Source organism: Pipistrellus kuhlii, unplaced genomic scaffold (assembly GCF_014108245.1).
Source record: "Pipistrellus kuhlii isolate mPipKuh1 unplaced genomic scaffold, mPipKuh1.p scaffold_m20_p_15, whole genome shotgun sequence".
In the NCBI taxonomy this organism is placed as follows: domain Eukaryota; kingdom Metazoa; phylum Chordata; class Mammalia; order Chiroptera; family Vespertilionidae; genus Pipistrellus; species Pipistrellus kuhlii.
This window is the reverse complement of record NW_023425460.1, coordinates 24,607,393-24,679,481: the sequence shown is the minus strand read 5'-3', so window position 1 is coordinate 24,679,481 and position 72,089 is coordinate 24,607,393. Positions and strand designations below refer to the sequence as shown.

Here is a 72,089-nt window from a genome sequence, read left to right as displayed (position 1 = left end):
CAACCCGATTCCAAAGCTGACACTCTTGCTCCTGCTCTACAATGCCGTTCGTGACAGAGAACCAGAGTCCTGGCCTGTCCCAACGACCTCAGATTCCAGTCAGCTTTGAAAAAAGGGGAGCATCTCAGTAGAAAATTACCCTATAGAGTCTCAATTTTAGTGGAAAAGGAAGTGAATGCCTCGAATTCCAAGCTTCAGCTTTTAGGATTCTTGATGCGACCAAAGATATCTCTCGAGGCCCTTTCGTTTCTAGGGGCTAAAATATGTCTGAGACTAAAAAAGAGTGTTGTGTAAACTACCCAGCCAGGCTTGGCACACAGCCTGCCCTCCCCCAGTGCCATTCAGGCCTCTTTAGGGCTTCTTCTCGCTCAAGCCCCGGGATAAAATAGGTTCAGGCGTGTGAACCTTCATTGCTTCTGGACTGGCTAAAGTAAAACCTAAGGCCCCAGAGCCTCCACACCACTCTGGACAGCAGCCTTTAACCATCCCCCAGACACCTGATGAATTCAGGCGACAACTGATAATGTGAATGTTATGGTTTTCAAGACACTTGAGAAGTTTATGTCTTTCTATAAATCCCACAAGCTCAGGGGCCCTGTGAAGGAGTTGAGCAGGTGTCACTGTCATTTGCCAATGACACAGCCAGTCTATGATAAGGACTGACACAGGGGCAGAATTTCAACACTGTATCTAAATCTCAGGGGGGGTTTTGGTGTGTGAAAACTATCAACCCCTTTGGCCTCGTGTCTTATAGATGTCACAAGGAGAGCTTTTTATTTTAATCAGAAATAGCTAGAGGTAAAAAGGGCTTAGAATAGATAGGCCCCCACACAGACAGTTATAGCAGCGATAATGACAAAACCAAAGCTGAGGGAGCTGGTAGGCTGCTGAAAGCCACAAAGACAATTAGTGGAAGAGCCTAATTGTCAGAACAGAACAAAGGCCTCACTCTTTTTCTTCACGTTCGAGCCCTATGTCAGGTTCTCCTCCTGCCCTTTTCCCAGTGGCTTTTGTTTACTTGCACATCCCTGAGCCCCAGACCAGAGAATGGGGCTCAGGTGAGCCTCGGGAATGTACATTTAACAAACTGCTCTCCTACCCAATGACGATGGTCCTGTAAGTGTAGGCCACGTTTTAAGAAACTCTGCTCTAACTCACTATTTCCAAGGATTGGGGCAGGGAAAACGCTGGTTAGTTGCATTTAAGGAACAGTTTACTTTTTGTCCAGAGACCAGCCATAATGGTGATCGATAACAGGTTAGCAGAAAATCAGGCAGAACGGCGGCATATCATAGACAGAGACTTGTCCAGAGAGTCTCTTGCTCCTTCACTCAGAAATGGAAATAGCCAGTCAGTCAAAGACAAGTACCATATGACCTCACTTACATGTGGGATCTAATGAACAAAATAAACTGAGAAACGAAATAGATCCAGAGGCATGGATACATAGTCTGACACCTGTCAGAGGGGAGGAACCTGGGCTCCTAGATGAAAGAGGGTAAAGGGATTAGCAAAAAAAAAAACAAAAAAAAAACCCACAAACATATTTATATAACATGTAGACACAGACCACAGTGAGGTGATAGCCGGAGGGAAAGAAGGTAGGTGGAGTGGAGGTGGGCAAGGGAAGGGGGAAAATAGGTTTGGAAAGAGACTGTTTTAAGTGGTGGGAGCACAATGCAATGGGCAGATGATGTTTATGGAGTTGTACACTTGAAACCTGTATGGTCTTGTGAATCTATGTCACCCTAATAAGTTCAATAAAAATAAGTGTACACTTGAAACCTGTATAGTTTTGTGAATCTATGTCATCCTAATAAATTCAATAAAAATACATGTACACTTGAAACCTGTATGGTTTTGTGAATCTATATCACCCTAATAAATTCAATAAAAATAAATAAGTAAAAAAACCAAACATGTAGACTAAATAAAACATGAAAAGTAATCACTAGGAAAATCTGCCCTTTGCAGAGTGCAAAGAGAAGTGTGATGGCCACCCTTGGCGGCTTTGCCCACTCACCTGATCTCCCAACCTGTTCTGGCCCTACTGGCCAAGGCTCTGTCTGTGCGTTGGGTTTTGGCAGTATATGGTTGTTGCTGTTTTTCCATAAAGAGAGAGAGGAAGGAGAGAAACATTGAATTTGTTGCTCCACCTATGTATGCATTCATTGGTTGGTTCTTGTATGTGCCCTCACCGGGGATCAAACTCATAGCCTTGGCCTATCAGGACAACACTAACCAACTGACTTACCCGGCCAGGGCCAGTGATGTCTACCAATAGACTAGTGACCCCCTGCAGCCAGGATGCTAGACAGCCACACTCTGTTGAAGGCGAAGAAGACAAAGCTGTCATGATTATAAATCTTAAATGTGCGAAAGAAAACCTAGAGCCAGAGAACTTCCTTATCTTGGGCATTTTTTCTATTCTTCCCTTAAAATAAGCTAGGAGAACTTCCTGAAATTAACAATGTCTGTGATGGTCACTGCAGCTCTTTTAAGGTTTTGGGGAAATAAAAAGTTGCGTAACTAACTACATTCCTGAGTTCCCACTCTGTGTGGAAGAACAGTGTGTCCTAAGAAAATTCCATCTCAGCAGCTGTCTGACAAAGTTTGCGACCTAATGGAGAGTGTAGGGAGGATGTGAAAAAATACAAGCTCTTACAAACCCATCAGGAAACGAGATAAGAAAACCACTGGAACCATAACGTATTCTCAATGGGGAAAAATTAACCAAACAGTATTTATTAGAGCAGGCTTTTGAAGTAAGACAGGAGCATGACTTACCGGAATAAGAAGCGGAGAGTATCTCAGGCTCTGGAAATGGGATGCATGAGGGCCTGTGTCCTGAGGGGAAAGGAAACTTTACGACATTAAAATGTATGTAAAGGTTGGAGTGAAAATTGCAAGGGGGCAGCAAATGAGAGGCATGGGACACAGCATCCTTTGAGTGTTCTTGCTCTCCTAGGAGTTGAATTCTTGTAGCTACACAGAGGGCAAGAGGCCAACTGGTACAAAATAATGCAAATTAGATATTCTATGCAAATTAGATGGATATGTAGTCTAGACTTAGGGCATGTTGGAACAAACAGATACCAGTCAGGGGTTAGATGGCAGAATAAGAAAGAAACTTTAAATCTAGCTAGAAGGTAGTCTATAGTATTATCATATGGTATGGGCATACAAAAAAAGGGAGACCAGGTGATCTCTCTTATTTTTTTAAGGAACAGAGATGGGCAGTAACACTCATTCAAGACACAGTACAGTGTCACTCATACAGTTTCAAAAGGTTGGAGAGAAAACAGTTAAGGAGCACTTAAAGTTCTCTTCAAATTTCCCACACAGCACAGGAAGCCGTTCTATTATAGTCCTGGAATCATCTTGCTTTCAATTAATTAATTGAGTGTACAAGGCACTTTCTATTCCAAAAAGCAATTAATCCTCTGTTGTTGGAATGTTAGAAACTTTAACCTCATTTTCTAGGTGAAAGTGAATGAAATCCATTTTCCTGCAGATATAACTCTTACTGCTAGCTAAACTTTCAGGAAGAATATGAAAGATGCCCACTTTTCTGCCTCACATCATCTCGGTTAGCCAGGCAGCCCTCGAGTCTCCCCCAGGGTCCTCACTTCTGAAGGAACCTTCTCAGTGACTCAGAGCTGCTCCTGTGTGGCCAGGCTCCTGGGCCTCTCACAACCCTCCTCACACATCACTGGCCGTTTCCTTGATTATTGAAATGTGACGCTGCTGAGAAACCAAGAGGTCAAGTTTTGCACTGCAGCTTTGCGGAAGCCAAGCGGTGATCCAGGCTGCAGAGATTTGCTGTGGTTTATAAAAGGAAATAACAAAACATTCTCCTCTTGGAGCTTCGTTACTAGTCCAAGGCTTCCATTAGTGATAAGTGAGTTTCTGAAATACCTTGTACACTGTAAGCTCTCTCCACAGTTCATGTGCCAAAACTCTTGCTGATGGTATCTTCTTCCGCTTGCCTTTCCTATGTTGTTTCTCTGAAGTCAGTGACTTTAATAAAGACACTTCATTGTTCCACCTTCCTGAGTGGGAACATGGTTGCATCTCAGCTATTGTGCTGGTATGTACAGCACATCCTTTGGATCCCTTTGGGAACGCCCTGACCCGCTCAGAATATAGCTGGTTAATCCTTTGTTTTAACATCAGGTTCAAAGTCATGGAGACTTAACTTTGAATCCCAAACCCATTACTCAGGGATGGTGTGACCTTGGAGAAGTTACTTGAACTCAGCTCCAGTTTCCTAATTTAAAGAACGGATATGTTAATAGTACAATTGATGCCTAATAATGCTTACAGATGAAGAGCTGTTTGTTGTTGTTAGTAATGCTATTGCAGCGCTGAAGTGCCCGCTACTGCTCATGGCCATGTGACCCTCTACACACGGCTTTCTGTCTCCCAGGATCCTTTGCTCCATCACACCATCATTATATCTCTAGTTGATAACAGCTGATACTTTATCTTCCTTAGCTGACTCCTCAACCGTGTCTATGACTGGCCTAAAGCATTACCTATATCCTCCTTGGTATGGCTTTTTTTCTCCTCTGATGTGCTGGGTTCCAATTCCCAAACACTCCATGGTGGTAATATCAACAATTCTATATTTATTCACTGGTTTGTGTCTAGAAGATCCACAACTTGGTTTCTAGACTAAATAAGTGACTATCAGTCCCCACAGAAACCCAGCGAACCCGCCCTTCCACCATGTCGTCCACACTCAGCATCAGAGTGTCATCGAGTTGGAAAGAGCCCCTGGCTGTCATGTGATTCTGCCCCTTCGCCCAGTGAGTCCCAAATCTCAGTATGGAAAGGGTTGAGTGAAGAGTAACTTTATGGTAGAGAAACCTGACAAACCTTAACCAGGTGCATAGTGATAATTCATCTAGATAGCGCGTAGTGAAGCGAATGGCACTTTACCTCTGGTGTCTTCCTCCCAAACCATATAACCTCAGTCTAATCATGTGAAAAACATCTGACAATTCCCAATCGAGGGACATTTCACAAAATACCTGAGTAGTAATTCTCAAAACTGCAAAGGTAATTAAAAATGAGAAATGCCTAAGAAACTGTCACAGTGATGATAAGCCTAAGGAGACATGACAACTAAATGTAATGGGGTGTCCTAGACCACAATTGTCCCCTCCGCACCAATGATATACTGGTAGACTAGCTTTATCCAACAGAATAAAAAATCCTAGAATAAAAAAATGAAGAAAAATCTGGATAAAGTATGGATCTCAGTTAATAATATGGTATCACTGTTGGTTCATTCATTGTGGCAAATGTACCATGCTAATGTAAGATGTCAATAATAGGAGAAACTGGATAAGGGGTATACGGAAACTGTACCATCTTTACAACTTTTCTATAAACCTAAATGTATTCTAAAATGAAAAGTTTATCGAAAAAAATTTTACGTGGGATCTTCCCCAGCAATTTCAATTTAGAAGGTGTGTTTTGGTGGGAAGGGGTTCAGGTTTCTGTATTATTAACATACTCACTTGTTGATTCCAATGCAATCAATTCACAGACCATCCTTTGAGAATCCTGATCTGCTCCGAAAGTTCTCGTAGTTGGGTGTACTTTTGATGCCTGTGTCCCATCCCAGATGGTCTGATTTAATTGATCTGGAGTGTGGCCTAGGCATGGATGTTTTGAAAATCCTCTTAAATGATTTGGGTTACAGTGAAGTTTAAAAATTATTTTTCTGTACCCGTGCTGTCCAATATGGCAGCCACTAGCTACATGTGACTATATTAACTTAATTAAAATAAAATAAATCAATTCCTACCCACATTACAGTGATGTGTATTGACATGTGGCTAGTGGCTACTGTATTGGACAGTGCAGGTACTGAATATTTTCATCTTTGTAGAAAATTCTGTTGGATAAAGCTAGTCTACCAGTATATCATTGGTGCGGAGGGGACATTTGTGGTCTTCTTTAAGAGTCCCTGAAAGGAAGGACCCCTACAGATGCCTTATGAATAATACACAGGGCAGGCCACTCTTATCACTGGTAAAGAATAACCAGCTTACCCTGGCTTGCCTGGGACTTGCTTAATCACTGAAAGTCTTGTGTCCCTCAGTCATGAGTAGACCATGCCAGTCATGCTAGAGATCTAGGGCCTGTGTAAAGGAGAGCTTCAGCCAGCAGGAAGCTGGGAGCTTTGAGTCTAGTTGGGGTAAAAGGGAGGATCTGATGCTGGGAATGTTTTTTCTAACTTAAGCCAGCTGGTGAGAACATTGTCTTATGTGCCCAGAATTTCATGAGGCAGGGATGTTGAATAGTGAAGTCATCTGCCTTTGTATGATGATTTAGCCTCTTGCTCCCTGCTAGCTCGGAGGATGCTGATGGCCAGGCCACTGCCCACACCTCTGTGTATGTGCTTGAATTTAGTCCCTGGTCAAACTCAGACATATCTGGATCAGAATCCCTGCCTGCTCCACCCCGTGCTAGCTATGAAGCCTTTTGTAAGACATTAACTTATCAGAGCCTTTGTTTACTCACATGTAAAAAAAAGAATAACATTTTCCTTATGGTTGCTGTGAAGATCAAATGAGTTTATATAAATAGAAAAACAGCTCATAGTACTATCTGATAAGTAGTCATTGAAATTGTTATTATTTGCCCTCTCCTTAGAATACCTTTGACCTTTATTGTTTAAAAACCACTTGTTAAACATTTCCTGTGTTTGATGAAGTTCCATTCAAGAAACATCTACTGCTTACTTTCAACAATAAAGATGAACTTAAAAAAATAAACATTTACTGCATGCTGTAGGCTCTAGGAATGCAAAGGTGAAATCAACTTAGTCCTTACCCTCAAACACAGTCTATCCTGGAAGTTAGAGGTATTATTACAGAACAATGAAGTGAGTCCTACAAGAGAGGTGAACACAGTGTGGTCTAGGCAAACAGAGGAGGGCCATGTAAAATGGGGTGGTGGTGGAGGTAGACAGGTAAGTCTTACTGCCAGGTGGTGACACCTGAGTTGAGGATGAGTACAGCCAGAAGAACTTGAGTGAGGGGTGTAGTTAGAGAGGTGACTGTAGAACGATGTTCCAGGCAGAGGGATGATTTGGGCAAAGGTCTTACACTGTGAGTCTGATTTGTTAATGGAAGCGTCTATTGTTCAGTATTATTGAGGAAGTGTTGGAGCACACTACTTCTGAGGGAGGATAGATAAGGTGAAAAGTAGGCAAAATGTAACCACTGTTAGCAAAGGGACAATAAATAGTGCCCTTGTCCTCCAGGAATTTAACTGGGCTTTTAAAGCTCTCTGTGCTTCATGGTTAATCGTTATTTCCCAAGTCATCTTTTGGTGACAACAAGAATGTTAGGAGTTGTTCTGGCTCCAAAATCTAACAAGGTGCTGTTCTGCAATCCAACACGCATTTTGTTCTTGTACAAGTGAATAAATAAAATAGAATAGTACTTGAAGGTGCACTTTTAATCTCGAAATTCATGGCATACTCTGGACACTCTGAAAGACTAAAGAAGTGAACAAGCTTACTCTACTTTCCTACTTGTCCTCTAGGAGACCATGGACAGACAGTTTTAGTTTTCTGATCCCTTTCCTAACATAGACTTGTATGCTATTTCTTACATGCCTATTAAATGTTAGTAATATATCTAATGTCAATGCCACAGGTGGAAAAAAAAATTAAGCTGAGAAACTGTTATACATGTCTTGACATGCAACAGGAAATACATTTGTGTGTGAAGGGGGGGCTTATGGGGTATATCGAACAATGACCTCCCCAACTCATTCACATCCTAATCCTCAAAGCTTGTGAATGTGTTATCTGACACAAAATTTTCTTTTTTTTAAAAAGGAGCCCAGACAGTGTGGCTCAGTTTGTTGTACGTCCTCCCATGCACGAAGAGGTCACCGGTTTGAGGGCACATGCCCAGATTGCAGGCTCAATCCCAGGTAGGGTGTATGCAGGAGGCAGTTGATGGATGTTTCTAGCCCTCTCTCCCTCTCCCTTCTTCTCTCTAAAATCAATAAAAACATTTTTTTTTAAAAGTGAACTTTCAGATGTGATTAAGTAAAGGGTCTTAAAATGGAAAGATTATTCTAGCTTATCCAGCAGGATCTTTCTAAGAGGGAGGTTGGGTGGTCAGAGTCAGAAGAGCAGTTTGAATGCCATGCTGCTGGCATTGAAGGTGAAGGAAGCGACTTACCAGAGCTTCCAGAGGAAAGGTCACCACCTTGGCTTTAGCCCAGTGAAACCTGTTGTGGACTCTGACCACAAGAACTGTACTACAATAAATGTTTGTTGTTTGAAGCTGGTCAAGTTGTTGTGATGTGTCCAAGCAGTGACAGGGAACTAGCACAAGGTGTCACTTTCCTCTGGCTAAGTGTTCACCTCTGCACTTTTGTTGTCTGAGAAAGCGTCTTTCTCAGGTCTAGATCTAACATCCTCTCACAGAACTCTATGATAATAATTACATAATGCTTCCATGGGCAGGCAGGGCTCTAGGTACTTCTTGTTTATTAACTATTCACATCTCACTATCACCTTGTGTTAAGGTATCATTAGTAATCCCATTTTCCCTATAAAACTAAGGCAGAGAGAGGGCACAGAACTAGTAAGTGGTAGAGCTATAACTTGAACTCTGAATCAAAATCATTTGTGTATGGATCTAAGAGATTTGCCTATACACTAAGATGAGGTCTGAGGGCCAATGGCCACCACATTCCCTCCTTTAGCTGAACATTTTTCTTACATTTAGTATGCCAAGTGTCTTCTCTTATGGGAGTTTCTTTGAGCTTATAAGACTTTGAAATAAATGAGAACACTATGAAAATAAACACCATCTACTGAGAATTAGAACATCCCCAAATACCAGTCCTCAACATCCCCATAGGAGGCATCAAATGAAATATGCCACAAAGAATCTCTGTTATGATCAAGTGAGGAACAGAACACAACAGAATAGAACCTGGAAAACCCCTGAAGATGTGGTTAGAAGGGTCATTGTACCAACATGGGTTTGATGAGTTTATCTGTTTGGGTTCTCTTAGAAGAACTCAGCCTTTGGTCCTGCAGATTCCAGAACCTAGAGAATTTAAAGAATGGGAGATGGAAAGGATACCTTGCTCTCACTGTGTCTTGTCAGACAAAACAAATTTTTGGAGCTGAACAAAATAGCTAATGAGTGTGACCAGTCTAGAGGAAACAATTCCTACAGCCCAATTTTTCAATAGCACCAGAAAATTATTTTCCTTACCAGACATCCATATTATTGAGGTGTTTGCCAGTATTGACATGGCTTAATTTAAATCAATAAGTTCTGGGGATAAAGAATAATTAAGAAATTGTTAGGCAATTATTGAGCACACACTGCTTACTCAGCTCTGGACTGGGCCCCAAAAGAATTAAAAATTGCCCCAGATCTCAGGGAATTTATAATAAATCATCACTGATCAATGCTACTAAGATGGTGTATGAGGTTTGTAGGACAACATATCTGGAGATGATCCTTGACTTTGTGCTTATAGTTTAGAATTTATTTTATAGTTTTTTCTGAACTGCAATCAAGTCATCAGACACTACTATTTTCCTAACTGCTCCCTAGCTCCTTGGATACATGGCTGAGAGCCCCAGAGAATATCTGGCTGCTCGACTGGAGATTCCTTTGTACACACACATTCTCATCCAGATCTGCTTTCTTTCACAGAAGACACTTGGATGGGGCATGAAAGTATAAATCTCAAGCCCAATGAGACCATTTAATCAACTGCTCAGAAATTTATTTTCAGAGCGAGAGGGAAAGAAGAGAGAAGGAAGCGGGGGGGGGGGGGGGGGGGAAGAAGGGAGGAGGGAAAGAGAAAGGGAAGAAAAAGGGGGAAAAAGCTTGTAAGAAACACTAAACCTTGAAGCGTCTCTTTGTATGTTTGTTTATTTCATCATAGTCTACTTACTGTCAGGGCTGTGAGTGCACACTATAGTCAAGGAAGAAAATGACCTAAGAATCATAAAGGTAAATACCAAAACTCTTCTCTTTGGTGTTTAAAGGAACATTCACTTAGTAAAGTTACCAAGGGCTACACAGACACTGCTTGAGACAGAAGTGGGGGAAGGGAGAAACCCCACCTGTACTCAAATTGCCTCTGAATCAGGAAAATATAGAATTTTTACTTCACATCATCCCTGTGAGAAAACTATTGGGTTACTTCCAAATGTTTAACTTTATGTTATATTATGTCATCTCCAAATTTCAACATTTGGACAATTGTGTTTTCCAATTGATAAAACTACACACAGTTTTCTGAACAACACAGAGAAATTTATTATCATTTAGTCTTAGTCTTTTTGAAAATTTAAAATAATCAACAGTGCAATCTCCCAAAGAGAAATACATCAATAGCATAAATCAAACAGATCTGGCACAGTAATATGAGTGAATAGATGGCCACAGCTGTAAAATAAAGCCATTCATTCTGGGATTTTTTTCTTCCACATGTTGGACGTCAGCAGCCCAGAAATATTCGAAGTATCCTTCGAAAGTATTTTTTTTTTTATCATAAATTGAATTAGAACCTTAGCTTGGAGGAGGAGGGATGACCACTCTAAAACCATTGAGGTTGACGTTGACATTTGGGAATAAGAGCTTAAGGCCCAATTGGTGATTGGCATTCATTCAATACCTGCCTTTGAGCAATCCCTGGGCCACCTGCTTTATCACCTGTCAGATGGCTCAGTAGGGAGAGAGGAGAGTCAGGGAGACTTCTCTTACGCATGCTCTTTTCTCTCTCAAACTGCTTCTGTAACAGGACACGGAGTGGACGCTCTATTAGTTGCGCTGCTAAATTGCTCCAATTAGTAGACATATATCATGTACCAAAGAACTAAAGTGATTATGGTAATGCAGACTTCGAAGTGCTTCTGTGAAACACAGCCCAGCAGGCCTGTCTCTGCTTCCATTCCTATTCCATTAACACCGCTCCCGGACTCCATTTATAAACAGCCTTGACGACCATAAAACCGTCACTCCCTGAATCTATTTATGGGCCAAGGAAGCAATATCTTTCTTTATTGCTGGCCACCTCTGCTGGAGAGTTCCTAAAAGGACGCTCTTTCAGGTTCTCAGCTCATCAGCATATGCCAGCAGGACAGCAGGCTGGCATCTTCCGAGGAATGTGCCACCCGCGCCTGCATCTGCCCTCTTCCCCCGGCTCAGGGCCTCGGGGAGGGTCAGCAGTTGTTCTGGAGGCTCAGGGTGTTTATCTTCCACAGGCAGCTGAGCTGCCTCCCATTTCACGAGCAGCGCCGTGGAATGCAGTGGAAGAGACCCAGGCCGCTGGCCACCCAGATGAGAGAGTTTTGTGCTGAGGTCCCTATATGGTTGTGTTAGCCTGAACGACTGGCTCGAGTCTGTCTCTGTTCCTTGTTTGGGAAGCAAGTGGGAGGGGAGCAGGCCAAGGGGCTATATAACCCTGACGCTTTCGTTCAGCTTCCCTGAACATCACCCAGAGCCGAGAAGCCCAGCCAGCACTGTCAGGGTAAGTGGCACTGCCCAGGACGGGACTTACCAATGCCAGCAGCTCTGATGCTCCCCAGGACCATCAGACGCTGTCCAAAGGGATTTGGCTGGGCTCAGGCACTCTGAAATGTTTGAATGAAGATTGTACTACTCGTGTAATTGTACTACTAACTTTTAGCTCTGATGACCTAACATGAACAAGGAGGCAAAGGAGCAGCTTGGGGTGGGGGAGGAGAGGGAGAGGGAGTTGAAATGAAATGTGTGTCACCTGTAAAATCTGTTTATGCTAAACCAACAGCCCAGATCTTGTAACACATTTCAGGGATGCAGTCTAGCTGTTTGCATTTTTTATCATTTGCATGAACCACCCATTTATTTATAGGTAGGCACTGGAAACTCCAGTATTTGGAGTGGCGAGTCTTCGTTGGATGGGATTTTGGGTGCAGTGAAGGTGTCTGCAGCTGGACTTTGGCTGTCTGGTCTTTGGTGCTGGCTTTCTGTGTTTGTTTCTGGGCTCCTCTGCCTCTAACCGGTAGTGTCCTCTGTGGGGAAGGTATGCCTCTTGAATGTGTCGGAGAGCTTCCACATCAGCAGTCGGTCTGGTTGCTGGGTGGTTTGCAGCAGGAAACCACCGACTGAATCTTTCTGGGCAAGCGAAGAGGGAGGGGGCAGCGCGAACATCTGACAGCTGCCTGCTCAGAAGCCTTCTGCATGTGCGATCTGCATTTCTCTCAGCCTGCTCTGGCAGGCAGGATCTTGGAGCCAGCCCTGCCACCCGGCTGAACTTTGCCATAAATCAGGGCTTGGCAGGTTCGGTCTGAAATGGGGAGTTTTCACGCTGAGATTTTTTTCCTTTCCATTTTGTGACTCATGACTAAATATGGTTTGCTTTTCAAGACAGAGGAGCTGGGAACTGCAACATTCTCTCTCTTCTCTCTCTCCCTCCCCCCCTCCCCCCCCCCTCCTCCCACCAGCTACTCATTTTTGGCACAAGATGCACCCGGTTGGAGCGAACCCCCTGACCCGGGTGCAGTTCCAAAAGCAGAGTCGGAGTGTGTTTTACCTAATTAGGAAATGCTGTGGGCGCTCCAGACCGTCTTGCTCAGGCAGGTTAGATAAGAGCTGGAAATCACGGAATCACTCCTTAACCGGGACACAGACTCCTTCTGTAAGGACCATGCTCCTTTTAGACATGATAAAATCCTTCTGGGGCTTCTTTTTTTTTTCCCCCTCCTAAAGGAAAATATATTTACTGAATTTTGAACTTTTTTTGTCTGCATGATAGCTGATGCTGAGGGTCAACCTATTTTTTTCTGCAGTGAATTCAAACACTCCCCCCAACCCCTTCCTGCCCAACAAAAGGACATGCATTCATTCATGCTGAACATCCTATCACATTTGAATTGTGTCCTTTTGCAAACTTTTTATCCCGTTTTCAGCTCTTGCTTTTGGTTTGGAAAGTCTGCTTAGCACATGTGAAGAGAGGCTGTGATCCTGGTGCCGGCAAATGCCTTGGACCCTTGACTGCTTCTCTGACCTGTCTCCCTTGGACTCATTTCTCACTTCTCTCCTAGCTTCTTCAACGGCTAGGAAAGAAGCCAAATCCCACAGGGAAGGGTGAGAAAAGAAAGGGCCAGCCATTTAATAAGCCGGGTTTTCCATTCTTACAAATGGAATCCTCAAGTTGAGGATTTCCTTCCTAAGCTTGGAGGCACTGTGGAAAGAAAGCAAAAACTAGCATTAAAAAGATTTGATAATGATAATAATTATATAATGCTATTAATAACAATCATTAAAGAACAAATATTAATTGAGAACTCAATGCATATAGCACCATAAATTATTTTATTTTTAATGATATCAGAGAGAAAGTGAGAGGGAGAGAGATAGAAACATCAATGATGAGAAAGAATCATTGATTGGCTGCCTCCTGCACGCCACCTACTGGGGATCAAGCTTGCAACAGGCATGTACTCTGACCAGGAATCAAACCTCCTGGTTCATAGGTCAATTCTCAACCACTGAGCCACACTAGCCAGGCCCATAAATTATTTTAAAGGTTGTTGTTTTTTTAACCTTAACTGGAGAATATGGTGTTTTTTTTTAATTGACTTTAGAGGAAGGAAGGGGGAGAGAGAAACATTAATGGGAGAGAGAAACATCCATCAATTGTGATTGGTTGCCTCAGATTATATGCCCAAACTAGGGAAGATAAAAACATACAAAGTCCACCACTTCAAAATAACCCCCATCAGTATCTTGTTATATATGACTAATCATTTTGTAATGTATAAAAATACATTTCAATGGGATCACCAATGTTACTTCCTCTAACCTATTTCTCTTACATAAGAATATACCGGTACCTTAGCTTTTTATTGATTTTTCTTAATGGCAGCAAAGTAATCTACTTCATAGTGATTAATATATTAGATTCCCCCTCACTTATTGGATTTTACGTTAGCCATGATTTTTCTTAATGGAGATTAACTTTGGCCCCTAAAATTTAAAACACCTCCTTATTAGAATGTTTTCATGGGCCTACTGTTTTACCAAGGGTAAAAATAAAAGTCCTCAAGATTCAAGATATTTTCCTTTTAAACATTTTACATTAAACATTTTAGTCATTCAACATTTCCAAATTTTTCACACTGCATATCCTTCAAAATTTACATTTTTGAAAAAATTCTTTTAAGTTATAGGAAAAGAAATGTTAATTTGAGTGGATACTGACAGCAAATTTCATTTATTTCTTTAACATGTGACTAGTGATTTGTCCCTGTGAAAATCTGGTCTCATAGTCTGATATTCCCAACTGGTCTCTACAGCTGTTCATTCATTCGCTCATTTAGTCAGTGTTTAAAGTGCTTATGAACACGTGAGACATGCCAGCCACTGTGCTGGAGGCCAGGTGTATGAACATGACAGTGAGAGTTTTGACTGATAAAAAGCCAGCAGTCTAATGAAAGTGCTTTGAGATAAACGTGTTAGATAAGGGACAGCTGAGGGTGCTTTAGGAGTCCAGAGGAGGGGCCCCAAACCCAGCCTGGAAGAGGGGAGTGGTCAAGTCAGTGTCACAACTGCTGGATTACAGCTGGGGCTGCTTCCTCCCTGCTCCCTGCAGAACCTTGTGACGCACGCCAGCCAGCCGAGATGTGTGAAGAAGAGGACAGCACCGCCCTGGTGTGTGACAATGGCTCTGGGCTCTGCAAGGCGGGCTTCGCTGGGGACGATGCTCCTAGAGCTGTTTTCCCATCCATCGTGGGACGTCCCAGACATCAGGTGAGCAAGAGTCTGTTTGGACTCTATGTCTGAGTGTCACTAGGTAGCCACAGATTGTCTATTGCTTGCTTACCCCAAATTATGTAACATTGCTAAGAATATACCTCTGGTGGTTAATGTCAAGAAATAAATACCAATTTTATATACAATACAGATTATCTGGTGGGTGTCTTTCAGATATAATTTGCCCCTTTTTCGTAAGCTTTTTTTTTTTTTGTAAGTATAATCACTGTCATTATCATCATCATCATCATTATCATCATTATCATCCTCTAGTATATACCTGCTCTTTGGAAAGAAATTATACTAAAACCTAGGTCATTTACTCTCAAAGAGCTTGATGTTAGATGAAAGTAAGCTTTGTTACCAACTGTAATTTTACACACTGTTATCTGTCAACAAAATATATCTGAACAGCCACATGGTAATTTTTTACATAATATGTTGTATAAACAAAACGTTGGTGCAGCCACTTGGTAATAAACTGAGAATTTTGTCCCAGAAATTTTCTTTCCCATCAGAAATGTATTTTGCGCATTGATGTCTATGGCCCTCAATTTGGTGTATATTCTCAAACAGCTGAAGCCTCACCCAGTGAACGAACTGTCTCTTTGTTGAACTGTGCGCAGTGGAGATATTTTGCACAAACCACTCTCCGGATCTATAGTAGCCATGACTGTTTTTACAGTTCTAGAGCAGTCACAATTGAACTACAGTGCAATTGAACATTCTAGTAGTGAGAATTCTTTTTTTCCTTTTTTAAAGTGTCGCCTTAATGATTAAAAAATTCATCTGACAAATGTCTTAATGTTGATTAGTATTGGTCAGAAATCAAGCACTGGTGGTCCTTTATAGACATAATGCTTCAGGCTGGATTAGAAATAATATTCAGCTTCAAAAGAACAGTTTATGAGAAATGAAATGTCACTTAACGTATATGTAACATTTCATGCATTTATTCAACAAACAATTATTGCATGACAAATATGTGCCAGGCAATTTGTTATAGTGGCAAAGCAGACAATCTCTCTGCCCATCAAGGATCTCAGAAGGTACAACATACAGTTTAAGTTGCGTTACCCAGAGGGTCCTCTGCCATCTGGAGGCTGATTCAGGCCTATTTCCAATCAACTCAGGGATGTTGTTTAAGAACACAGTAATCATAGGACTCTATATATTGCTCTCGGTACCAAGATATTGTTCTTGGTTCCCAGTAATTTAACCCATTGTGACTGGACTGTCATCAATGCATACATTTGGGGAGAGGCTGACTTGAAATGCGTTGAATCTTTTTAGGGAGTGATGGTAGGAATGGGACAAAAGGACAGCTACGTGGGTGATGAAGCACAGAGCAAAAGAGGCATCCTGACCCTGAAGTACCCGATAGAACACGGCATCATCACCAACTGGGACGACATGGAAAAGGTATTGGCGCTTCACTGCAGGTTGAGCCCTCAGGCTGCAGGGCCCTGATTCTAACCATCCTGGGCATTGGCCCAAAGGGGGGTGGGGTGGGGTGGGGTGGAGGCTAGAAGCAAGGTGACCTGCCTTTGTTTAGCATACACCGCAGATGGAAACTTCCCTAAAGAATTGAAAAGGCAATTAGGTCTCCAGTCAGCTTCATCCTTCCATTCATGTTTTCATTCATTTGTCCTGTTACTTAACTAAGTCATTTTCCCATGAATATTAACAAAAATAGAATGAGGGGTTCAAGAAGACGAAAAATAACATTTACTCTGGGCCAGGCACTGGGCTAAACAGTAACTTTAGGATTTCCTTATTTAATTCTCGCCAAGACATGCTAACGATTTTCGTATTAACCATGGTGAGACTGGAGCTGAACGGGGTTAAAGATTGCCTAAGGGCACACAACCAAAAAGTGGCTGAGCTGGGATTTGAACTCAGACCTGACTCCAAAGCCTGTACCTTACCCACTACACCATCCTGCCTCACAGACCTGGGTTTGGGTTTTTGCTCATTTATCTACTGGCTATAAATCCCTGGGTAAGTTACTGGAGAGTCAGTCTCATTGGCTAAAAGGTAGACACATAATGAGTACTTGTCACATTTTATTTGGCCCCAGTTTTATGAAGCTCATGCTGGTCCCTTTTTGGAGTCTGCTGTGCCCCAACATCACATCATGTGTTTCTCCTCCATTGCGCCCCCCTCGCCCCCCCTAGATCTGGCACCACTCTTTCTACAATGAACTTCGTGTTGCTCCTGAAGAGCATCCAACCCTGCTCACCGAGGCACCCCTGAACCCCAAGGCCAACCGGGAGAAAATGACCCAGGTAAATACGCATTCTGGGGCCCAGCACTTCAGGTTTGGGAAAGTCCATTTGGAAGGGGGTGTAGAGGACAGCAGAGAGCTGGCCCAGCCCCGCAGTCCCCTCCAGACCCACAATGTCCCAGGAACTTGGGGATGCCAAAGGACAGGAGCACCCTAATAGTACTCACATTCTTACTGCAGGAGCTATTCCCCTCTGACTTCCACAAGCTATAGGGCATTTTAAGAGATTTCTTTTAGGTTCAAAACTTGTAAGGAGAAGGCATTTCAAAATGCAGGACAATACACAGTGGGGAATTTTTGTTCTGAAGTCAGACAGATGTAGGTTTAAAAACTGGATCTGTCAGTTATTAGCCATGTAACTTTAAGCAGCCCACTTAATTTCTCAGAGCCTCAGTTTGTGTAAAAGTTGGGACTATTACTTTTCAAATGCTCGATGTGAAGATTCGTGAGGCACAATGTGAAATGTGTACCTTGGTGTTTTGTACATGGCATATTCAATGAGTAATAGTTATTACCGTCATTATTGTGACTTATAACAGGAAACCACCCATTCCAGCAGCCAAACAAAGATTCCGGTTTGGGCGAGCTATGCAATTAAAACACCTAATTCAATTTCATGCTCACTGTGGTTAAGCATTGGGCCAAGCATTTTATATGCACAGTCTCTTTAAATCTTAACAATGTGTGAAGCAGAACGTGTCATTATCCTAATTGCATAAATGACAAAATTGAGACTCAAATACATTAAGTGAATATCCCAAGGTCACACCATAGAAGTGGCTGGAATTGACCCATGTCAATTGAGGCTTGGAGAATAACACATGTAAAGACTGCAAGGCCTTTTCCTGGGAGGAGCTCCCAGTGCTGACAGCGACACGAGAGCAGCTATTATCTAAAGGGAAACGTGTGCCAGGGAATCGCTCCAGGTAGCCAATGTTGTTTCCAGTAGACACCATTGTTTCTGTGAATGGCATGGAGGCAGGAAAATAGTTGAGAATGATGGCTCTCTAGCAAATGATGTCAGACATTCTAGTGAGCAGTCAGAGCTGGAAGGGTTTTGCAGATGGAGAAATGCAGGCCCGTGGGCATCTCAGTGTGCATGAACTTGCCACATGTGACCCAGAGTAGCTCTTGCTCTAATGTTGTCCCTGCACTGCAGGAGCTGGGTGGTATGTTGGCCCTCATATGTGGTCCTCTGCCAGGAAACAGGGCTCCTTCCACCTCAGCCAGAGAGACCTCAGAATCTAGCTTTGGCATTGACCCAGCAACTACATAAAAAGTGGAACCAATTACATAGAACCGCAGACAAACCACAGAAGTAGGCTAATCACAGCCCATCGGAGCCTCAGGTTTAAAGGTCTTCTTCCTTAGGACAGAAAAGCCACGATCTGCCTTCACCAACAAGAAGATTAATAGTGTCACTCATTGAGTTCTTGGATTGCTTTGCAGATCATGTTCGAGACGTTCAATGTCCCAGCCATGTATGTGGCCATTCAGGCAGTGCTGTCCCTCTATGCCTCTGGACGTACAACTGGTAGGTACCTGAGAGGAATGGGAGCCTCCACCGGATATACCATCAGTTATGGGGTTTGATGGTTGTAAGTAGGCGGGTTGTGATGACTGAGGGTTACTAAGAATTGACAGGGCCATCCTAGGCCTAATAGGTCTATTGTCAACTTTTAAAAATGAGCCTTGAAGCTCGTATTAGAACAGGACTTCTGTTGTTTCTCTCTTCCTACTCTTTCTTTTCCCCGAGTCTGTTCCTCCTCTCCTAGCCTAACAAATGCTTTCTTTTATTTCTTTCAAATAAGAAGCTTAGAAATGTCCTCTCTCCTAGGCCAGTAAGTCACATGTGGGCTGCTGTTGTGACTTTTATTGTGCTCAATCGTCCTGCAGGCATCGTGCTGGACTCCGGAGATGGTGTCACCCACAACGTGCCCATCTACGAGGGCTACGCCCTGCCCCACGCCATCATGCGTCTGGACCTGGCTGGCCGAGATCTCACCGACTACCTCATGAAGATCCTGACGGAGCGTGGCTACTCCTTCGTGACTACGGGTGAGGCCCGTGGGAATGAACGGAAGCGATGTCCTTCCTAGTAACTTACAGACCACAGTGACTACCCAAGGAAATGATGGACTGCAGAGCCAAGCATGGCTTTTTCTTTTTTTAATTGGATAAAATCACAAAGTGATTATGTTGTTTCCTTGGAAAAACAGTAATAGCCATCTTGTATGATGAACTAGTCAGAGTTGGGTTTTCCGAACAGTTTTTAGTCCTCTCCACTCACAAATAGAAAAGAGAGAGTGCAGAGACTGAGAATAGTATGCATAGTGATTTGGCAATCATTTGAGACATCTAGACAAAGCTTAGGGGTTGATTCTACCACTCACTAGCTGTGTGACCTTGAACAAGGTCCCCAGCCTCACTAAGCCATAGTCCCTCTGGTGATTGTGAGTGGTAAATGAGATAATGCACGTGGAAACCCAGCACAGAGTGAGCATGCAATAGTTATTAGAGGGTATTAAGAACAACCCAGCAGGCAGTGAGATGTGTATCTTGGGACTCTGAACTAGTGCCACCTGGTCTCCACCGACAAGAAGCAGAGTCAGATGTTATAGAGACATTGGGACATCCTCTGCATCCTTGGCCCTGGCTACCTGCCCTCCCCTCACCAGTTTGGTATTGTCTAAATGTGCAAGTTTCTGAACATGCCCATGGACTATTCTAGGCTCCAAGTTAGAGCCCTGAAGATATTAACGTCTTCTCTAGAAGTAGGGAGTTAAATTAATTTTGTTCCTGACTCTACGTCCCCCAAGGACCCCCAAGATACTTCCAAAAGGTTCCCAGGGTCCAGATAGCTTAGAACTTTGGAATGCAGGAATCCAAAAGGTGTCTGCCTGCCCTCTCTTCCACACCTCCTTCCACACACACCTGGAGACTCCTGGACAGGACTGGTCCTGAGCCAGGCCTGCCTCTCTCTAGAAGATGATGAATATGTCAGTGGTTTGAATTGGAATCTACCTGGCCCAAGAGACATGGGTCTCCAGAGCTTTTGAAAACAGTGAGGGCTTCCAAAAGACTTTTTCAGCATAAGACTTCCAGGTCAGCCGGAAATCCAATATAACTGACTGTTGTAAAACTTTATAATAGAGAGTGATCAGCAAATTTTGCAAAAACATAACCTACAAAAGGATTTCCTGCTCTGTGCCGTTCTCTAGCCAGCTTCTTTTATTCCTGTCACCATTTGCTAGGTGATATTTACTAAGGGTCTACGGTGTGTGAGGCACTCTGCTAGGAACAGAAGTGGTTCCCTGGTGCACCTATAATTGAATTAGCATAATGGATTTGGGGTTGCAGAATATTGAACTTACATACTGTTTTGAAGGAACCAGCCCTGTGGGAGGGACTGAGATAGGAAGGGTGGTTTTTACCACCTGGGCAAACCCTAATGCTTGTATCTCAACAGCTGAGCGGGAGATTGTCCGAGACATCAAGGAGAAACTGTGCTATGTAGCTCTGGACTTTGAGAATGAGATGGCCACCGCTGCATCCTCCTCCTCCCTCGAGAAGAGCTATGAGCTGCCAGATGGGCAGGTGATCACCATTGGGAATGAGCGCTTCCGCTGCCCGGAGACGCTGTTCCAGCCTTCGTTCATCGGTAGGCAACAGCGTCACATCCTGGGATGGAGAGATCATCCTATCCCCCTTACTCAGCCAGCCTTCGGCCACCAGTGTTCTTCTGCATGTGGGGACATGTGACAGGGCCACAAGGCCAAACACATTTCTAAACCACGACAAAGAGGGTCATGTGTATCAAGTGAGAAGACTTAAGAAGGCCAGGAAAGGACTTTTCATTCCAAGCAACACTATGTAGTAGTGAATCCAGAAGCATTCATGGTGTGTGCTTTAGGGTGAAAGTCAAATATTATTCATGCGTAGGACATTCGAGCCACTGGATGGATGGGGAGGGCGTACTGAATGCTGAGAGTTTGGGAATGGAAGGGCAAGAGAAAAATGGAAGAGCCTGTCCCTACATTAGCACTGATCTTAAGAGAAAGCTTAGCAGAGCTGTTTACAGAGGGTAGGCTCTGGGAGGGGTGAGCCTGGGTTTGAGTATTAGTTCTACTTTCGTGTTCTTGGGAAAATCATGTAACTTCCCCAAACCTTGGTGTCCTCATCTGTAAAAGGAAGATTGTAACAGTGCCTATGTCATAGCATGGCTGTGATAATTCCATGAGATATAAGTGGAGCACTTAGCCCAGTGGCTGGCCAAAGCAAGCTAGCAATAATCATTAGATATTGTTAGGTATTATTATTATTATTATTATTATTATTATTATTACTATTACTATTTTTATTATTCATCATCACAGCACTGCAAAAGATAAAGGGCTATTAGGAGGTTCTGTTTAAAAGAGCCACATCAGAAATTAACAAAAAGCTCAGATTAAAAAAATTACCAAAATGGAAGAAAGATGCGTCTTTGTGCAAATGGCTTGAGCACTTTTCTGATGGTTCAGCTTCAGGGGTGAGAATGAGGCAGCAGCCAAGGAGAGACTTAGGGGAGTTGTGATCATTGGCTGCGACACTGGCTCAGTGTGCAGCCTTCTACAGGGAGTCTCAAGACTTTGCCCCTGATTCAAACCAAACTTAGTAATGAGAATTAAAAATCGGTGCCATTACATTGCAGCCCGCCCCCCTCCTCCCAGCAGGGCCTTCTCACTAGACAAGAGGTAGGAGCACATGGAGCATTACAAAGACCTTTTGGTCTCTGATATGGGAGGTTCCTCGATTATCATGTCTGCTTCACTTCAGTTGGTATAAGATCTTCCATGTAGCTCTTCCTTGTCTGACCTGAGTCTACCCACCCACCAAGGACCATGGCCTCCGTCTCTTTTCCAGGGATGGAGTCCGCTGGCATCCATGAAACCACCTACAACAGCATCATGAAGTGTGACATTGACATCAGGAAGGACCTCTATGCGAACAACGTCCTCTCAGGGGGCACCACCATGTACCCCGGCATTGCTGACCGCATGCAGAAAGAGATCACGGCCCTGGCACCCAGCACCATGAAGATCAAGGTACAGTTTGGTGACAGCCCTCCCCAACCCCCCGGCTGTGCTGCTGGTGCCAGCCCTGTCACCAGGCGTGAAAGAATCCGCAGAGGCCACATCTGGGTCACATGTGCTCATGGCAGAGGGACCGGGTACACAAATTCTACACCTTCTAAGACATAAGTCAATCCAGCTCATAAGAGAAGTTGAATTATCTTGTACAACATTTAATCTGTAATTATTCTTGCCTATCAGCTATGGTTAGCAGCTTTGATAGAGATCAACAAAGCTGCCCATGTGCCCATTTCTCTTTAAAATGCATATTTGGTTGTGCTTCCTCATCACAAAATAGTGCATCTCATGTGTAGAACATTAAGAAAAGTGACAGAGGAGGCAGATATATTTCTGAAGAGGTTTAAACCCTGTGCATTCAATACCATGCACTCTTCTCCCCCTACTAAACGTGAGCACCTTGCAGTGGCTGGGAATGAGAATTTGATCTTTAGCTGTCTGTCTGGCACACCTTTTGATATAGGGACCCAAAAGCACAGGATGACCACGCTCAGTCCTGGAGCCACCCACGACCCCTGTATTATGTCAGGTTTGAGTCCCAGTCAAGGCAGCTAAGCAGTTAAACAGAGAGCACTCTTTGGAGGCAGTCTCACAGAGGGCTGGTGACTTCTCGCAGGCTGTTATTGCCCTCCTGCCCCGGTCACATGGAGCAGTAGAAGGCATGGTGCAGGTGCAGTTCACACACATGAAAAGCTCTGTTCTTTTCATTCCCTTCTCCTTTTTTGGGAAAGGATATGCAGGTCACATGAAAGAGTGCTGGACTGAACCACTTTGTAGTGTCAGCTCTGAGAGACTGCAGGTGAGAGAGATGAGACTGTTTTCTGAGAACTCTGGTCTACTCTCACTCTCCCTCTTTTCTCCCCAAAGGGGAGCCAGGCGAACCCAGCTAGCTGCTGGGTTCACGGACAAAGGCAGCCTAGGCTGGGGGTATGTTACAGAGAGGCTGTAGCTCCAGTTGCATAATTCCTAGTTCTCCAAACTTGCCTTCTTGAATTGAGATGAATGAGGAACTTTGGGATCCAGTGTAGTAAGAGAAAGCCATTAAGTCCCAGGACATAGATCATGACATTAGGGGAAACAAGAAACTGGAGGACGGGTTTACAGGAACTCAGTGCACTAGCTTTACAACTTTCCTATAAATCTAAAATGACCCCAAATAAAAAGGTGACTTTTAAAGCAACAAAACCAAATCAAGAAACACCTGGGAGAGGTCTGAGTTTGAATATTGGGTCTGACGTGCACACAACCAGCATGAGCTAGCCCAGTTACTTAAACCTCTCCCAGTCTCTGTTTGCTCATCTGTAGTAGGGGAGTAATTAAATACTTACTTTTAGAAGTAGTTAGGAAAATTCAATGAGCTCTGGCAGGGAGGCTCCATTGGTGGGAATGCTGTCTCATACAATAAAACGTGGTGAGTTTGATTCTCGGTCAGGGCACATGCCCAGGTTGTGGGTTTGATCCCTGGTTGAGACTTGTGCCAGAGGCAACCGATCTCTTTCTTTCAATCTCTCTCTCTCTCTTCCTATTTCTAAAACCAAATTTTAAAATAATTAAAAAGTTTAAAAAACTAAATCAGATAATAGACCTCAGGACAAATGCCTGGTACGTAACAAATACTCAGTAAATATTAACTATTTATATTAAAAATAAATATTCAGCCAGAGCTTGGGGGAGGGGGGGGGAGATACACAGAAATTAGACTTTTTTTTTTTTTTTTTTTTTTTTTTTTTTTTTTTTTTTTTTTTTTTTTTACCATGGTTTCAGAAATGCCTTGTCTGTTTGGCCAAAGTGCCCATAGTCATTTCTACCCAAATATCCAAGTCTGGAATGGAACTTGTCACAGCCATTTTGGGGTTTGTTGCAGGTAGACAAGACTCCTGGCCTGATTCACCAGTCTCTGCACCTCATTCAAATATTTAAGAAATATTAGCATATTAAATATTACCATGTCAGGCCTCTGTCAGCCAGTGCAGGTTACCCAGGACCTTTCCCAGGAAAAAGGTCTCCCCAGTGGGGAGCTCTGAGCCCTTCGCTGTTACGCAGTGCATCTCTGTGGAATTAACTAGGTGGGGGCAGTGGGGGGGGGTGTCAGGTTGTATTGTAAATTCTGGCACAATCCAAACTTTTCAAGGAAGACTCAGGTGGTTGTTTCTATAGGAAGAAAGCATGTTGTTCTGAGTGCTGAGGCTCAGCTCATGGAAATCAAAGACATCACCAGGCATTCTTTAAGTGGAGGTCTTGCAGGGTTTGGGGCCAACTGTCAGCTTGCCCCACAGAAGATTGGATGTGGGGGGGTGCTATGGGTGCTTTGGAATAGACTGTAAAGGAAGCCAGAAAAACAAGTGCGTTCTATGAAGAATCTACACCCAGAAGCTATTCACAGTCCCTTTGAGTTAGGGTTAGGATTAAGGTTAGACATCTGACAGCCCAGACTATCTCTGATGTTCATGAGACCTCAGCCAGATCCACCAAACCTGGTCCCGCCCTAGCGCACTAATGACCCTCCTTTCTCATCTTGACCAACAGATCATTGCCCCTCCGGAGCGCAAATACTCGGTCTGGATTGGCGGCTCCATCCTGGCTTCTCTGTCCACCTTCCAGCAGATGTGGATCAGCAAACAGGAGTACGATGAAGCTGGGCCATCCATTGTCCACCGTAAATGCTTCTAAAATCCTTCCCTGCTCTCTTTGTTTCTAGCACACAACTGTGAATGTTTTGTGGAACAATGCCTTCAATTTTTCTCCATATCATTCCTTGCCAACGCTCTGACTTGTCGCCTATGTGTTTTTTAATAAACCTGAACTATGTTGCCTGTCACCTGTAGCCTTGGCCTTTCCTCAGCACCCAGATGTGGCACAGTTGTTAGGCTGACCTCACGGTCTGCAGAATGGCTCCCTCTAGTGGGGCAGCCGAGGACATGACACGACTAGGATGCGTGTGTTACCCAGAAAAGGGTAGAATCGCATTCATATGAGAAGTTCCGACTAAATTATGTTAGTGGAAAGACCTTGAAAATACATAGAAGATTAATATAAATGTAGATTAAAATGTTTCAGTAGGATAATCCACACTGATTTTACAACATGCGGAGTAATTATATTACTTTGCTCTGTTTAACCTCAGTTAGCCTAACCCAGCTGGTTTGGCCTATAAACCAGGAGGTCACGGATTGGTTCCTGTGAGGCAGCCGATCAATGATTCTCTCTCATCATTGATGTTTCTCTCTCTTCCTCTCTGAAATAAAAAAGAATATATTTTTCAAAATTTCAGTTAGCCTAAAGAGTGTGTGTGTGTGTGTGTGTACTTGAATGATTACAAAGTCAGTGTTTATTAATATACAGCTCATTTTCAAAATTTAAAATAATCTACAGAAATAAGTCTTTAAAAAATATTTATTATCATTTTATTTTTGTCAATGCCTGTTTTCAAATCGATGACCGTTCTGGTCCAGGCACTGCTGATAATGCAACGCAATGGAATTGCAAACATCAAGACTCATTTCATTTGGTAATTGTGGGCCCTCAATTCATCAACTATTGCTGCTTTTATACCATAAACTTTATCTTTTATGTATACCCATAAAAAAATAGTCTATTGGCACTTTAGGATAAATTTTCTTTGTTCAAAGCCTAGTCTGGCTTCACCCATTATTTCAAATCAGTTAAACCTGAAAAGGAGTGAAAATTAAGTAAGTTATCAGTTTTTATTTATATATTTTTTTTAATATATATTTTTATTGACTTTGGAGAGGAAGGGAAAGGGAGAGAATAAATAGAAACACCAATGAGAAAAACCATCAATTGGCTGCCTCCTGCATGTCCCGTACTGGGATCCAGCAGCAACCCAGGCATGCGCCTTTGACTAGAACCAAACCTGGGACCCTTCAGTCTGCAGGCCAACACTCCATCCACTAAGCCAAACCAGCCAGGGTGAGTTATCAGCTTTTAAGGTGTGTATACATTTTGTGGGGACACCCTATATATTTATACATACACACAAATATGACTTCTGATATACAACATATTAAACTTAATAAGTATATATTAAAAGAAGATATGACTTTAAGTTTATTAGAGGAAACTGATTTGAAAAACATTAAGAAACACGGTTCCAAAATCTCATTACACATCTGGAGCATCTGTTTCCCTTCTCCAGATCAGTATCTGTCTCTGGAAGGGTACTAAAGACAGTTATACCAGAAGGTACGCGACAGGGATACTTTCCAAGGACCACTGGAAATCATCCTACAAAGAATTTTACACATAACCTCATTTATTTGTTCTTCATAACTGTCTGGTGAAAATATTATTGTCATGCTTATTTTATAGATGAAGGAATAGAACTGCCAGCTTCAACTTCTATTCTACCCATCTGACCTGGGAGGTGCAAAGATGTATAAAAACACCTTCCCTGTCCTTAATGGTCTTTGTCTCAAAGGGCTTTTCTACCCAGGCAGCTTAGCATCATAAGAGGCTTCCTAGCAGGGAGCTACTGGTCCTTCTGTGTGTATCCATTGATTGTCCTGTCTATAGCAGCATCTAAATATAGAGACCTTGGGACCTATGATTTAATGCTTATTTGGTCTAGACATCCAAGCTTCCCCCGGTTGGCTCTGGCCCTATGGTTTGAGTGAATTAGGATTGATACTATAAATAATTAGAGCTGGCTACCTGTCATGACCAGATTTTGTACCAAGCCCCCCCCCCTCTTTTTTATTGGGTTTGGAGGTGCCCAGGCAAGGCCCAGCTGTGAAGCAAGGCAGGTTGGCTCTATACCAGGTTTTGAGCCTTTCACTGATAGGGTTGGGGCACGCTGTCACCAGCTGTAACTTGTTTGAGAGATTTTAGCAAAGTCTCAAACCCTTTATATTAGGACCTCATTTTATCCTACAAAAGCTCAATGGACTAGGTATTCTTACTGCCTTTCTACAGATGGAGCAATGGAAGCTAGGAGTGGTTAAGGAATATACCTAATATCATCCTTGAGCTTGCTTCCCAACCCATACTCACCCATTATTTCAAATCAGTTAAACCTGAAAAGCATTTCTCAAAGAACAGGTCACACAGATAAAACTTATGAGGGGGTCATTTTTAAATGGTGAGATTCCTGGGCTACACCCAAAGCTGAATTAGAACCTCTGGAGCTGAGGCTGAGGACCTTAGTTTCAATCCTATTTCTCTGGTGATTCTTCAGCACATCTAAATTTGAGAACCACTGTAACATGCTATGATGGAGGGATATTTTCCAGTTGTAAATGTATGCTTATCAGGCAAGGAAACTTCAAACCCACTAGACTTAAAGAGAAGGATTCGTATTTCGATAATTTAGGGAAAAGCACCAACCATCACTTCAGGTTTTACTGAAATAGAAGTCTGTGTACTGCTGTTTCCCACTAGAGGGCGCGCGGTCTCTGGTAAAGGAATGGGTGCTTAGCAGAGTCTCAAAGAATCCAAAGCAGTCGTGGCCAGAGGCAGAAATCAGGAAAACCAGAAACACCCACTAAATGTGCCATAGTGAAATGTCCTTTCCTTGCGAGCACCTAGCTGCAGTGACTGCGCACCTTCTCCCATCAAAAACCAGTAACACTTCCCCTTGATGATAGAAGATGCCCAGTGACTTGAAGGGCTGAACAAGTGGCAGAGTCTCATTGATGAGCCTCACGTGAATTTCCAGAAGAGATAAAACCGGCAGCGTGTAGACGTGGCTGCCTCCTGAATCTATTCTCTCCCCTAACAATAGCAAAACAGCCTTCTTCTACGATTATCAATCTTCCCCACAATAGGCACCTGACTCACATTAAGCAGCCTTTTATTTATTTATTTTTTTGTGAGCAGACAGGTGGGAGGAAGCGTTCCTTTTTTTTTTTAAGTGAATAATTCTCGGTTGTCAATGCAGCATCATTTGTGCAGTGAATCTCTTTAATAGGACTTATGACACAGAGCAGTCTGAGGTATTTCCCACTGCAGGGAGGGAGGTGGCTCTCAGGGCCACACAGGGATGTAGATTATAGCCTAGGGAATATAGTCAATAGTATTGTAATAACTATGTATGAGTCAGGTGGGTACTTGAAATATCAGGGGAGCACTCTGTAAAGTACATCATTGCCTAGCCACTATGTGATATACTTGAAACTAATACAAAATAATACTGAATGTGATAGACAGACAATAAAAACTTAAAAAAAACAACTGAGTTAACTAGGAAAACAAGTGGGAGGAAGCAATGGCGGTGAGGTTAGGGCGAAAGATGCACAAGGACTGTGTTCAGGATAGAGGCCCAGAAGTGGGAGAGTATGCTGCAGAGGTGGAACTGGAAGGAGAACCCCCCAAAACTGGATCACACATAGACTTTTAAAATGCAACTGTGACTTGAGTATAATTTTCCAAAGTAGCAATCATAACATTTTCTCTGCAAAATCTCTGTCTTGAAATCAGACACCAATCACAAGCAATCAGGGAAATTTCCAGTGAGAAATTTGTCATCTCTGATTCATTTGCCATTCTCAAGCATTTCATCTCGCAGGTTAAATTCTTTATCTGATTTTCAGAAATGCATCTGGGAAATGAACATCCAAACACTACCTCTCATTCTAATTTGTTTCTGAGGGACACAGCTATTCTAGAATGTTCTTCATGTAGTAACTTCACAGTCCTTAAAGACTAAAGGGAATATAAATGATTATGATTCACATGATTAGGTTTGTAATCATATGCTACCTTCAAGGACAGCCAATGGTAGAACAAGCTTCTACACAGTTTCAGCCTGAAATTCTGTGTTCTTAAGCAGATTTCCTGTTCTTGGAGAAAAATGTGTGGCACTGTAGGCACACCAAATCAAAAGATGCACTTTTCATATTCTTAGATCAGGCTATTTCTTCCCCTCCATATTTAGTTTGATCCTCATTCCTCTGTCTTTTCATTGTTATCAATTATTTTCTCCCCTCCTTAGATCTCTCTGCATATTCTACAACCTGAAGCTCCTTAAGAAATGGCCTAAAATCATTTAACTTCAGTCTTTCTTTACAAAAATGGCTTCATCTACTCAGCAAAAAATGTATTACGCAGGTGAATCCTATCCTACAAATTTAGAACAAGCCCTTGCTCTTAAAACAGGTTTGTGATTTCAGATGTATGTTCCACAGTAGTCAGTCTTCACCCTTCCAAATGTGTAAGCCTTGGGTTCAGTGTAAGGAAGAGTAGTATTTTAGAGTGCTGCTACTGGGGGCTCTTGTTGGTCATTCTCTCTTTTGTTTTTCTAATCCTACCAAGTCAAAAGAGTTGACCATCCTGACAAGATAAAATTCTGCTTCTGCGCGTGGTTTCAATGTGCAGAAGGCCTAGGATGGAAGTTCCACAATGATCAGGGAGTCTGTCATGAGAGTGGGTTCTAGCACTCTTTGGCATCTTCATCAACTCTGATTTGACTGTCAAAAATTTGACTTAAAAGAATTAACTCCATAATGTATCGCTCTATCTAAACCACAACGAGATAATCACTTCACACTTAAATAGTGTTGTTGTAGATGTGGAGAAAAGGAAACTCTTATGTATTGCTGTGTAAAATGGTTCAGCTGCTGTGGCAAACACGTTGGCATAAAAAAGTTAACATACAGTTACACATGACCCTGCAATTCTATTCCAAAATATATATCCAACAAGATTGAAAACAGATACTGAAACAAACACATTACATACATGTTCATAGCAGTACTTATTCACAATAGCGAAAAGATGAAATCAGTCCACACCTTCATCACTGGATGAATGGATAAACAAATTGTGTAAACACATACAATGGAGTATTACTGAGCCCTAAAAACAAAACAAAGGGCTGATGATACATCTTACAGTGTGGATGAACCTTCAAACAAGTTATAAATGAAAGAAGCTAGACACAAAAATTCACATATTGAATGGTTCCATTTATAGGAAATATCCAGAATAGATAAATCCATAGACAGAATGCGAATTGGTTATCAATGGCTGGGAAAAGTGGTGGTTACATAACATTGTGAATATCTTAAATGCCACTGAATTTTATCTTATGTGAATTTCACCTCTATAAGTTATTTTTTCTAATGAAACAAATTAAAAATGATGTATTTTCCTAGGCAAAACACGGATAGTTAAAACATGTTATTGCTGACAGGAATCTGCTAAATCAATAATACACACACCTCAGTTCTGTTGGTAAGGAAACCTTGCCTAAAGACAGGAATGGAACAAATGTCATCTAGTTGCTTGTTTTGTTTTGTTTTGAATATATTTTATTGATTTTTTACAGAGAGGAAGGGAGAGGGATAGAGTTAGAAACATCGATCAGCTGCCTCCTGCACATTCCCCACTGGGGATGTGCCCGCAACCAAGATACATGCCCTTGACCAGAATCGAACCTGGGACCCTTGTGTCCGCAGGCTGACGCTCTATCCACTGAGCCAAACCGGTTAGGGCTGTTTTCTTTTTCTTATTCATCAGCCTTTGTATTAGTAGGAGACACAATGGGGCTTATTTCTTGAGCAATCTGTAAATGCGTTTCCTTCTGCAAAAGCTGTGGAGGAATTTTCAGCATCCTCTTCAGACTCAAGACTGCAGATTCACCATCATTCCTCTGTTACATTAAGGACCCAACCAGACAGTGGCTAATTGGAGTAAACAATGTTAAGGTTTCCCAGTCAATGTCTTGTATGCCAACCACAGCTTTCCCAGCCTTCACTCTCCTCCTGGCTTTATATCTGAGTTGCCTAAATGACCTTGTCTGCATGTACCAGCACCTACTATGAAATTCAATGATTTCTGTTTTATAAAGAGAGGCATTCCTTCACTGTGTGTGTGGACGAGGTAGCATCCCTCCCCCACTGGTCTTCTCCCTAATACTAGTACTGCGTCACCCAGATCCTGCTCCAGTTCTCACGCAGGAAGAGCCTGCTATGGGTAGCTCAGTGGCTTGTTTCTGCCTTATGCCAACTTGTGGACTTGGAAATTTCAGATCCCAGACTATGGAACTTGAGTGTGGCTTGCCCTAAGCGTGGGGCTTTGCATCTACAGACACTACCAGCTAAGGGTAGATTAGCGTTGCAAGTCCAGCTCCACAAACAACCCATGCTTCCCTGAATAACGTTATCTTTGATTTCTTAGCAGATGAGGCCCATATGCAGCCACAGTTCTTCTCACATGTGGGATCAGCTCATCTCCAAGCACAGGGAAAGGTTGTGGAAGCAGATGGCCTGTCTCAGAGACCCACCTGCTACTCAGAATTCCTTGTTTGGAATTATATTTTATTGGAATGAGAAAAAAAAATACAGCAAAACATCGAATGCTCTGAAAATGTACGCAGGGACCTCTTTAAATACTGGTCATATTATTGTTTGCAGCATAATTTATTATCTGGTCATGGTAGTTGGCTCCATTAATGGGTATTGATTTAACATCATTGTGACCACTCTTGAGACAGAGCAACCCAAAAAGAAAACTTCAAAATGCACAAGAGCAATAAATATCAAACTTGCTGGTCTAAAATGTATAAATATAAAATATCAGTCACTTCTGGAAACATCTTGAGAAAATCCAGGGACCACGTGTCCACAGGCCAGGTATCTGGTGATGACGTTGCTAATTTTCAGAACAGGTCACCTCAGATCCAGCACGATTATTTTTATGTCTTTTACCAACACATGTTTGCATACCTAGGAAAGAAAAAATGTCCTTAGATCATAATGTTTAACAAAATTTTGGGGAGGGAATGTGAATTTTCTAATTTAAAAATGTTCCTGATTTTTTTAAAAAAATATTTTCAATAAGAACAAATGTAATCATGTGTAAACATTTTTAACAAAAAGAAAATATTTACAGAGGCTGCCAAGTAATTTTTATTTAAAATAAATACTAACTTCAAACTAATGTTTCTCAGAGAACCGCCAAGGAATCAGTTAGAAAGAAAAGATGTAGTTATATAATGTTTCTTTCAGACTACACAATGCTAATTAAGAAGTTTTCTTTGAACCGCTATGAAAAAAATTTAATGTAGCCACATTATGTGGAAATCATTCATGAGACATTCAATATTGTTTTATTTAAGAATTGTTTGCTTACTTGGAGTCTGAAGAAAACTGTATTTTAAGTGTCACACAGTTACATAAATGGAAAGATGACATGGGCCAGTAAAAAAAAATAATAGGACAAATTACAAATAATAATTAATGTTCTAGATAAGAAAACTCCAAACTAAGCACTACAATGTTTTATCCCTATTATACTGCTTTTAAAAAAAAAAGTAAGGAGGTAAAAAAGTAAATATCTGTGCCTGGTCGGCATGGTTTAGAGGTTGAGCTTTGACCTATGAACCAGGAGGTCATGGTTCGATTCCTGGTCAGGGCCCATGCCCAGGTTGTGGACTCGATCCCCAGTGTGGGGCATGCAGGAGGCACGTGATCAATGATTCTCTCTCATCATTGATGTTTCTCTCTCTCTCTCTGTTTCTCTTTCTCTCCCTTCCTCTCTGAAATCAATAAAAACATATTTTTTAAAATTAAGTATCCAACAGGGTCTACTCACACTGAACAGCCTTGGCTCCTTGGTGTGCGGATGAAAGCCCTTCTTCTTGCAGGTGGAGACCTCGAGCATGCCGGCACTGGTGAGCCTGAAGACGCCCGTGCTGAGTTTCAGGGTGAAGGAAAGGCACAAAATTAAGGATAGTTTGGGCTTTCCTGGTGCTTTATTTGAATGGCACAAACATATTCCTCAAATAGGAAGGAGGAAGGCACCGCCAACTGGGAATTCCTCAGTGATTTTTTTAATCCATCTTAGGATGACTGGCCCAGAAACACTGGAGGGGCCAGTGCTAACTCCAACCACCTGCAAGATTGTCACCAAGAGGCAGCTGACCTGCTGGGGAGACCCAGAGGAAAAGTGAGGCCTCCTGGAGGAAACTGCAGGTGGCAGATCTTTCTAATTGTTTTAACAAAAGCAGTAATGGTGATAGCAAAAGCAAGTTTTTATGGAGTGCTGGCTGGGGTGCCAGGCACCATGCTAAGCCCTTTACACAGACCATCACCTTGAGTTTCCTACTCACATCGACCTGTGATGGGCAGGTGTCAAGGACCAAGAGGCCCAGGTTCAGGATGGTCAGGCATCCTTTTGAGGGTGCTGACTGGATTCCTATATAACTTTACATGGGCCCTGTACTTATAATTACTCTACAATAAGAATCATCTCCCAAACCTAGAAAGGGTTTGGAGGTAATTAAACAAAGGCTGGAAATTTTCCTACCACAGGAAATAATACAGTGGAACTAACATCTCCAATGATAAACTGGAAGAATAACATCCAAGTTACCCACTTCAAGGTCATGGTACTGGAGAAAGAACCAGTGATTCCCCCACTGAAAAGGACCTTGATAAACAAGACTGCAGAGCTACAGGTACATGAGAACTGATTGCCACCAATCTTTCCCACCCCTCCGAAGGCATGGTGTGCCTGCCTTTTGGAGGGTACACGCTTGGATCCAGCAGCCCCGGTCACAGCCTCACCAGAGCCCCTCCACCTGCACTTACTCAGCCACTTACTCGTTATGCTTTGGTGAACACACAATGGCAATCGCCTCTGGCAACATGAGCTGGTAGGAACAGTGAGTGTGAAGATCCACACTGGACAAGAATGCAGTCTGGGTCGGATGTGTCTACGAAAAGAGAAGAGGACAATCTTATCAGGGGTAGCCGGGTCTCAGCCAAGGCCACAGGCAATTCAAAGAGAAAACGCTAGTTATTTGCTATTTATTTCTTACCATGATTAATCACATAGAAAAATGTTAAAGTGTGTGCTGACATACACCTTCCCTTTTTGCATCTTTGGAATAACTATGACTTTGAGGAGAGTTTCTTGGGAGTGTCCATGTCCTTTCTGCTTATTGGAAAAGACAGAACTGGAAACGAATCATTACAACTCATCTAAGGAGATAGCTCCGTTATTATCTCCATTTTCCATACAGGGACCCTGAGGCTCCTTTACGTAACCTACCTGTGGTCACACAGCTGGTCAGGAGCAGAGCTGTCACTGGAAACCCAGAGGTACTTTATACAAAACCCTGAACAAAAAAGGAAAGTTTTCAGGAAGCTCCCCACATGCTGCTGTTACCATCTGTGGATCGCCATTCCCTACCAATGGGAGAACGGAACTCTTCAGGTTGTTCAAGGTGTTTGGGACTCACCTTGCACAGCCAATCAATATGCACATGACCAGAAGGAAGAGGTTAAAAAGGAATTATCTTCCCGATTTGGGGCTTATATACACATGTATTTATGAGAGACAAATCAGAGGTTCATTCTTAGATATGAAAAACACACGCAGCCACAATGACTTTAAAATTCACTGTCAACCCAATTACCCTCAGAAAAGAAATGTGACCATTTACATCATGAAACCAGGTCCTCGGCATGCACTGCCTGGGTCTGGCCCCCTCCACTAGCTGCAGGGCACCTCGAAGGTTCCTTAACTTCCCCACGCCCATTTCCTCGACTCTAACGTAAGGGTAATCTTTTCTTCATGGGATTGTGAAAAGTAAATGAGACAATCCATGTGGAATGTTTAGCACAGTGCTTAACCCATAGGAAGGAGTCAAAACCATTCACTGGTGTTCATTTAATGTTGTCATAACGAACGGGCATGGGCTCCTAGAACAGCTTCATGCCATTATGTAGAACAATAGCTTGTTCAAGAGATGTAAGATTTAAAAATTCCTTTCTGCTTTATTTACTAGAATAAAGATAAAAATCCATTTACATCGATTTACTGAAAGATACATGTTCTGCAAAGAAAAAAGTAACTCTCGGTCTGCAAAGACCGAGCTCAACTGAGGAATGAAAATTGCCTAATTTTAAAAAACCCAAATCTTTAGTGAAGGCGTGGGTGGGAGGGCCTGATTTCCTGTTACTGGTCTCAGTGAAAACCTTCTTTTGATACAGAGAGCCGTCTATGCCTCGCCTCGGTGAGACAGTAAGATGTGTTCAGAGGAACTCTAGGTTTCTCTCTGGAGTCAGAGAACAGGCTGTCAAGCAGACCAGTCACTCCGCCTGTCCCTTTCGTTCCAGACTGAATGCACACAAGGCATCCTGAGCCTTTTGCTGCTGCCAGGAGGAATCACTTCTACTCCTTGATGACAACTGTCTCCTAGGAGAATGGTGCTTCCCTCTGCCACCTCCTTTATGGAAAAAAAGAATGATGATGACAATTACAATAGCAGCAGATGCCACTTATTGCAATTGAATGAATGACTTTCCATGAATGATCTCATTTAATTCTTACAAGATGAGAGAAGTGCTATTATTATCCCCATTTCACAGGTGAGGAAACCGAGCTAAGCACAAGAGTGCATAACACATGAAGGTCATAGAGCTCATGAAGCTGAGAAATCTAATCTCAACTCCAGATCTGATTCCAATTCAGCCCTTCTTTTCTGTGACTAATTTATATCTGGGAAAAAAAGTTAGCAGGAGAATTTGTTCCTATTATTGTGCCAATAAAAATCTTCACAAAAAGTCATTACAATCACTGAAGTTTAGACATACAGCATTTTAGTGTTTTCACTGAACCGTAACAGTTTGGTATAATGAACTAAACAAAAAGCAAAATCCTGGAATTCTAGAATTATGCCAAATCCATTATGTGAATGACCCAATTTCATTATTGCATACATTAGATACATAGGACATAAGGGAAAAACTCTGATTTCTAATTAGGGAAACTACCATTGACTTTTCGATGTTAAGTAAATTGAATGGACTGTCATTTTTTCTAAATTCATGTTACAATTTATTTGCTACATTTTTTTTTGCTTTAAAATACATTCTTGTTAACAGAAAATCACATTAAACTAAATAATGCTTTTAAAATTCAGCAATTTAAAAAAATAAAAAAATAAAAAAATAAAATTCAGCAATTTCTAAGCAAACAGTAAGGCACATTACTTACTGTTAAGTAAAACAAATAGACATATGGAATGTTTTGCAAACTCTTCATTATAAATAATCACTTGTATTTGAGAGGCAGTTTATGCTTTTCACAAGGCTTTCAAACCTGGCATCTTGCTTACAGCTCACACAAATCTGGTGAGGGAGAGAAGGTTTACATTAGCCCCACTTGGCCCGTGAGGGAAGCTGGAAGCAAGGAGGTTAGGAGTCCTGACCAAAGGCACCTGGAAATTTACAGGTGGAGCTGAGACTGAATTCTCAGTCTGACTATCAGAATGATTGACTAGACAAATTAGTTAAAAAAAATCTCACTAGGCCTCCATTCTATGGAAATCATTCGTCAGGGGTTCTTGAAGGTCCCCAGGATGTGCCCTGGAAAGCTTGGCCAGTACCCCTTAACGGTGGGATGACTTGTCCCTACCCCAGGCCCAGATGTGTGAGACTGAATGAAAAAATCCTCAGAGAAATTACACTAAGGATAGAAAAGTAGAGTATTAGCACCAAAACCAACTGCAATTTTCTGAGTCCCTAGAAAAATGTGCTAAGGAATTCCCTGACATTATCTCAACTAACACTCACCATCATCTTAAGTCAGTTATTCTGATCCCTGTTTCATGGATGGAAAAGCTGATACTCAGATTGCTGAAGTAACCTGCCAACGTCCCTATACTATAATGAACTCTTAGCAGAGCTGAAATTTAAACACATGTCTTTTAATTCCTAAAACTATTCCTGCGATGGCCTGGTGGGTGGTAGGACCTAATATTTTCAGCCCCATCGTTGAGGCCCTAACCCATGGCTTTTTATAGTTTATACATCATTGGCCAACAGGGGAGGTACAGTGGAATACATGGTTCCTACTTAATATGTACAAAAACCTGTTTTAAAGAAACATTTTCCAACATGTCCTTAAAGGAAAAGGGAACATTAATAATTGTCTAGACAAATTGGTTACAAAGCTCACTAGGCATCCATTCTACTCTGTAAAAATCAGCGAAACAAGTCACTGATTTCCAAAAGTACCCTTCCTCTTTTAACCTGGAAATCACAGAAAAAAGTAAGAAAAAGCAAACTATAACCCTTGTCAGATTCAGATTTGACGGATTTAGACTTAACATTGAAGAAAATGCTTTGCTGTGATGCCATTTATTGGACTTGAAAAATAATGAAAAGGTAGGGACTATTTAAAATAAGATGAATTTCCTCAAGGAGGAAAATAACACCATCACCACACACACACACACACTTGAGCCCCAAAGGGCAAACGTACATGGATCCATCCTAGAGTGAGGAGGTCGTGTTGATCCTGAACACTGAACAATTCCTCCACATTCTCCACGTCGCAGTAGTCTGGGCCTGCAGACTGCTTTGGCACGATGATATGGGTGATGGTAAATTCGTTGTGCGTCTGAAAAACAATTAGCAGAAAGATATCATCTACTGACAGAGGAACAAGAAGAAAACAACTAGCAGAAAAAAATTCATATAATTTCTGAATTTTCTGCCCCACAACTTGCATCATCCTCTCCACTCCCCACCCCTCCCCCAATCACAATTCAAAAACAAAGTACAGGTACTGAACTAGGAAATGAATTATATAGCCCAAAATGTGAGTTAGCAGTTTGGAGCGTGAAAGCCATTTTCACAACAGAAAATGTACCATAAATTGGTATTAGCATCTTAGGCTGGTCTATGGCAATTTAGTTAATAAATAATGTTTGGATATATTACATCTATAATGGAAAAATCAGAACAAAATAATAGTGGGTTTGTTTGGAGGGGAAATACTAGTTCCATTCCTTTATGGTGTTACTAGAGGCCATTTCTAAGGCTTTCTGAGGTTGATGGTCTTGGTTTTATTTTAATTATATTGGATTTCACTTCCTTACAATTTTCTTCTACCATTGGGAGATTCATTGAGATTTTCCATAATTAGGTAATCTTTTGGATTTGCAATTAGATCAAGAGAAAGTTAAAATAAATCACCCGCCTCAGGTACAAGATAAGAGAGTTGCAAGGAAGAGGGTTGTAAAGCGGTGGCAGGAACTGCAGTAAGAGCTGTTAGTGTGTATGGCTGTCCATCCCTCCACAGCACTCCTTCTTTGCACTTGGAAGCCATAGACTTCTCTCTAGTCTTAGGGCTCCCTGCAAATGGTCCACTCTTCCTCCAGCCTTCACTGTAGCTCTTCCCTCCATCTTAGTCTCCCATCCAAGGCTCATTTTATGTCTTCTTCAGGCTTGGGGTAAGCATCACTTCTTAGACCCTCCCAGACAAGGCCAGTTTCCTAGTTACACATTCCCTTGACCCTGCACTTCCACTGAGAGAACCCAGCCCCATTTCTAATTAGTCATCTGTCTCATCTTTGCATGCGTCATGTGGCAAGGACTGTGGCTCTTGTAGGCTACTGAATGCCAACACCTAGCACAGTGTCTGGCACATCTTTGTCTGATGAAAGAAGGAAGGAAGGAAGGAAGGAAGGAAGGAAGGAAGGAAGGAAGGAAGGAAGGAAGGAAGGAAGGAAAGAAGGAAGGAAACTTAAAAGGACCAACATATGGTCCTGGGAGGAAGCATTGCCTCCTGAAGGGCAAATAAGGTGACCAAGATGGCAGGTCATTCTGCTGTGCTTGCCATCTGTGCTTCCTTTCTCTTGTAGGGGTGTCGAACTCAATCAGAGAAGGGGCCCAAATCTAAAATCCAGCCTAAATCACGGGCCGAATGGTTTACTGAACAGTCATAAACTGTCATTGTGATGGAAACGCAGCGGAGTGCAGTAATGACAGCGCGGTGCGGGCCACATTGCAAGGCCTGGCAGGACGGATTTGGCCCGTGGGCCTTGTGTTTGACACATGTGTCTTAGAGGAAAAGGAGGATGACACACTGGAATACTGTAGGAGAATGTGTACTGGAGAATAGAACATAGTATGCATTCCATTGAACAACAGTTCTTAAGCTGAATGTTTAGGGCTGAAAATGTTCCTGGACCCAGACATAGAAACTTATACCCAAGGAGACTGTGAAAGGCCAGTCCCAAAAGAAACACTATTCATCTTTCTTGCAAGAAATTAATTTCATCTTCTCTCTTTTCTTTCCTTCTACGTTGACATTGTCTTTCATCACATACTTCAGATAAAATCTTCCATACTTAAATAGGGCCTGTGCCATAGGATTTCATTTGTTGAAACTGTTGCCTTAACGGGAACCACAAAACCCTAGTTGAAAAAGCTGTGGCAAGACGATACCTCCCACGGATAAAAGCAGGCAGCGTTAATTATATAAATGTGTGGGAAACTAACAATGGCAATGAAAATTTGTCTTTGAAGATTGGGTGGTTTTGAAAATCCAAAGACCTGAACTTCTGCCATCCATGTTTTAGAAGGATAGTTCATGAATAATGATAGCAGTTTTATGACATTCATCTCTGAAAAGTTAGTAATATTTGCAACTTCTAGAATGCTACTACACTCTACTCTGCTGATCATGAGAACATAAGTGCTTGGGGAAGTTTCTAGGGCAGAGACGTGAAACAAAGGCCATACCAGTTTTCCGCAGAGAATTCCACAGGTTTCTATTCCTCTCACTGTGTTGGATTCTGCCAGCAGCAGAAATCTGTGGCAAAGATCTCTCGGTAAAACTACACACCGTAGTCCATCAACCACTAAATCTGAGAAACAGAAAAGGGAGATAAGTTAAAAAACAAACAAACAAACAAACAAACAAAACACACACCAAATCTTACATCCCATCCTTCAAAACAGTTTTTGGTGAGTGACTGCAAATAAATATAAATATCAAAAATTACATGACCGATGCTCCACTTTCCATGTGTTAGTTTAAAACGCTTAAAAGTAAACAGTGACTAGAAGGAAGGTAAAACGACCTAAACTTACAAAGAGGTGGCAAAGGACAAGCACTTTTACTTTTCATGCCCCCGATCAACTATGTGCATGGAAGCACGAGTTCTGTTCTGGCTCAGAGCCAATGTACTGTGACATCACAGGCCACACAGAGGACACCTTGCATCCTAGAAAACACAGGGTGAATACTCTTATATCTTTAGGAAAGTTGGTGGTAAGTAAAAAGATGGTGTTTTCAACAATGACAAGCAGCAGCTCAATGTATAAACTGGTCATCTACTTTTAAAAAATAAATAGAAACACAAACTCCATCTGACAGTGTCTGCCAGGAAGAACTCCCCATTTGCTTCTGAGAACTTGCCAGGACAGACATGGCAGCCCCAGCAGCACTCACTGTTGGCAGAAACCCATAAGCCATCTGGAGGCCCAGGGCAATGCTATCCATTTAAATTCAAACTGCCAAGCAAAGTTCTGGACAAACAAGTTTCTCAACAGCTTTCACCCCCAGCATACAGTGTTTAAGATTCATGTGTTTTTTTGATAAAATACATGAAAGAAAAAAAAAAATAATGCTTGGAATTCTTCTCTTTTAAACTCTCTGACTCTCTGTACCATGACCGAATATAGTAGTCCCGTGTATCTCAGTCTCTGCTCTTGCAGGGGCAGATCCTGAATTTCCAGGTTCCATAGAGTACAAGTCACATGGTACAGAGGATTAGCTCTGTCTATGCGTACATATGATGGAGGGGGTCCTACCACGATTGATGAGGAAATGAGGGCCCTCCCAGATGAGAAATACGGTCCCATTAGGAGAGATTCAATGTCTTGCAGGGGCCCATCGCACACTTACTCTGAACCGCACTGAGGGTAGCAGCTGGCTTTAAGGCCCTGTTGACCGGAGGAGAGTGGCTAGTGTAATTGGTAGCATCACTTTTATTCGCTTGGTCGGCAAATACGTTCAGCAGTGAATTGTTCTGGTGTTTGGGAAAGCAGGACAAGGCGCTGCCGTCAATCTGCTCCGACAGCGCCAGGGTTTCCTGGCTTCGCATCTGACCTCGGGCTAATTCCTGCTTCTTGAGTTGATCTTCAAAAAACAGAAACTGCTCCGTTTCCAGCTGCTGCTGGCGCATCTGAGCGACCCGCTTCCTTTCGGCCTCTATCAGTCGCTGATGTTCCAGTTTTTTGAGAACTTCGGCTTTATATTTGTTCTAAAAAAATATGTGGTTGCCAGAGCAAAAAAAAAAAAAGGTTAGTTTCCAAGGCAAGAACATCACACTGGGATTAGACATTCAATCTTCCGGCAGACAGAGCCGCAGTGAGAGACTGCCATCTGCCCGTAGGGACACTCGTGTGACAGTGAGGAAAATATATAAGGTCACAGCCAAAGGCCCTTAACCTGATGCGGGCAGCCGTTATAAATCCGTTCATATTTTACCAGAGACAGGCCATGACAGTCCACATCCCTCCATTCCCCTGTGCTTTTAAATGTTAGAAAATCAAGGTCAGGATGCTTTGCTCAGCCTGACTCACCAAACCCTGAGGAACAGAGTATCTCAGAAGTGGTTATATCACCCCATACTGCAGTGGCTGACATAGTAGCCACCAGCCCTAGGTTGCTATTTCAATATATCTATATAAAAGCCTAAGTGACCAATGCAGCCGAATGAATAACCAAGCAGGCTTCCTGGGGTGATCAGGCTGGCAGGGGAGGCAGTGAGGGGCAACCAAATGACTGAGCAGTAGGCTGCATTGAGCGACCAGGCTAGTGGAGGGGGGGGGGGTAATAGGGAGCACTCAGGCTGGCAGGTAGAGGCACTTAGGGGTGATCAGGCCAGTAGGGGGAGCAGTTAGGGGTGACCAGACTTATGGGGGGGGGCACTTAGGGGTGACCAGGTAGGCAGGCAGGTGAGTGGTTAGGAGCCAGCGGTCGAAGATTGTGAGAGGAATGTCCTGGATTGAAGAGGGTGCAGGCTGGGCTGAGGGGACTCCCCCCTCCACCACCACCACCACTGTGCACAGATTTTGTGCACCAGGCCTCTAGTTTAAATATATTAAAATGAAATGAAATGAAATTAGAAATTCAATTCCTCAGTCCTGCTAGAAATTGAGTACCATGTGGCTAGTGTCTCCCCCATCAGCAAGTTCCAGAGAGCAACTCCTGTCATTGCAGGCCGTTCTGTGGGACAGGCTGCTCTGGGACCCTTTGCATGTGACTCCAGAACTCCTACTGTTGGAACTTTACAGAGAAGGGGAGTCAATAAGAAACATTTCTCAAAATGTGGTCCAATCATCTCTAGTACAACAAACCTGCACTTTTGTTTAACATGAAATTCCCAAGTTCCCATCTTATCAAAAATATCCAGCTACTATTAGGTAAGAATATAATTTTTAAAAAGAAGAAGTTCAACAAATAACTGTGAATTAGACTTTGGGAGCTACTGTGAGGTAGTTGGGGGTGGAGGGGGTTGGATGGGGAGGGCACAGCTTACAGCCACACATAGAAACCATATAGTTGTTACAGGGCAGATTCTGATTTAGTGTTGCTTGGGTGGGGCTGAAGATTCTGCATTTCTAACTGCTCCCAGGTGACACTGGTGCTATCTGTAGCCAGGGCTCACCAGTGTATCTGTCCATCTCTCCTAGGCATAAAGGAGATTTCTACATGTCATACACGTGGGACTGTGAAGTCAGACCGTGCAACAGCTGCTGAGGCTGTTTCTCCCAAGGAAATCTGGAGTGGACAATCAGACGCATTGCTGAGTATGGAAGGGAGACTTAACTGGGCTTTTTTTCCCTTGCTATTGTTTTGTCTGAGCCTCCAGAATCAGTGTTATCTTTCATAGTTCACATCCAATCAAGTCATCAATATCCACACTTGCAGGAATCTTCTGATCTCAACATTTTCTCTGTCACTTAATCAAAAACATCACTCAAACCTCATCTCTGGCTATGCTCAAAGAACGTAGAAAAGTTCTGTGACCGTGTTCAGACTAACTGAAGTCGGAGTCAGCAAAGGTGATGACTCCCAGAGCACATAAATATATGAACAAAAAAAGGCAAAACAATCCTTGTAAGAAAACTGAAAAGAATTTATGTTGTCAAATTGGGTCTCCTATAAACTGGCCAATGTCTTCTGTCAAAGCCTTTCAGTCTCATTATAATTTTTACTCTTTATTTAATAAGAATCCAAAAGCCATCATCCCTTGATGATATGATTATATTTCACCCATACGATTATAATTCTACCTCAGTGAAGTATTGACTGCAGTATGTAAGAATCTAATTCACATTTCCAAGGTCTGCAAATTAGATACATCAGAAACCACATACTTGTTCTTCCTAGCACCTATTAGCTCCATTCATCACCAAAGAGCAGGCAGCTGGCTCAAGGTTACATTGGTAAGAGTTGATCAAAAAGCTCTATTAAAATCTCTGTAGGAAATCTATTTTCTAATGCATCACTATTAGATGTTGGAGGGAAATGAAAATACCACATCTTTGGTGCAAGTGCTTAACCCGGAAATCAACATGAATTTTTTATTGGTGTTACATCACTGCATCTTTAATTTTTAATAAAATGTAAATGACATCTAAAAAACTCATATAAAAATGAAATTCAAAAATATATTTGCACAGAAAAGGCATGAAACAAATGTACCAATTGGACTTACTTTGCTTTGCATATGGTCTTGGTATTCTACGTTATATTTCTTTAAAAGGTCCTTTTTCAATTCATCTGTCCTTGGAAATGCAATCTCCTTCAGTTTCTTTTAAAAATATATATATACACATATTGATTAGTGGGGTTTTCAGTATAGTCTTTCAGATCATCAGCTGAGAAAGAAAAACAGCTGGAATGTGAATCAGAAATCAAAACACAAGTAACCAAAGATGATGGTGGAAAAGAGATCTCTTTTCTAGGCTCCAAAATGTAACTTCTCGGTAGGGCAGGGGAGAAATGATCCCCTCTGCAATGCTTAGCTGCATTTTGTTTGGGTAGATGCCCCATTTTGAGGCAGTGGGTTTGCAACTTCACATTCCACAGTATGTAAAGATATGTCATCATATTCAGAAGGAATACTGAAGAACATGATAGATAAGTGCTCTTAGGTTTGACAGACTATAAAATGCACTGAGGAATGCTCCATAAAAACATAGATTCCCAGGCCTGAACCCAGGTTTACTGAATCCACATCTTTATTCGAAGGGAAAGGGTTGGGGAATCTAGATCTCAAACAACTTCCCAGTGACTCTCAATAGCTGAGAAACCTGGCATAGTGCAAGCACACCCCCCACCTCTCTCTTTAGAGATGAGGAAACAAAGGCCTAGAGAAATTAAAAGGCTTGGCCCCTATCACTGAAATTCAGATCTCCAGGCTCTTTCACTAAACTTCTGTTCTCATAATTTTTTGTCATCATCCATTCATCCATCCATCCAACAAGCATAAAGACATGCTTCTGAATAATTTTTCCTACAAGCAAAAACAAGAATAACCCCAAATTAGAGTAAATTAGTCACATTGGCAGCCGGGGGACTTTTGTTTCCAACAGGACCCTCTGAGGTTGAATGAGCAAGAGAATTGAGGGCAAACGCTACACAATGGCATGGAAATGAATGACCCTTCAGGCAAGTGTGCATAGGAAATTTTTAAAATAGTGATGACTGTTTGACAAAATGTGAGTTCTGCTTATAGGCAGCATCAGGCTTTATGTAACTGGTAAGAAAGCCTTTATTCCACTACATGGTAAAACACCTTTGGAGAGTTGTTTAACATTTCATGCTGTGATTGGCTTTGTCTACATTGTTTATCTTCCTTCATATAAAAGCAACCCAAATTATTTAAGACTAATATATGAAAAATATGTTTTAAATGTTACTTTAAAAGGATTCACTTCTCAGGTAAAGATATTTGAAACTATATATGTTATAAATGTTGATGAGGAATAAATACATTTCAACAATCTGCCTTTTCCTTGAGAATATTTTGGGCTCCCCCCTAAACCCTAGCACCTTAATACTCAATGCCTTTCAAAGTTTGGGGGTTTGGGACTGCATAGAATAATTACACCCAGCCAGATGACTCAAGGATGGAGAAATAGATAGCCATTCTGTCATACTCTGGGAGAAATGGTGAGATAATTTCTTCTTCACTCCATAAAGTGATTGAGCACATTCTTGCTCTGTTTCCTCTCTTCCCCTTCCCTCCACTTCAGTTCCAATTAGACATCCCACACTGGCTCAGAAATGATGATTAAAGGTCAAAGAAGAAATCGAAACATCATGGCTAATGGAATGAATCTTTGTGCTTCAACTCTCAAGAGGATGAGACAGAGGAGGAAAGGAAGGGGGTGGGAACCAGTAATGGATACTTGTGGGACATTTGATGCCACAGGGGAGAATCGACCCTACAATACCTTCATAATGTCCTGCTTCTCAGGGACTGCACATTGCTGGTAATCTCGATGGCTGGGAAGCTTTTCTACAAACAAGCTAGAGAAGGAGAAAGCAAGTCTCAGCATTATCTGACAGAAAAAGATGAATGATTGTTTTACTATGAGAATGAGCCTCCCTTTCCAAAAGGACACGCTAAGTAAAGTATTATTTAATCTATATTCATTTCACCTGCCTAATGGCATTGAGTATGATTTTGGCTTCAAGGGAGTGTTAAGCTCAGAAAACTAAGCCCTGAGGTTAAGAGGGTCAGGATGATTCCTAAATAGACCAGGAATCACTTGGTGTCTCTCAAGGTTCTGGCTACTGAATCCCACCACAGCACCATCATACTTATGCATGAAGCTGGCAACACAGAGTATCACGTAAAAATGTAAGAGTTTGGAAAGATTGATATGATCCCTTCTCATGATTAAAAAACACTCAAAAGGCCAGTGGTGATTCAGTAGTGTCATGGTGGATATATCAAAAACTCTCAATTGAAAATTTGTAACCAAGAGAAATAACAGCCAGAATCCCTAGTGCCGTGGTTGGCAAACTGAGGCTCTCGAGCCACATGCGGTTCTTTGGCCCCTTGAGTGTGGCTCTTCCACAAAATACCACGGCCTGGGTGAGTCTATTTTGAAGAAGTGGCATTAGAAGAAGTTTAAGTTTTAAAAATTTGGCTCTCAAGAAAAATTTCAATTGTTGTACTGTTGATATTTGGCTCTGTTGACTAATGAGTTTGCCAATCACTGCCCTAGTGGATTAAGCACTAATTAGGAGGTAAATTATTTTTCTTGTTCCATTTTGAGGATCCGGGGACAGCAGAGGTAAAGGCAAGTTCTTAAAGCCAACCAGGTACATCACTTCCAGATCCAATAAACTAAAAGTAATGCTTCCATGAGATATTGTTTCCATGGGGTTTTCTTACTAATGTTTCCCCAGCCTGAACAGTAGTGTACTGCTCAGAATAAGTGCTCAATAAATATTTGTTCATTGATTGTGATAGGCTATAAATACTATTTTGATCAGCTAATTGGTGCTAACTTATAATCACTGATGTTCTGCTGTTTACAAAGCACGCATGAATTCGTCATGTCACCTATAGGGTAGCCTGGAATGGTATCCTAACTCTCAATTCTCAAGTGAGAAAATTAAGGCTTTAAGAGGCAACATAAATTGTTAGTTGCCTTGGTCTTTTTAAATAGAATATGTCACAAACATTTCGAGTTGAAGAGACCTCAAAGATATTCATCCTCAAGTCATTTGTAGATAAGGAATTGAGGCCCAGGGAAGGTAAGTGAATTACCAATCACCACGTGTGTAATGACCGGGTGGGATTAATATATTCTGATTAGTTAGTAATTGAGAGTATAGTGGCCTTTCCCCTTCCCACACCTTCAATTCCATAGAAATGTGTGCAAAATTTGAACAGAAAGTGAAATGAAATATTACCAGTTGGTAATATGTACTAGTTAGGGAATTAAAGTTTTTTGGGAAAATGTGCTATTGATGACAATTGATAACCTCCAATTTCGTAGTTATTGTTTAACCTTCTAGAAACAATTGATGGTGCCAGGTGGACCAAAGGTTGCCAGCCATCGACTTCTCAAATGTTCTCAGGTTAAGTCCCCAACTGAACTAGTGAAATTAATCAACAAGTGACATTCAATTAAAACAAAAATAAGGGTTTCAGCTTAGATTAAATAATAGATCTTCCCAACCAGTAAACTGGCAAATTGGTAAAGAAAATCCAAACCCCATTTCTGTTCAGTCTTAAACTAGGATAAGTTACTAACAATATATATCTAATGAGAAGTAAGATATTTTCACTTGGCTGTTTTGAGATAGCCACTTTCCCTCAACATTTTGGAAATTCTTTTATACTTAGCTTATTACACAGCTAAATAAATTGTTTGTGTTGGTTGTCTTTTTGTTGTTATTGTTTTTAATAATTACAGTGTCAAACTGGGACACTCTATCCTGGAATAATTATATCCTTTTACCATTGCTAACTCATCCCCCAGACTCAATCTATCAAATCAAATTTTTAAAAAGTGAATGGCATGTTCCAGAGGCTGTAGAGAGAGCTGCCTGCACTGTGGCTCCTGCTCTCATAAAGCTTGCATTCCTGCCGGGGTAAATGGCATGAAATAAGAAATGTTACTTGGGAAGAGTAAAATTAAAGGCAGGGGCATGCAGGTTGCCACGCTGGCCTAGTGAGAGGGAATCTCATAATTCTCATCACATCCCTGATCTTCTCCTATGCCTCCCACATGATAGGGGATGCCCCTGAGGACATTTACTTGGTCATTTAAAAACCGACATATTTCATGTTTTTGGAGATTGTAAAATTGATCTAAACATGAAAACATTCCCGGCATCCAAACTGTCTCACCAACATATCACGTCGATACATTTCCAATTCTCTCATTATATAGAGACTTACGTTATAAACTTATTATACAGAACAAAGGCATTTTCCAGGTTTCCTTCTTCCAGGTACACGGATGCCATCCTCTCCATCTCTACTCCGGATCGGAAGTAGCGGCGCGGAGTGATGTCCTCGCTGATGGTGATGTTACAGCCGAGCTTGCTGAGGGCTCGGACCCGCTCCTCCGGGCTCAGGGACACGTCCGTGTGGTCGGGCATAGCAGCTAACTTCTTCTGCAAAGCAAAATTTCAACCTCTGATTATAAGAAGAAACAAATCTGACTGAAATGATGGGTGATTTTCTGTCCTAAATACCTGACGCCAATGTCTAAGGAAAGCTTTTCATAAGACTTGATAAGATGATGAAAGCAATGTCTTTTTTGCTTCAACGAGTGATCTACACACACAAAAAGATGCACATCTCTGAGAATGAATATACTTTTTTTTTCTTTTTTGAGGGAAGATCTCTTGTAGGTTTTAGAGCACAATTATGTGGCAGTTCCTGGTATGCAAATGTGGAAAGTGATTTCAAGTGAAATATCACTGATTCTTTTTCTTCATGGGCACTTCCATCCTGGGCCACGGGAAGCAGACCAAGAAAAGGATTTCTGCCAGGGGAGGGCTTGTGTCCTTCCACTCCGAAGGGTCTCCAAGATACAGCGATGGGGATTCAGCTCTGTCCAAGAACATATCTATAATAGTTTAATAAGGAGATTCCAGGGCCTCTCTGCGTCTATAAAACTCCACAGGTAAGTCCCAGAGAAGCCTTTCCTTGCATATGGACACCTGTCCCCTCCCTCCCCCTTTTTTTTAACAGTAAGAAGACTCTCAGACCACCACATAATAGTAATTACACTAATTCACCCCTGACTGCAAAAAATAATAAAACATTACTAAAAAAAAGTCAGGGATATGAATATATTTGTATTTTATTAATAAAAACAGACATCCGTACACATCTGGAAAAACACAACATATACACACGCAAGGTAATAATTCAATGATTCGGGAGAAAGTGCTTCCAAAAGGCAAAAAAGTCAGCGATTTTTTGTTTGTCTGTTTTCTGTTAAAGGCCATCAGCACCTAGTTCAGGCTTTGCGGGCCATCCTGTCCCCACACCAGCTATTCAGCTGTGCTGGTGTGAAAGCAGCCACACCTCACGGTATTTGACACAACGATCCTGGCTGTGTTCCAGATTTTTACTGACAAAGACAAGCAGATGCATTGGGCCCTCCGACCACAGTTTGCGGGCCCCTGCTTTAGGCCAGTGCTTCCCCGTGCCCGCAGCATCAGCATCCACCAGGCTTCTCAAAAATGCAAATTCCTAATAGGCCCCACCTCACTTCCACAGACTCAAAGCCTCTGGAGATAGGCTAGGAGTTGTAACCTGTTTCCCAGAGACCCTAACTTATGTGACAGTTTGAGAAGCACTGCTTTAGACCACACTACCAGTTCTTGATGCTCCCAAGAATGGAGTTATCCCAGAACAAATTGAGCTTCCCAAGTCTCTCTCAGGTTGTCAGAGCGTAGGCTGCAAGTCTCACTACGGTATGGGCAGAGCATTTGGTTAAGATCTGTAGAAAATTTAAAAAGAAATCAAGGTAGACATAGTTTTAATCTGGCCCATGAATTACTGATCCAGTCTTCAGGGACCAGGAGCAGTGAATTAGATCCCTGGAGTTTTTCCAAAGCTATCTGGTCTACCTGGGTGGTAATTTTATATCAGATAGAATCCTAGAGACCTGGAATGACTCTTACTTCTAGAGGTTTAATATATAACCAGAGAGCCATACAGAACTGGGTTTCTCAGGCCCACATGAAGTCCAAAACAGGTTATGCCTCTTGCACCTTCTATCACACTTTTGACGAGGCCTGCAGTAATGAGGGTGTGTTTCCTCCTCCCTGTATCTTTCTCCCCAAGGATGGTTTCAGAGCCTGGGCTGCCCAACCTAGAGGCCTCTAGCTATCCCTCCTGTGACTGGGTGGGGAAGCCAGTTCAACTTAGAGCAAAAGAGAAAAGAAGACCTATCAGTCTCCCAGATCAGTCTTGACTGTGAATATAGGCACATTATAGCACCTCCACAGCCCTGTTTTGTACTCTGTGCCTTATGACAATTGGAAACAGCATTTTTAATGTTCCTTTACTCCTCAAAAGTTGGACCCGTTGTGTGTAAAGGGTATGCAATATACTGCTGCTCTCAGGGTTACCCACCCGGCTACAGGGCGTGGGCTTGGGAGGGTCATTAAGAGGGAAGGTAGGTAATGACAACTTCCACTTATAGAGCCCCCGAGATAGGCTGGGGACATTAAAAATATTGTTTCCAATTGTCATAAGACACCGAGTACAAAAACAGGGCCATGGGGGTTATATACTGTGCCTATCCTCACACTTGAAGACTGATCTGGGACACAGAATAAGCCAATATGATCTCAAGGCCCCTGTTATTTCTTCTCCTGCACACGCTTCCTCTAAGATGGAACTAGAGAAAATGTGCACGATGTTGGGCTGAAAGTGGAAAAGTGAGAGAAACAAGAGTTTCAAGAATGCAAACATTTACACAAGATCCCAAAGCAATACTTAGGTGTTAATTCTAAAATGCTTCCCTGGATCATTACCAAACAAGATAAGCCCCCACTTTTTATCTGAGGCCCAAAGAAGTGGTAGATGGACCTGCTGCAAAGTCAGCTTTGGCATTCTTCTCAAATAGTGTGAAGAAAGGACTACACTTCTAGAACCTAACCGGATAAAGCAGCACTTCACAATCATGTGGAAAAAATTATTTTTAATTCTCGCAAAGATGGCTTTATTAGTCACTTCCTCAAAGGAGAGGACCACACAGATGGATGACAAATGACAAGTGCTAAACTTCTCGAAGTAACTGTGATTCATTTCACATTTGGTTTGTTTCCGTTCCCCTTTTGGGGTTTTCCATCCATGTGTGAAACACCAGGTGGTGCTTCTTACCAGAGAATTCACAGTAAATGGCTGGTCCATGGCGTCCTGACTCCAAAATGAGGGTGTCCAGTGTTTCTTCTCAATCACTTCATCTGTCTCAAAAACAAAAAAGCAGAGATTATTTTTTAAATAATTTTATTTTATTATGTATTTTTAATTTTATATTTTTATTGATTTCAGAGAGGAAGAGAAAGGGAGAGAGAGATAGAAACATCAATGATGAGAGAGAATCTCTGATTGGCTGCCTCCTGCATGCCCCCCACTGCAGATTGACCTTGCAACCCTGGCATATGCCCTGACAGGGAATCGAACCATGATCTCCTGGTTCATGGGTCCAGCTCAACCACTGAGCCATCCTGGCCAGGCTCAGGTTATTTATTTATTTATTTATTTATTTTATTTTATTTTTTTAAAAACTCCTGCCTGAAAGCTAAACCTTGAAGGTTCTGTCTGCCTCAGAAGAATATGAGCAAACTGAAGTAACTTTAATAATCTCAGTTTTTAGAGTGACCGACCATTGGAAATAAATTCCTGGAAATACAAAACTGCAGGTGGCTATGGTTTTTTAAATGTGGAGATGTGAAGAAAATTAATTATCGCATAGCACCCAGAATGAAACTGCTGGGCATTATCTTACTCTGAATTCTATGCAAAGTTATTAAGTGGGTTTACCTTCTTCCAAGTGAGAAAGATCATAGTGGTTAAGAGCATGAACTCGGGGGCCATGGACTCTCTGTTTAAGTCAGTCTGAGCTTAAACTAAGCCCTACCAGCTATGGAAGCAGAATTCTAAGATGACTCTGGGATTCCTGCCTTTTGGTATCCACGGGTTAACTCCCATCCCCCTGAGTGTGGACAAGACCTGTAACAAGTTCAAAGAATCACTGCCCAAGTTCAAAGAATCACTCAAACGTGAGCCTTCTTCTTCTTTATGGTAGTTTACATCAAGCTTTGCATCACCACTTCCTACTTCTTCTAAAAATATTTTGGCCTGTATACGCCACTGGTCACTGATGTGATGATGGACACAGAAAGACCTCCTCGTTAGCTCCTCGTTTATGAAATGAGAGGGATAAGCCACATTCTCTCAAGTTATAACATTCTGTGATTCTAGAAATCTCAGAAGCAGATCATTCAACCCATCTGTTATTTTTTTGTTATTTCCATGGTTGAAAAACCCTTTCCTTCAAGGAAAGTCACACGGCACATTCTAGACTTTTCCCCTTTTTTCTCTCCAGGGATCCCTGGAGATCTAAGCTTGCAGGTTGCAGAGATGCACCAGAAAGAACTAATAACCTGGAGAGAGTCATGGTCACAGTGTAGTTTAACACCCAAGTTAATTCAGGCACCATTGAATGCAGGCAATTCCAGTTGGGGAATTACCACCTCTCAGTGAGAAGAATTAAACCAGGAGAGAGAGAAAAAAACAAACAAAAACAAGTGTTAAAGAGACAGAACAAAGAGGCTTTTGGGGGAATTTGGAGCTGGGTGGGAAGAAATACTAGTCATTGATTAGGGCCTTGCAAAACCTTCTGCGATTACTCAGATCTCTAAACAATAACAAAACAAAACAAAAAAAATCATTTAAGAATTGGATACTTAAGAACCAGTGATTCTTAAATTTCACTTTATCTAAAAATTATTATACATAACCTTGAGACTTTTTTTATTTTATTTTTCCTTTTTAAGTCTTTGTTGTTGAAAATATTACATACTAGTTATTGTAATTTTCCTTTCCCCCATTGTAAACCTAGGACTTTCTACAAATGCAGTCTCCTAGAACTCCACAACTTCCTGATTTAATCCCATCAGTTTTAACCCCACCTATAGGCATGACATGTTAGGATGTGGCCCAGGTGATTTTGACACAGGAGGTTTCATAAGCAATCCTTCCAGAGACACTGCATTTGAGTGTATCAAGCAGGATGCTTGTAAGTAAAAGCATGATTCCTGAATTCAGAGGATAATGCAAAGATCACAAATTTCCAGGGAGAATATTGTAGGTTAGCTGTAATTGGGGGGGGGGGGGGGGGGGGGGGGGGGGGCGGATATTTATAAAAAAATTTTCCGGGAAGACCAGAGAAACTGGGCTTGGAGGCTACATATCCAGGAAGATCACCCCAAACCACACAGCAGCACCTGTCTGATGGGTGGGAGAGCCTGCAGCTCCCACCAACTACACCCACTGCTGCCCTGGAAAATATGGGGAGCTGCATCCATTTCTTCATGTCACTAATTTCTGTTCCCAAGTCTGAGAGGAGGTATCTGATTGGCCAAGCCTAGGTCACATGCCTGCAGCCTGGCTGCAAGGGTGGCTGAAAATGCAAATACACAGCTCTTCACATTTCCACTGGAGGCAGTGGGATGTGCAAGGGAGAAAAGACAGCTTCAGGGCTGAGTGACCCAAAGCAATGGTAAGTATGCACAAAAATCAAATAAACTTCTCTGTAATGAACTTTGAAATGTATGAAAATTTTAATTCAATATATCTTAAACACCATTAACTCCCACACATACATTTATGTGCAACTCAGAAATAGAAAGAGACTCAACTCCTCTCGAATCTAAGATGAAACAAGCTTGTAGATTGGTTGGTCAAATAATTATTACTTATCATTAATTACTCCACGGCACTGATCCTGTCTTAATTCCTTTATTTTTTTAATCTCCACTCCTAATACTTATCAGTTGTAATATGTTACAATTACTAAAATCTACATAAACAAGTTATGTTCTCTTGATCAGTGGCTATCAAAATGTAGGAAAGGTCCCCAAGATCCTATTCAAGGGTGTGTGTGGTCAATATCCTATATAATAAAAGCCTAATATGCAAATTGAGCAAATGGAGAATGACTAGTCACTATGATGTGCACTGACCACCAGAGAGCAATGCTCAACACAGGAGTTGCCCCCAGCTTGCAGGCCCCCAGCCAGCCAAGATGGGTGTCAGCAGAGGCCTCTCCTCACCCCCTTCCCAATTATCCCACTGGTTGCCCAGCAGGGGGCCTGGCTATTGAGCGGGTGGTACTAGGCCAGCCAAGGCAGTTGGGAGCTGGAGGCCCTGATCACCTCGCTGGTTGCCCCACAGGTTGGCCCTGATAGCTGGCCAGGCCTATGGACTCTACCTGTGCACAAATTTCATGCACCCGGCCACTAGTAAGTTTCATAATGTTACTGAAACATTATTTGCTTTTTTACCATCAACCTCTAACAACTGGATAGTGGGGAATTCCAGAGGTTCAAGTTCATGCAATGCTTACTTGAATATGCCTATAAATATCTGTTTTAGCTTTTAATATGGTAAATATAAATGTAAGTAACCCACACAGAACTTTCTATTGTACTTAGTAATTTTTAAGAATGCAGAGAGGTCCCAATACCAAAATTGCTGCTCTACATCAACTACACATGCAAACACACAAAGCAAAAGAAAACAGAGCATGCTACTCCAATCTAACCAAACACACAGAACAATCTAAAAGAGGCAAAAATGAATGTCAGGTGTCGCCTGTGTGCTACTGGGGTCTGCTAAAATAATTAGAAAACTGAGCATACAGTAAGAGATACCTTACCTCATGAGGCCCATGGAAGTAAATGCAGCACACGGCTGGCTGTTCTGCAATACCCATTCTCTTTTTCTAATATAAAAGTATAATTTTTAGCCACTACAAAGTCACCCAGGTAAAACCTACATTTTCCACATTACCAAGCTCAGGCCAATGGGGTTTGAATAGAAGTCTGGATCCTATCCTTTAAACAGTGTTTCCCAAACTTTTGACATATGTGTACCCCTTCTATAATTTTTGTAACGTTGAGTACCCCTCATACTCATGAGAACGTAAAATTAGGAGCAGCTAAGCACAGTGCAGTGCATATCCCCACCAAACTCTAGTGCAATGCGTACCCGCACCAAACTCTTCCCGTACCCCTGGGGGTATGCGTACTACACTTTGGGAAACACTGCTAAAGGAAGGGACATGGCCTTCTCCATCGCCCTTGGCCTTCCTGAGGGCTGGAGTACTGCCACACAGATGAGCCATCCTCAATCACCAGGAGGAGCCATGGCAAAGTAAGAAGAGAAGGGGAGTGGTCTAGTTTGTTTGCACGCAGACCAGTATGACAGAGACCAATTTCCATCCTGTCTAATACTTGGTCTTTGTTTAGGCAGCTGTATCCTGACACATGCAATACGTTTAACCTAGAAAGGATGATTCAGTGCAGCCTGGGGAGACTATTGCCAATACAGATAATGAAATACACATCTTCCCTAATCCCTCCCACCTCAACACTAAGCCTGTCCCGCCTCTCTCCACACCTTTGGCCCAGGTACAGGGACAAACAAAACTATCCTCACTTCCTCCCACAGCAATACCGAGACCTGCCCAGCCTGGGAGATCCCACTTATCCAACCAGAAGTTTCACTTCTTTAGAATCAGTATCACATAATCCCGCAAATATAACAGATATAGGCTACAGTCCCAAAGGCAATATATGGTTATCATAAATGTTTAATTTAGCTATTACAGTAAACTTAAATCTTTAGTTAGTTACTAAACTTTAAAAATTGGGAGATTCATTCAAAAATTCAGATTTCAGCTTCTTTAATATATATATATATATATATATATATATATATATATATATATATATATATATCTCAGAGGATCTGGCACCACTGGGCCCAGTATCTGGAACATTTTGTTGTTACTATTTATCTTCTATCCTGCATTTAGAACAGTGCCTGCTACTTAGTAAAGGTTCAATATGTATTTGTTAAATTAATGAATGAAGAAGCAATTTCCTTAAAGTCCACAGTGTACTTCCCATCACATTCCCAGGCATGTATAGAAGCTTAGTAAATGTTTTGCTCTAGATCCATACTAAAATATGCCCTCTCCCCCACCCCACCCCAAAACGCACCAGCCTTTACAAACTTATAGGTAGTTCACTTAATTCCCTCAATACAGGTTTATTCATTGTTTCAATCACATATTCATTCAACAAACATCCATTGTCCACCTAGGATGTACCGGGCATTGTTCTAGGTATGTGGAATGGATCAAGTTTGCAAGATTTCTGCCCTTATGGAGTCTACATTCTGGTCAGGAGAGACAGGTTAACAGTAAACATTTTCAATAAATAAAGCACATAGTACTTTAGAAGATAATGTGTCCTCTTGAAAAAAAAAAGAATGAAGACAAGAATTATGAGAAAAGAAATCAGCAAGGCCAGGAAAGTAAGGAGGCCTTACAGATCAACATTCAGACTTTCATTGTCCTTGGAGTGACATGGGGAGCTATTAGGGTGTTGAGCAAAGGTGTGATGTAAATGACATTATCATTTACAAAGAGGCCTGTGGGTGTGCTGGTGAGGATAAACTATGGGGGCAAGGGAGGAAGCAGGATGTCAGTGGGGAGAGGTGACAGTGTCTTGGGTGAGACGGGCTGTCAAAATGAATGGCTGTCAAGATGTGGACAGCAGAGGATCAAGCCAGATGCTGGCAGAGCTGACTTCTTTAGCTCCTCACACTTCAGCAGCTATGGTGTGATAAACTTCAGGTGTAAAGGAGAAACAAGACACCTGGAGAACACCAAAGGCAGAAGGAAAACACTCCACACCAGGCAGGAATAACACATAAACTCTCTTCTCAGAGGACGTGCGCTGGGGCACAGAGCACAAAGGCAGCTTAGCGAGTCAGCCTGGGTGTGAACGTGGGCCCTGTATCTACTTGCCAGTCATCCTTACTAGACCCTCCCAGCTCCCTTTCCTCACTCCCATGTGGGCTCAGCACACCTGCTCCATCACTCCAGCATGGCACATGCTAATAGAAAACATTCATCAGGAATGCCTGATTGAATGCCAACCCGATCCCCACTCTCCACCCCCAGTACAGCCCACATTCCTGATGTGATAGCATCTGCACTGCAGCCTGGACACATTTAACCTGTCATGTACCCCTAGAGAGTGACCTTCCCTTTGTCTTAGAGCCTCACTGCAGCCTCTGAAAACACAACCATTTTCCTCTTTAAATATCCTGTTTAAGAGGAATAGGGAAGCTCTGGCTGGTTGGGCTCAGTTTATAGAGCATCAGCCTGCAGACTGAAGAGTCCCAGGTTCGATTTCCCGGTCAAGGGCACATGCCTGATTTCAGGATCAAACCCCAGTTGGGGGCATGCAAAAGGCAGCCGATTAATGATTCTCTTTCGTTATCAATGATTCTATCTCTCTCTCCCTCTTCCTTCCTGTCTGAAATCAATCAATATATATATATATATATTTTTTTTAATTAAAAAGAAAAGTAGGAGAGTGTCTGCTTCCTGTCAATCCTCACATACAAGGCCTTGGGGAACCAGGCCCAGAGGAGACATCCAGACCATATATGCATGATGAGCACACAAAGGATAAACCCTCGATGTCCCGTGGATTCTGCTAACAAGTAGCTCCTGGAACCAACGAGGCAGCTCCCCAAGGGGCCCTGAGGGCATGTGGCAAAAATGAGAGTGGTCCCCGAGTGGCCTGCGAGGGGCAGGAGCCCTCTCCAAAGTGCCCTTTCACCGCTCTGGGCTGGTGCAAGCTCTCCTTCTGCGCCCTCACAGTGGCACAGCCCAGCAGCAGAGTCCTTGGACGCGGGGTCCCAGTTTGATGTCTCCGTGTCCCAACTTCCCCCAAGAAAATGTGGAAGCAGCTCGGCAGTTCAGCCTCTAAAAGCCAGCAGTAAATGATGCCAGGACCGAACAGGAGAAAAATATCTGGCCTAGCCCCGTGTGTATGGTGTGACCTTGTTAGCTTTCCTTCCTTTTTAAATACCTTTTTGCTGGCTGAGCTCAGAATCCTGACCCACTTTCACACCCAAAGCCATATTTCCCGAATACAGAAGAGACACTTGCAGGCAGCGAACAACTTCCCTACAGACCAGAGAAGAGCCAGTGAGACTTCGCTCAGATGCGTCACCTTCTCCCTGGCACTCTGTCAACCTGACGGCTGTGGTGAACTGGCTGTGGTGAACTGGATCGGCAGGTGAGAGAGGCCAAACACCTCAGGCCACAGCCCTGGAGTCTCCTTTCTAATTGGCCAACCAGCAGCCTTCCTTTACCCACTGGGTCAGAGTGCGTGTGGACCTGGGGCCATGTACTCAGCTGGAAATAAACAAAGGACGTTGTCATAACGTAGGCTGTTGCTGCAGTGATCTAACCTGATGTGGAAGAAGGGAGGTAGAATGTCATTCTCCCACATTAAATGACACAGGCAGAGAGAAGGATCTCCTGAGTCACGCTCTGACAGATGGGGACCTGCTTTAGAGGAAAAAAATGACCTGGGCTGCTCATCGGGAAAGATTTAAACATTCAGGTCATAAATCAATGGTCACTTTGATGTTTTTAGATTCAATGCCATTAGATTTTTTTAAATGAGATGATTTAATTAATATGTCTAAGAAAACACTGGAAAATAAATTTGAGGTGTAAAGGAGAAATTCATATCTGTATACACACTTACTTTGTCATCTTACATCCACGGGAGCATGTTCCTTTTGTTATCCTGTTTGTTGAAATACTAAAATTTCCTGGAAATTATGTATTCTAAAGAAAAGCCACCCATAAGCCACTAAGATCCTAATGTACATACTTTCCTTTTTATTGCAATTTGCTTTTAAGAAAATGCTATCCAGAAGTTATCTAATTCAGTGAAGCATGAGTCATAAATAAAATTTTAAAATAACATTCTCTTCTTGCCTGCCAGTCGCCTGAAGCTCAGTGATGAGGTCAGGCCTTAGGCATTATTAATGAACTTTATTTAATTCCATGCATTTTTCTAAGGACAGGACTTCAACAAGATGAAGTGAGTCCAGCACTCCAACTGAAAAGCAGAAGCTCTCCTGGAACACTTCTCACTTAGTGGCCCTCCCCGACCCCCAACCGCAGGCACCCTAACTGTCCCACCTGCTCCAGGAGCCAGCTGCGTTCCCATTCTCAGTCGAGCCCCAGACAATCTCTTCAATGCAGTGAACAAAAGCAAAAGAGTCTGTGTCCATTTCTAAATGCTTAATCAGCAGGTGGCGGTCTACTGGTGGTCCTCTTTGCTCACTACTCACCCCTTTGCTGTTGTCCTTCCCCGTAGTGACATCCCTCTACTTTAATGTCACGTTTTCTCCGAGTGATTCCTAGGCCATCTACCCCATAATCCATAATGACTTGGTGGAAGAGGAGAGTGGTTACTACAAGAAACAGAGTTCTAGGCCCCAGCAAGTCAGACTTTCTGGGAAGGGCATCCCATAAACTTCTAGTTTGATAAAACTAGACAAAGCCGCCCCCGAAACCTCTATGCACATTAAAACTTGAGACTCACTCTATCAAGAAAAAATTTCTCCAAGCGAGTTACAAATGACTCCCAAATACCTGGCCTCGGTCAGCTGAATAGTCCCTACTTTAGAACAGACTCTGGCCTTGGCTTCAACAAGTAGACATATTATCTTTTCCTCCCACTTATCTCACCCTGCATGTCAACTATTAATTTTTTGTCTTTCCTCTTAACATACCTTTATTCTGTAAGACCTTTTTTTTTTTTCATGTTTCAAGTAAAGAGTAATCTGAACTTTAGCACTGTGTCTTTAAATGTCCTCCATCCATTTCCACCAGGACATCCAACTGATTTCTCACTCACTCTGTTACAAGGCTGTATATGTCTTTCCCACTAATACTGCTAGTATCAAATAAGTTCATTCACTCATGTCTTTGTCCAAAATAACTTATTAAGCACCTACTTTGTGCTAGCAGCTAGTGATACAATGGTGAGCAAAAAGATAGACAGTATCTGATCTTATAAAACTTACATTCTGCTAGCAGTATGGGATGGGGCAGATGGGTATAAATACACTAAACAATTATCTGCACAATTATATCATTAAAACGGTGGTAACTGCTACAAAGACAAACTATGGGCAACTTTTTACATATGTCTTTATTGATATTTAGAGAGATAGAAAGAAAATGAGAGACATAGAAACATCAGTTGGCTGCTGCTTCCTGCATGGTCCCCACTGGGAATCAAGTCTGCAACCCGGGCATGTGCCCTGACTGGGAATCAAACCTGCGATTTCTTGGTGTCTGAGTCAATGCGCAACCCCTGAGTTACACTGGCTGGGGGAAAAAATGATGTTTTAAGTATGGATTCCTGTTGAACAAGCAATTCCAATTCTGTTTTCTTCATTGACTATCCTACCCAAGTAATTCTCATTCTCTCTCTCCCTCTCTCATTACAGCATGGTTTAAAAATATTAACATTTTGGAAATAAAATTAAATAGCCATTAGAAGGAAGTTATTTAAAATAAAGAATCTCTACTTGTATGTATATATGCATAATCTGTGAACACAGACAGTGGGGTGGTGAGGGCCGGGTGGGGGGAGGCGGAGGGTGGGAGTGTGCTAGAAGAGGTTAATGGAGGGAAAAGGAAGAACTATGTAATACTTTCAACAATAAAAATTAAAAAACAAACAAGAATCTCTGTAGTGGGTGAAGCCATGAAAAAGGATTTACATCCATACTCAATGAATCAGAAAGTTGTTCAACTTATAGTATTAAGTGAAAAAAAGCAAGTTGTAGAATAATATAAAGTACTAGAGGCCAGGTGCATGCAAATTCATGCACTGGAGAGGGGGTTCCTCAGGCCGGCCTGCCCCCTCTCACAGTCTGAGAGTCCTCAGGGGTGGGTGGCGACCGAGTGGTCAGGGGAAGGTGATGCCCCCACCACATCTCTGCTGCCGCCACTGCTGGCAATGCAAGCCCAGGCCCACTGCTGCTTACCCGAGCCTCAGATGGCCCTGGGCGGCTGGGCAGCCTCCATCTGAGGCTTGCCAGTGCCTTGGGCATCAGCTAGGCAGCTGCCATCTGAGGTTTGCCTGTGCCTTGGGTGTTGGCTGGGCAGCCACCATCCAAGGCTTGCCTGCACCTTGGCAAGCCTTGGATGGTGGGGGGCTGAGGGAACTGGGGAACTCTGGAGGCAGGCACACAGAGTGGCTGGACCCACCTAGGGGTTTGCCTGGCTATGCCATGCACCTGCCACCTCAGCAGGGCTGAGGGGACTGGGCACTATCATCTTGTGGCTATAGGTGCTGTCATCTTTGAGGGCGTGGCAGTCAATTAGCATACTACCTCCTTATTGGCTGCAGGTGCCACCATCTTTGTGAGGGTGTGACAATCAAATAGCATATTCCCTCTTTAGGTGCTGCCATCTTTGAGGGTGTGGCAGTCAATTAGCATATTCCCTCCTTATTGGCTGCAGGTGCCACCATCTTTGTGAGGGAGTGACAGTCAAATAGCATATTCCCTCTTTATTAGATAGGATGACTCCATCCTGTAACACATGTTTTTAATGTATATTCGCATTTGCAAGAAAATAGTCCAATCAATGTATACTGAATTTTTCTCTGCTGATCTCCTTAAAGATGGAATCATGAAGGATTTCACATTCAGTTCATTTCTATACAATTTGTTACAAGTGTGTTTTACTTCATAGTCAGACAAATTACACTTTTTTTAAGCCTATAAAGTTTTGAGTAGGTAGCTCCAGATTTGAAGTCTAGCCATGCCACATCTGTGTTTCCAGATGTGTGACTTTTGATAAATGATTGAGTCTATTTCTCTGATCTAAACTGAGAATAATTGCATCCCCCTTGCTTTGCAATATTGCTAAGGCAATTGTAGTTGTAGTAGCTATTCAAGGGCTAAATCCACAGGGGCTGGTCTGGCCTGTTGGCTGAGCTGGGGGTCTTAGTGTCACACCCTGAACATGCAGTTGCTGGAAATAGAAACATACTGGCTACAGATCTGGAACAGAGCCAGAGAACCTTGCTGCATAGACCTTTCAAAGTCATTCCTGCCAAATTCAAGCTCTAATTGCTCACCTTTGTTCCCTCTGGCCTTTATGACAAACCAGTCGGCTTTGCTCACATGTTCCTTAATCATCTGATGTGGACCAAGTACTGTATGTCCCTAGCTCCAATGTAATGCTTATTTCACCAGGTTAGCTCTCTGCTCCAAAATGCACTCTGGTAGCCGAGTGCCTGGGAAAAGAGGTATAGAAACCCTCACCAGCCACTCAGGGTCAGAGATCTGACCCCTTTTCTTGTGCATTACTAGATTTCATTTTTCACTGTCCCCAATATATGTCTACTCCTACTTCCTTTTTTGATCAAACACTTTATGCTCTATCCTAACATCTGCCATTCTCTCTAAAAATTCCCACTACCCCTGTGGTTTTCTGAATCTGTCCATCAAAACACAGGTGTTAATAAGAAAATGAAACAAGTGTAGAGTGCTGTAGAGAGCGCCTGGGAAGTCACATGGGCATTTCTTTAATTATTGTCAGCTGCATCCAGTGGTGTTGGCAAAGCCATGTCCTGGAAACACTCTTTGCCAGAGGCAGGAGTGTTGTCAGCTTGACCTTCAGCCCAGGTGCCAGGGGATGGGTTTTGTTATTTAAATCCAGCCAAGCACCAGGAATGAATACCACAGGGGCCCATCCAAGAATGCGAATAATCTCCTTTGTCTTGACTTTTAGTAAAACATCCTGTTTTTTAGCTGTACAAAATAAACATGCTGTATGGCTCTGGGTCCCTGTCCCTGTCAGAGGACAGTGGTCCTACCCAGCCCCAGCTTTTTCCTTCTATCTGTGTCTGTCTTTTTCATTTTCTCAATCCCCAGCAGCCCCCTCCCCAGGAACCCGACTGCTCTCTAGCCATGCTGGGCGCGGAAAAGAGAGAAATATTCACAGAGGGCCATTATGAAAACTCCAAGGCAGCCTTGATGTGTACGTAATTACATGAAAATGTCTGTGGAAATCAGGAGGTAAAATGCAGAAAGGGTACGTCAAAAGAAGCACAAATCTGAATATAAAATTAGAGTTAGCTCTTCCATAGGTTTTTTTTTTTAGGGTGGTTTAAATGACCACCTGTATCAAAAATCCTTCGAGAAGGTGGTCAAAATAAAGGCTCCCAGGCCCCACCCAAATTTACTGCTGGGGTGGGATGGAAGACATTTTTATTTTTTATTTTATTTTATTTTATTTTATTTTAAATATATTTTATTGATTTTCTACAGAGAGGAAGGGAGAGAGATAGAGAGTTAGAAACATCGATGAGAGAGAAACATCGATCAGATGCCTCCTGCACACCCCCGACTGGGGATCTGCCCTCAACCAAGGTATTAATACATGCCCTTGACTGGAATTGAACCCGGCACCTTTCAGTCCCAAGGCCGACGCTCTATCCACTGAGCCAAACCGGTTTCGGCAAGACATTCTTTTTTTATTTTGGGAGCCGGGGGGACCAGTCTGAGAAGCACTGCTCTAGTTACCTTTTTAAGGTTTTCCATAACATTATATTTGCCAAAGAAAAATAACCTTTATGTCATAACAGTGACAGTCATTTACATTTCTTTCAAATCCTACATTTTAACCTATTGAATTATTTCTTAACTGAGAACATAAAGCTCCATACCCACTAACAATTCTAATTGATTTGCACCTTTTTATTTATTTTTCTTAACACACTATATTGATTCAGTTTCCAGTTTCTCTGCCCCGCGGCACAAAATCAGGAACATATGCAGGACTTATTCGAGGCCTCTCTTTTCATTTGTTCCTCCTCTTAAAGAAAACTTACCTTATGGGACAGTTTACAAACCAACGTTGCAAGGACAAAACAGATTGGAAGAGAGCTGGAGTCCATCCACCACAAGATTGAAGCAGACAGGGCTTTTCTCGATGATTGAAATGCTTATATCCAGTATTTAAAAGTATGGCTCCAGCCACAGGAAAAATACAATCACATGGTCCTCAGCTGAGCTGAATGTAAACCAAGATCAGCATTACTGATTGTAGTCTTCCTCCCACCTTTAATTAAAAGGAGCACAATTGCCCAGCCGTTCCAGTTTGAAATGTAACACTCTCAACAGGCACCCACACTGGAGTTTCTCTCTGGACCCAGAAAAAGGCGAAACAGGCAGGCAAGTGTTCACCCCGAGCCTGAGAGGGCTCAATATGAGTCATCCCTGGCTTCCTGTTTCCAAATTCTCCCAGACAGTCATCAAATCAAACAATCAGAATGAATATTAGTAAGTTGTGAATGGGTCCCTGGACAGTTAGGTCTTAGATGAACTCTTACTGAATCTGTGCTTCAGTCACTATGAAGCCACTGAAACATAAGTATAGCACAAGTTTAAAGAACAAAACACCAAATTCACCAAAACTCAAATTCTATTATCCTTAATCAAGTTGAAAGTCACTGAATTTCTTAAAATTTATCTTTATTGGTGAAAGTATTACATATGTCCCCTTTTTCCTCCCCCTTGTCCTTATCCTTACCCCAGGCCTTCACTACACTTTTGTCCGTGTCCATGGGTTATGCATATATGCATCATATATTCATGTAAGTTCTTTGGTTAATCTCTTCCCATCCATCCCCTCCCCGCCTTCGGTCTGAGTTTGATCACTCTGTTCCATGCTACTATGTCTCTTTCTATTTTGTCATCAGTTTATTTTGTTCATTAGATTCCATCACAAGGCCAGTGATATTATCTGACACTTGTCTTTCTCTGACTGGCTTATTTTGCTTTGCACACTACTCTCCAGGTCCCTCCAAGCTGTCTCAAAAAGTAAGAGATCCTTCTTTTTTATGGCTGCATGGTATTCCAATGTGTAAACGTACCACAGCTTTTTTATCCACTCATCTACCAGAAAGAATATATGCACCTCTATGTTCATAGCAACACTATTAATAATAGCTAAGATCTAAAAACAGCCCAAGTGCCCATCAGTAGAGGAGTGGATAAACTCACTAAATTTAAAAACAGTTCCTTGACAAGGAATTGAAGTTTAGTTAAATATCGTGTAATTTACAAAAAAGGTAAAACAAAGGATGCACATCATATTTTAAAGAGACCTGAACATTTTTCTTCAACTAAATAGTCATGTTTTACTCACAAACTTTACATAAGACCAAGAAAAGCTTTTGCTTCCTTAGGAAAAAAAAACACAATACTAATTACACATTTCTGAAAGTTATTTATGAGAACAAGAAATAATATAAGGACTCATATAATGTTTAAATATTAAAACTGGTGATGGCATATTTCATCTTAAAGCAGCATTGGGGGAATTAAGAATTTTGTATTATTGGTTGCTATAGCAGCCTTCTCACCTATAATAAAATCTGGCCTCTTATAACTAAGACATAATTACTTTAATGAGTCAAAGAACAGCTAAAATTTACTCTGTGGTTACTCTATAAAAAAATTCTGAATAAACAGTTATAAAATGCCATCATAACTCTACTGTCAGTCATGAATGGGAGATATATAAGATTCTATGAGTGTGGAGAGAGTTGGATGGCACAGAAGTTTTTCAGAATACTGATACCTGCCCAATAATTTAATGTACACATACTCATTGGTAACATTTCTCCTTATACCCAGTCATTCTTTATATATAACATAAATGTCTCCCTAATATAATACATTACATATTACATACAACATATAATGTATACATTATATCATGTATCTACACTAATAAAAGAGAAACCTGCAAATTGTTCCTTCGCTATGCCTACCTGCCCATCAGGAGTGAGTATGTAAATTAACCCAATAAAAATGGCGGCAGCCATGGAGCTGGAGCCAACAGGAGGCTTGGGTTGCCCCTGGCAACAAAGGAAGCCAAGCTTCCAGCCCACCCTGGCCTCTGCTCAAGGAGGGCCTGGGAGCCTGGGTCACCTGGGCGCGAGGACAGCCTGAAAATGACCCTCAGCCCCTTACCCAGACTGGCCACACCCCTAAGGGGTGAGGGTCCCCACTGGGGGGGTTTGGCCAGCCTGCAGACAGCCACCAGCCCCTCACCTAGGCTGGCCAGGCACCCCAGTGAAACCCCCCCAACACTGAAAGGGGTGTGGCCAGCTTGAAAACAGCCCTTAGCCCTCACCCAGGCTGGTCACGCCTCCCCCTCCCCCAGGGGGGACCCTCACCCCATGGGGGTGAAGCCAGCCTGCAAACTACCACCAGCCCCTGGCCCAGGCTGCCCCACCCCTCAAGGGAACCCCCACCCTGATCCAGGTCACCCTTCAGGGCAAACCAGCTGGCCCCCACTCATGCACCATGCCTCTATCTATACTAATAAAAAGGTAATATGCTAATTAGACTGGGAGACCTTCCAGACGTTCACCTGGACAAAGCCATGGTGGCAGGGCCGAGGTAGAGGCCATTAGAGGCCAAAAGGGGAGGGTAGTAGTGGGTGATCAGGCCAGTGAAGGGGGGCAGTTGGGGATTATCAGGCTGGTGAGGGGGAACAATTGGGGGAGAACAGGCCAGCAGGCAGAGTGGTTAGGGGCAATCAGGCAGGCAGGCAGGTGAGCAGTTAAGAGCCAGCAGTCTTGGATTGCAAGAAGGATGTCTGACTGCTGGTTTAGGCCCGATCCTTGTAAACCAGCAGTAGGACATTATTTGAGGGATCCCAGATTGGAGCAGGTGCAGCTGGGCTGAGGGACACCCCCTCCCAGTGCACAAATTTTGTGTACCAGCCCACTAGTACATATATAATGCATATACAATACATACATAATATAATGCATATAACATCTTTATATGATGTATGTAATATATGTTATATAATTACATAATATTACATTGCACATTATTTATAATAATATATAATACTAGAGGCCCATGCACAGATTTGTGCACTGGTGGGTGCCCTTGGCTTTACCTGTGGGGATCGGGGCAAAACTGACATCCCTCGAGGGGTCACAGATTGCGAGAAGGTACAGGCCAGGTTGAGGGACCTCACCAGTGCACAATCGGGGCTCCAGGGTGTGTCCAGCTGCTCTCACCCAGTCCCAATGGACCAGATCTCAGCAGCAAGCCAACCTACCAGTTGAAGCATCTGCCCCCTGGTGGTCAGTGCATGTCATAGCGACTGGTCGAAAGGTCAAATGGTCAGACACTTAGCATATTAGGCTTTTATTATATAGGATGAGCTTTATGCTATACACTACATTAGGGAGACATACCTCCTTTTTCTAGCTCAGAATCACTGGGTATAAGGAGAGATGTTACAAATTAATATGTATTGCATATGTCAACTGCTAGGCAAAAATAAAAAAGTGCTTTAAACACTTTTTAAAGCAAATGTAAAAACACAAAATTGGAACACTTCTTAATAAAGCACTTAATGAAAAATACCACTACAAAATACTAATGCATCAAGTAAAAATAGCAACAGTTTTATATAAGAATAGGTATCATTATGCAAATTTAAAAATTTGCATAATGATACCTATTGCCTAAAGTTGTTTTATGAATTAATAAATAACAACACATATAGCACAACTTTTTGCCAGACACATCTAATCACTTTCTATTTATACCTATTTATTCATTTAACCCTTCCCCAAGCCTGATGAGAGGGAAATTAATATCCCTGTTAAAAGATGAGGAAACTGAGGCTCAGAGAAGTTAGTAACTTGCCCCAAGGATGCACAACTAGTAAATGGCAAAAAAAAATTCATGTTTCTAACTATGCCAAAGTCCTTGAGATGATGTGTTAAGCCTTTGCACAGTGCCTGGCATGTAAAGCACATGTTCAAGAACTAATATTTCTTACTAAATATCTGTCAAATGTTTGCAAGATTCTGAGGTTACACTAGGGCTCAGCAGAAAAGAATGTGGGTGATGTTCCATGAATGTGGACTATGTGAATGATGACCCCTGTGCCATGGTTTTACTATAAAACAAAGACTTCTGATGTCTGACTTGTCTCCAAGTTTTCGCTTACATTGCAGCCTTTGGATTAAAAATCCAACTATCATTATCCGACACCAGATTAACACCTCCACTCCCTCCTTCCACTAATCCACTCCCCACCCAGGGGTCAAAATATTCTTCCAAAAAGATGCTTTCATCACTTAATTCTTTCAAGAAACCTGCCTTGAACTGGCCACCTTATCTAATCAAAATTCCACTCCCAGGCTTTCACAGGCATTAGTAAGGTATGAAAGGAACAGGCCTTTAACCCTTGTTCAAGTTCCTACTAACCAAGTAAATACCTGATAAGAATGGCCATGTCTCATTATGCAGAGGATATCAGTATTTGTATTACTTCAACACAGTGATAGCAATTTTTTATTGTATATATTTTGGACACAGCCTATTATAAAAGGAATTAAATATTAAAGGATCTCATTTAATTTTTATTCAGAATAAAACAAGTTTGATTGGAAGACATGAACAGAAGAATGACAGACAGAAAATGTGCATTATAATTATGCATGATCATGTTAATATCCAGGCAAACGTCAAACAGCTTTCTAATCTTTAGTCCTGAAATTAGAACATGCATCATAGGCTAACTTTCTAATGACTTGGAATGGAAAGTCAGAATAATTAAAAAAACATACACACACAAACATAGCACTCTTAATATCCAAGATCATACAATGCAACCATTTCCAAGAGGACTTTAAAAGACTAACTAGAGCAATTGAAACATGAATTACTGTGCTTATATAAAGGAGTTGCTTTTAATAAACGTAAGTTACTAGGAAACCACCAGTCTTAATTAGTTCCTAAGTCAGCCAAATCAATGGACAAACACAACACGGATTAATTTAAAATTCAGAAAGGAAATCAAATGTTATGTGCTGTGAAGACTTAGCCATTTGCCAAAGGTTTCATTAGCTTTTTCATTTAGCATGAGGAGATGCTGGATTGTTCTAGAAGCTCATGTGATCTGCTTAGAAATGCAAAAGGCAGCATATCCAGATTATTCCTAGGTTGAACATTCTGATGTCAACTCAGGATTTTTTTTAATGTAAACTCACACATCCTGCTGGACAATTCACATGTTCATGGAATGAGCAAGTCAACAGGTGCCAACACAGTGCTTTTCGTTTGTTTGTTTTTCATTCGAAGGGATTGTTATTGTTCCTCGATGGAGGAAGTCGATCTTAGTTGAATATATGCACCAGCTCCAATTTGAAAGGTTCATATAAAATTATGGCTAAAAACATCAATACTAAATGTGAACTATTGAATAGTTAAGTTGGGAAGTAAAGACATTCTAGACTTGCTTTTCATTTAACCAATATTTATTGAGCATCTGTGACCCATTAGCCCGAAGGGACAAAAAGCTGACTCTAACATTTTCAGGGATGACTCTGAGTCATTTTTTTGTGGTGTCATTTGAAGTTACTAATAAATCTTTCACAGGGTTGAGGAAAAAATGCTAGCTTTAGACAGGAATCCCAAATCCAGTGGGTTAAAATGTCTGATGTGTAAATGTTTCCTCCTGGAAGGCACCTGACATTTCCTGGGCAGCAAATACATGTTTCTTCTAGCCCTCATCTGTTGAGCAAGAATCACCAGACTTTTCTTCTTTGTGAAAAATAGCCTCACTCCCTGGGCTGATGCTGTAAGTAGCACTGGGAAGAGTCCTTGAAGGAGGAATGGGATCAAACCGGTGTAGTTAAGTCTTAGGTGCTAAATAATAACAAAAGGAACTATTACTAACAGTTCTTTAACTATTTTTATTAGTCCTTCTCTCTCCAGGAGCAAATCTCGGGAATGCTGCTCTCCTCAATGTCTCTCTCTAAGCTTCGCATTGGCAATCAGTCCTATGAAACAAGGCAAATGTAGGCAAGCACTGGCCCTCAAGACCAGAATGTGGGTAAAAGACTAGGATTCTCTGCGTGACCATTTCAGGGGTCTTCAAACTACGGCCCGTGGGCCACATGCGGCCCGCAGAGGAGTCTGATCCGGCCCGCCAGGTTTTTTGGGCAGTGAGCGCAGCCGAGGTGTTACAGTAGGAATTAGTAGTTCATATAGTCCGGCCCTCCAGCTCTCTGAGGGACCGTGATCTGGCCCCCACTTTAAAAAGTTTGAGGACGCCTGAATTTTAAATGGTGCTTATTTTATTTAAACACACACACACACACACACACACACACACACACACACACACAAATCAAGTTTCTTTTTAAAATTTCCAAGAATCAACTGATATATAAATTCCAGCTAGATTCCCAAGTGGCCAACAATGTGCTGGATATATCCATGAGCTGAAAAGAAGCAGCCAGTTCACTTTCCAGGTAGATTCCAGTAACATTTCATGGCTTTGAATAAAGAAGCTGTAATGGAGCCAGTAGTAAACAGGAGGAGTCTATTTCTCAAAGGCATTAACTTGAATTTTTTTTTTAATGATATTTATAGCTACAAAATGCTATAGAGTACATTTTTGAGATTTAATTGAGCAAACATTCCACAAACATAAATAAGATTGTCCATTGAAACAAGGTCTGGGGGAAAAATAAAACCCAGTGGCTTAATCTCTATAAAACCATCATAGAAAACTACGAACAAAAACTTCACCCAGAAGTAAAAAACTCAGGTGTACCCCTGGCCAGGGTGGCTTAGTTGATTTGCTGTTGTCAGGTGCACCAAAAGGTTGATTCCAGGGCACAAGTTGGGGTTTCAGGCTGGAACCCCAGTAGAGGGCATGCAGGAGGCGGCTGATCATGTTTTGCTCTCACATGGATGTTTCTCTCTCTCCTTCACTCTTTCTTCCTCTTTAAAAATCAATAAAATATCCTTTAAAAAAAATTCTGGTGTAATTTATCTGCTGGATCAAATCTGCTGTATTTATTACCATTGACCGGGCCTTGAACATGAAGTCATAAATCAGCATCTTACTCATACTCATTATAGTTTCAGAAACTCCGTAAAACCTAGGGCTTCACTTTCTTCTTAGTGACTAACAGGATGTTTGTAAATCACCGTGCTTGGTGGGGCTTAGTTTGCAAGAATGTCTGTTTTCCTAACCCCCTGATTCCCAGAAAGTCACCCTGTCCCCAAGGCTCTCAAACAGATAAGATCCCCTCCCCCATCTTCTAGATTGACTTCTGTTTCTTGTATTACCTATTAGATATGCAATTTAAAATTAAGTGTATTGGCGTGGCATTGGCTAATAAAATTATATAGGTTTTCGTAGTATTTTTCATTTCACCTTCTGCTCTTGGATATCAGCAGTGTGGGCTGTTTTAGGGCGTTCTGGAAAATTGTTCTAGTGCCATTATACTTCTTGGTGCATGTCATTCAAGATATTCAGTTAAGACGTAAATTACTCGTGAATTGACTTAATGTCTTAAGACAGTGTACGCTCATAAAACGCCATAAAAGTAAACGACATTTAGAGGCAATGTCACAGGTCCTGCTGGGGCAAAGGTCTGCTCTTCCCTCGCCCTCCCCTCTCCACGCCACGCACCCCCAAAGACAGGGCGCTGATCTCTCCCGGTGTCCACACCGGCTCCAACTCGGAACCAGAAACATGCGTACAGGTCACGGCCAGAGTCCCGCCCTGCCACCCAGAGCCACGGCTTCCTTCCTGCCCTCCCCAGCAAGGTGAAAGGAACCCCTGGGAGCCGGCTGGGGGCGCGCACAGAGGCAGCGCAGAAGCAGGCGGGCGATCGGGGCACTGGAAGGAAGTGAAGAACCAGCAAAATAAACATTCCCTTCCCGCGGAACAAACCCCAGACCCGACGCCGCCATCGGGAGAGGGACAGGGGTGCGCCAGGCCCCCCTGCACCCTGACCGACGGGCACCCCCGGTGCGCACTCACCCTCACCGAGTGCAGCCAGCGCGCGCGCTACTCACCAGCAACCCTGCGCGCCCGGGGCCCGCGTGGGGCGGCGACCGCAGCGGCTGCCCCCGCGCCTGTCCTGGGGCCTTGGCATCCGTGTGGCCGCGCTGGCTTTTGCTAGAAGGCTCTGCAGCCCGGCGCTAGGGCCCCCGGCGTGGAGGCGCCAGCTCGGCGGCCTCGGCCGTGCGTCCAACCCTCTCTGTGCACCGATGGAGCTTTGTTAGTTTCCCTCGCTCCGGCAGCGTGCGTTGCTCTCCTCTTCCTCCGCCCCTTAGCCTCCGGGGCCCAGCAGCACGGGGGTTGGGGGGTGAGGGCTGCGGGGGTGGGGGGCAATCAGAGATCTAGTAAAGCCATGGGTAGGCAGGGCCGATCCCAGCGTGCTGCAGCCGCCCCTGCAGCAGGAAAAGAAATTGTCGCTGCTGCGATATGGTCCCGGCCTCCCCTGCCCTGGCCCCTGGGTGCCGCCTCCGCCTCTGCCTCCGCCCCCTCTTCCGCGGCTGCGGCCTCCCGCACTCTGCAGAGAGAGCTCGCAGGTGGAAGCAGGTCCCCG

At 42.5% G+C, this 72,089-nt stretch overlaps 2 protein-coding genes across 5 annotated transcripts; one reads left to right on the top strand and one right to left on the bottom strand.

Annotated features, from left to right (window-relative positions):
- The first annotated feature begins 11,393 nt into the window (after window positions 1-11,393).
- On the top strand, window positions 11,394-25,044 carry ACTA2 (actin alpha 2, smooth muscle). Its single transcript, XM_036438505.2, has 9 exons — window positions 11,394-11,541; window positions 14,647-14,804; window positions 16,101-16,229; window positions 16,985-17,095; window positions 18,544-18,628; window positions 18,991-19,152; window positions 20,564-20,755; window positions 22,000-22,181; window positions 24,753-25,044. Exons 2-9 carry the CDS (start codon window positions 14,676-14,678, stop codon window positions 24,894-24,896), a joined length of 1,134 nt encoding a protein of 377 aa, XP_036294398.1. The 5' UTR covers window positions 11,394-11,541; window positions 14,647-14,675; the 3' UTR covers window positions 24,897-25,044.
- Window positions 25,045-31,589: 6,545 nt separating this feature from the next.
- On the bottom strand, window positions 31,590-71,839 carry STAMBPL1 (STAM binding protein like 1). Of its 4 annotated transcripts, none has more exons than XM_036438498.2 (11): window positions 71,554-71,839; window positions 50,875-50,961; window positions 47,926-48,143; window positions 45,458-45,533; window positions 43,714-43,809; window positions 40,893-41,250; window positions 39,725-39,849; window positions 37,458-37,595; window positions 33,788-33,900; window positions 32,778-32,877; window positions 31,590-31,909 (listed from the first exon to the last, which is right to left on the bottom strand). In XM_036438498.2, the coding sequence occupies exons 2-11, from the start codon at window positions 50,902-50,904 to the stop codon at window positions 31,853-31,855; spliced, it is 1,311 nt and encodes a 436-aa protein (XP_036294391.1). In that variant the 5' UTR covers window positions 50,905-50,961; window positions 71,554-71,839; the 3' UTR covers window positions 31,590-31,852. The 4 variants fall into 4 exon arrangements, with proteins under 4 accessions (XP_036294391.1, XP_036294390.1, XP_045437842.1 ...); XM_036438497.2 differs by having other exon boundaries at window positions 50,875-50,957; XM_045581886.1 differs by lacking the exons at window positions 43,714-43,809; window positions 71,554-71,839.
- Between the last annotated feature and the right edge of the window lie 250 nt (window positions 71,840-72,089).

Bases quoted from the DNA above. Each gene is read 5' to 3' on its own strand.
- STAMBPL1 (XM_036438498.2), bottom strand. From the start codon at position 50,904: ATGGACCAGCCATTTACTGTGAATTCTCTG. The intron at 48,144-50,874 runs GTAAGAAGCACC...TTTGCTTTGCAG, and splicing joins CATTTACTGTGAATTCTCTG to AAGAAGTTAGCTGCTATGCC. The intron at 32,878-33,787 runs GTAAGTGGCTGA...CCTGAAACTCAG, and splicing joins TGTTCACCAAAGCATAACGA to CACGGGCGTCTTCAGGCTCA.
- ACTA2 (XM_036438505.2), top strand. From the start codon at position 14,676: ATGTGTGAAGAAGAGGACAGCACCGCCCTGGTGTGTGACAATGGCTCT. The intron at 16,230-16,984 runs GTATTGGCGCTT...CGCCCCCCCTAG, and splicing joins ACTGGGACGACATGGAAAAG to ATCTGGCACCACTCTTTCTA. The intron at 20,756-21,999 runs GTAGGCAACAGC...TCTCTTTTCCAG, and splicing joins GTTCCAGCCTTCGTTCATCG to GGATGGAGTCCGCTGGCATC.